Genomic DNA, 72089 nt, shown 5'->3' with positions numbered 1-72089 from the left:
TGTGCTGAGTGCCGGCGGCTGTGCGTGGCTGTGCTGAGTGCCGGCGGCTGTGCTGAGTGCCGGCGGCTGTGCTGAGTGCCGGCGGCTGTGCTGAGTGCCGGCGGCTGTGCTGAGTGTGGGCGGCTGTGCGTGGCTGTGCTGAGTGTGGGTGGCTGTGCGTGGCTGTGCTGAGTGCAGGTGGCTGTGTGTGGTGGTGCTGAATGCGGGCGGCTGTGCGTGGCGGTGCTGAGTGCGGGTGGCTGTGCGTGGCGGTGCTGAGTGCGGGCGGCTGTGCGTGGCGGTGCTGAGTGCGGGCGGCTGTGCTGAGTGCGAGCGGCTGTGCGTGGCGGTGCTGAGTGCGGGCGGCTGTGCGTGGCGGTGCTGAGTGCGGGCGGCTGTGCGTGGCTGTGCTGAGTGCCGGCGGCTGTGCTGAGTGCGGGCGGCTGTGCGTGGCTGTGCTGAGTGCCGGCGGCTGTGCTGAGTGCGGGCGGCTGTGCGTGGCTGTGCTGAGTGCCGGCGGCTGTGCTGAGTGCGGGCGGCTGTGCGTGGCTGTGCTGAGTGCCGGCGGCTGTGCTGAGTGTGGGCGGCTGTGCGTGGCGGTGCTGAGTGCGGGCGGCTGTGCGTGGCGGTGCTGAGTGTGGGCGGCTGTGCGTGGCTGTGCTGAGTGCGGGCGGCTGTGCGTGGCGGTGCTGAGTGCGGGCGGCTGTGCGTGGCGGTGCTGAGTGCGGGCAGCTGTGCTGAGTGCAGGCGGCTGTGTGTGGCGGTGCTGAATGCGGGCGGCTGTGCTTGGCGGTGCTGAGTGCGGGCAGCTGTGCGTGGCGGTGCTGAGTGCGGGCGGCTGTGCTGAGTGCGAGCGGCTGTGCGTGGCGATGCTGAGTGCGGGCGGCTGTGCGTGGCGGTGCTGAGTGCGGGCGGCTGTGCGTGGCTGTGCTGAGTGCCGGCGGCTGTGCTGAGTGCGGGCGGCTGTGAGTGGCGGTGCTGAATGCGGGCAGCTGTGCGTGGCGGTACTGAGTGCGGGCGGCTGTGGCGGTGCTGAGTGCGGGCGGCTGTGCGTGGCGGTGCTGAGTGCGGGCGGCTGTGCGTGGCTGTGCTGAGTGCCGGCGGCTGTGCTGAGTGCGGGCGGCTGTGAGTGGCGGTGCTGAATGCGGGCAGCTGTGCGTGGCGGTACTGAGTGCGGGCGGCTGTGGCGGTGCTGAGTGCGGGCGGCTGTGCGTGGCGGTGCTGAGTGCGGGCGGCTGTGCTGAGTGCGGGCGGCTGTGAGTGGCGGTGCTGAATGCGGGCAGCTGTGCGTGGCGGTGCTGAGTGCGGGCGGCTGTGCGTGGAGGTGCTGAGTGCGGGCGGCTGTGCGTGGCGGTGCTGAGTGAGGGCGGCTGTGCGTGGCTGTGCTGAGTGCAGGCGGCTGTGCGTGGCTGTGGTGAGTGCGGGCGGCTGTGCGTGGCTGTGGTGAGTGCAGGCGGCTGTGCGTGGCTGTGCTGGGCGCTGAGTGCTGGGGGCCTGAGCAGGCGGGGACACCGGCACGCTGTGGGGGTAAGGTGCCGGAGTCGCCGCTAGCTCAGGCCCCCGGCACTTGCTATATTTACCTGTCCTCCGTTCCATCGATGCGCGCTGCTCTGTCCTCCACATCCTCTGGCTGTGACTGTTCAGTCAGAGGGCGGCGCGCATTAAGTGCGTCATCGTGCCCTCTGAACTGAACGTCACAGGCAGAGGATGTGGAGGACAGAGCAGCGCGCATCGATGGAACGGAGGACAGGTGAATATAGCATACTCACCCTCCTGGCTCGATCCTGCTTCTCCGTTGGAGATCGCGGTGTGCGTTCAGTGCTTACGCATACCGCGATCTCCTGGGAGCGTCACTCTGTGGGGTCCAGACTGCGCCGGCGCTTGCTCTTGCACAGTCTATAAAGACTTCGGACAGAGTGACGCTCCCAGCGTTATATTATAGATATATATATATACTATATATATATATACTGTATATCTACCTATATCTTTGTCGCCATAAAAGGAGGGGGGCCCAGACAAATTTCTTGCGCAGGGGTCCCAAGCTGTCAGTGTCCACCCCTGGTGTGTCCCTATATAGTCCTGTACTGTCTGTACTGGTTGGATAGTGTTAGAGCATAGCAGGACAGACCTTCAACTTTTAACACAAAGTTGTCAATTTTTAAATTTCTCAAAGAAAAAATAGATTTTGTTGTGCTGTTTCTAAAAGAAAAAATGCTTTGTTATTTCAAGCTGAATACAAGAATTTACTAAAACAGACTTGGTTGGACTTGTAACAGGTCGTGGGGTATTTCCTTATCATTTACAGTAAGGGAGAACAAAAGTGATAGTACACATTAAATCTTTGTGTTAATCAGATTCCTTAGTAACATTTCCTTACTTACTTCAAAGATTTTTTTTTTAGTGACTTAGTTGTACTGTTAATAACTAACGAAAATCTCATCCTGACCTTCAGAATCCTAATGAAGCAGCTATTATTAAAAATGACTATTTTTATTAGGCCTGTGTCAGTCTGTCTCTTGCTGCGTGAGTCACTTGGCTCCATTTATGGTTAATGCTGTGTGACTGTGAAGAAAAGCAGGAAATGTAACAATGCTAGCTGAGGTTTACAGCTAAAAAGCATAAACGAAAAATAAATACTCTGCAAAGCCTTCTGATATTATCAGAGATAACATAGATAAAACATGAGCTGCCATTACTCATTTTATAGAAACATATATAACAAGCGATTTCTGCGTTTCATTATCGCACATCAGTAAACATCGGCTATTTTATGATCGAAGAACAAAAAAAAAAATCCATAAAATTCATAGAAGAGGGCAGTAAAAAGTCTATTAGCCTTCAAAGCTAATTCCTGCTGGTGAAGCTCAGCTATTGTAGAACCGAAGAAGAAAAAAGGATTTTGCGGCACTTCCATCCATAAAATTCATCTTTTTATTATACTGTAAATTAATTTATAAACAGGAGGATCCACCATGAGGATAAGCCTTACATGTTTCTGGCGTACACTACACCCTTACTCATAGGATTCCTATTCCTATAGTGTAAGCCACAAATGAGTAAGGTTTGCATCAAGAATTTGCTGAATTTTCATTGAACCCATTCTTCCCTCTACCCGTGAAATGTTCCCAGTGCCATTGGCTGCAACACAACCACAAAGCATAATTGATCCACCCCCATGCTTAATGGTTGGCGACGTGTTCTTTTCCTGAAATTCTGTGCCCTTTTTTCTCCACACATACCTTTGATCACTCTGGCCAAAGAGTTCTATTTTAGCCTCATCCGTCCACAGGACTTGTTTCCAAAATGCATCAGACTTGTTTAGCTGCTCTTTTGCATACTTCTGCTGCTGAAAATTATGGTGAGGATGCAGGAGAGGTTTTCTTCTGATTACTTTTCCATGAAGGCCATATTTGTGCAGGTGTCTCTGAACAGTAGAACAATGTACCACAACTTCAGAGTCTGCTAAATCTTTTGAAGTCAAGTGGGGGTTCTGATTTGCCCCTCTAGCAATTCTAACAGCAGCTCTCACTGAAATTTTGCTTGGTCTTCCAGACGTTATCTTGACCTCCACTGTTCCTGTTAACTTCTAATTCTTAATTACATTTCAAACTGAGGAAAGAGCAACTTGAAAATGCTTTGCTATATTTTTATAGCCTTCTCCTGCTTTGTAGGCCTGCACCATTTTTTAAATATAAAATATATATACACTGTGCAGAATTATTAGGCAAGTTGTATTTTGATCACATGATACTTTTTATACATGTTGTCCTACTCCAAGCTGTTCAGGCTTGAGAGCCAACTACCAATTATGTAAATCAGATGATGTGCATCTCTGTAATGAGGAGGGGTGTTGTCTAATGACATCAAAATCCTATATAAGGTGTGCTTAATTATTAGGCAACTTCCTTTCCTTTGGCAAAATGGGTCAGAAGAGAGATTTGACGGGCTCTGAAAAGTCCAAAATTGTGAGATGTCTTGCAGAGGGATGCAGCAGTCTTGAAATTGCCAAACTTTTGAAGCGTGATCACTGAACAATCCAGCGTTTTATGGCAAATAGCCAACAGGGTCGCAAGAAGCATGTTGGGCAAATAAGGCGCAAAATAACTGCCCATGAATTGAGGAAAATCAAGCGTGAAACTGCCAAGATGCCATTTGCCACCAGTTTTGCCATATTTCAGAGCTGCAACGTTACCGGAGTAACAAAAAGCACAAGGTGTGCGATACTCAGGGACATGGTCAAGGTAAGGAAGGCTGAAAAACGACCACCTTTGAACAAGAAACATAAGATAAAACGTCAAGACTGGGCCAAGAAATATCTTAAGACTGACTTTTCAAAGGTTTTATGGACAGATGAAATGATAGTGACTCTTGATGGGCCAGATGGATGGGCCAAAGGCTGGATAAGTAAAGGGCAGAGAGCTCCACTCCGACTCAGGCGCCAGCAAGATGGAGGTGGGGTACTGGTATAGGCTGGTATCATCAAAGATGAACTTGTGGGACCTTTTCGGGTTGAGGATGGAGTGAAGCTCAACTCCCAGACCTACTGCCAGATTCTGGAAGACAACTTCTTCAAGCAGTGGTACAGGAAGAAGTCGGTATCGTTCAAGGAAAACATGATTTTCATGCAGGACAATGCTCCATCACATGCCTCCAACTGCTCCACAGCGTGGCTGGCCAGTAAAGGTCTCAAAGAAGAAAAAATGATATGGCTCCAGGGCTGCCACTAGGAATTTTGGGGCCCCATACTGGCAAAATTTTCGGGGCCCCCTTAAGACTTCGCCCAGGCTCCACCCCTCGAACTGTCCACAGCCCCACCACTGTCTCTTGGAAAAACTCCACTTCTCACCAATCACACATTATCAGTTCCCATCACCAGATCGCACACACTCATAGCCAGCATATTTTGTTTTGGCCAAAAGGCTTTTTTAATCTGCCACGACAACATGGTAGACTCTTTTGACTGGGCCCTACTCTACTCTAACTTATTAAACATTTGTTAAAATATGCATTACAATTTAGGTATATTTTTATTTATTTTTCAATTTTTCAAATGACCAATAATACCACATACATGGGACAAATACCACAACACCATGTCCAGACACCATATTATCACCACATAGTGACCCATAATACTATCTACATTGAACAAATACGCCACACCATGTGCAGACTACATATTACCACCACAGTGACCGGACGATATCACATACAAGGGACAAATACCACCGCAGCATGTACAGACCACATATTACCACCACATGGTGACCAACTACATACAAGGAACAAATACCGACACAACATGACAAGACCACATATTACCACCACACAGTGACCGAATAATAGCACATACAAGGAACAAATACCACCACACCATGACCAGACCACATATTACCACCATACAGTGACCAAATAATAGCACATACAAGGAACAAATACCACCACACCATGACCAGACCACATGTTACCACCACATAGTGACCAAATAATAGCACAAACAAGGAACAAATACCGCCACACCATGGCCGGACAACATATTACCATCACATTGTGACTGAATAGTACAATACTGATCATTAATAAAAAAAAAATACTGTCACCATAAGTGCCATTATACACAGGAGATCTGTACTTAGTATGCAGTGTCTGTGTACAGGTAATACAGTGGTCACCGGTGCCATTATACACAGGAGCTCTATATATAGTGTCAGTGTACAGGTAATACAGGGATCACCAGTGACATTATACACAGGAGCTCTGTATATAGGGTACAGTGTACAGATAATATAGTGATCACCAGTGACATTATACACAGGAGCTCTGTATACAGTATACAGTGTATGGTGTTAGTGTACAGGTAACATACTGACTCACCAGTGACGTCTCTAGCTGAAGTCCTTCATCTTTGAGTTTCTTTTTAACCCAGCGCAGACTGCCATAACTTCTTTCAGCCAGGACTCGTCTGTGCATAAAATAACACAGTTATCTAGAGCACCACTTCCAGAGCACATTCCCCACTTTTTCCCTTTTTTCTACACAACACATCTGAATACAGATGTTCACCCACCATTAATACATAATTGGTTATTATGCAACCCACCATTCCAAATATAAATTATAATCCGACACTGTGCCCCCACTATCTGTATATAGCCACTTTCCCCATTTAATATATAAATTAATTAGCACCTGTACTCTTTCCCCAATTTATTTCTAGTCACTTTATCCTCAATGACCCAACTATGTACCTCTTGCTCTAACACTTACCCCAATTCATTATAGTTACGTGCCCCTTTTGCCTCAATTCATTGTCATGTCTTCTCTCTCTCCCACCCTCAAAATTCATTATTTGCTCTCCCCACCTTCAATACACCATTTGATCTCCCCATCCCCACCTTTTATTCAATTGTTGTCCACTGTCCCTCACACTCACTTGATGTGCAGTCCCCATCACCCCCACTTCATCATTTGCAGTCCACCCTACTTCATCATATAGTCCCCTATCCCCCTTCACTTCATCTTCAGTCCCCCTTACTTCATCATTTGCAGCCCCCTATCATTTCATCATGTGCTGTACCCCCTCAAACACAATTCATCATCTGCAGTCTCCATCACTCCAACATCATCATTTGCAGTCCCGATCACCCCACTTCATCATTTGCAGTCCCTATCATTTGCAATTCCCGTCACCCCCACCTCATCATTTCCAGCCCCCATCACCCCTGCATCATTTGCAGTCCACATCACCCACACATCATTATTTGCTGTCCCCATCACCTCCACTTCATCATTTGCAGTCCCCATCATTTGCAATCCCAATCACCCCCACATCATTATTTGCAGTCCCCATCACCTCTACTTCATCATTTGCAGTCCCCATCATCATTTGTAAACCCCATCACTCCCACATCATCATTTGCAGTCCCCATCACCCCCAATTCATCATTTGCAGTCCCCATCACCCCCACATCATCATTTGCAGTCCCCATCACCCCCACATCATCATTTGCAGTTCCCATCACCCCCACTTCATCATTTGCAGTCCCCTATCCCCCTTCACTTCATCTGTAATCCCCCTTACTTAATCATTTGCAGCCCCCTATAATTTCATCATGTGCAGTACCCCCTCAAACACACTTCATCATCATCAGTCTCACTCCCCCCACCTCACCCATTTAAAAAAAACAAAAATGTTTTTTACGCTTACCTCAGTCGTTCCCGGGGCGTCGTTTTCAGCAGTGAAGCAGCAGCTAGAATGTATGGGCTGCTGAGAGGACCTGACAGGGAGCCCATACATTCTAGCACATTCACTACTGAGACTGCTAGAATGTATGGGCTGTAGTCAGGACCTGCAGGGAGCCCATACATTCTAGCTACAGCCGAGCAGGAGCAGCTCAGCTGACTAGGTAAGACGGCCGTGCACAGCTCCAAAAAGGCTCCCGGGCCCCAGCGCCGACGTGTGCGCCGCAGTGCACAGTATTTTAGCGCAAGATGGGGCCCGATGAGTAGAAGCACAACAGTGGGGCCCCGGATTTATGGGCCCCTCTGTGTACTGCTGCTGACCGGGCCCCAGACAGCAGTAAGGGCAGTAATGCCTTGATGGTGGCCCTGCATGGCCCCCTTGTTCACCTGATCTGAACCCCATAGAGAACCTGTGGTCCCTCATAAAATGTGAGATCTACAGGGAGGGAAAACAGTACACCTCTCGGAACAGTGTCTGGGAGGCTGTGGTGGCTGCTGCACGCAATGTTCGTCGTAAACAGATCAAGCAACTGACAGAATCTATGGATGGAAGGCTGCTGAGTGTCATCATAAAGAAAGGTGGCTATATTGGTCACTAGTTTTTTGAGGTGTTGTTTTTGCATGTCAGAAATGTTTATTTCTAAATTTTGTGCAGTTATATTGGTTTACCTGGTGAAAATAAACAAGTGAGATGGGAATATATTTGGTTTTTATTAAGTTGCCTAATAATTCTGCACAGTAATAGTTACCTGCACAAACAGATATCCTCCTAAGATAGCCAAATCTAAAAAAAAAACCACTCCAACTTCCAAAAATATTAAGCTTTGATATTTATGAATCCTTTGGGTTGATTGAGATCATAGTTGTTGATCAATAATAAAAATAATCCTCTAAAATACAACTTGCCTAATAATCCAGCACAGTGTGTGTGTATATATATATATATATATATATATATATATATATATATATATATATATATATATATACTGTATATATAATTTAGTTTTGCTTAAAATACAAAGGTGATGTGTCATCTTTAATTTTAGGCCTTTTAGAGATCTCAGAAAGTTAAGAGACTACATCAGCAGACAATTGAGTAGAAGGACTGAAAGGGGTAAAAATTATACTGGAGGTGGAGATTTTTTTTTTAAATCTAAATCTAAGACTGACACATAATATGCTGGTCCTTATAAATTTTCCCCAGTAATTGTAAATTTGCTCCATCTTTCATTGTATAAACTATAAAATGATGTTAGAAAAATATAACATTTTCCCTGTATATAACCAGTAAGAAAAAATAAATGGTTATTAATGGTTATTCATTATTATATCTACTAAACAATTTATAATGTAGCATATATTTATTTTATATTATAAAAACGTATTTATTCATTATTATATCATAATATACAAGTTATATAGCCTCTATTAATTATTAATTTATTATATAATAAACTTATTTATATAATATTATAATATCATAATAGACATGTTATAATATAGCCTATACTTAAGAAAAAACTTAAAAAAAACCTTTTTTTCTAATAAAAACAGATCATAAAATTACTTATGATGGTGCTTTAAAAAAAACGTGCATCTAACATGTGCTATGATTTTCATAAAGCAATATACATGTTTGTTAACTAGGTGCGGAATGAACTGTATCTGGGATGCTGCCAAAATAAATTATTGGGATGGATTCTCAACTAGACTTACATGTGAGAAGATGATTCGATTCTCACAATCTATCTATATAATCGTCTAAGGGTCACTTCCGTCTGTTTGTCTGTCACGGAAATCCCGCGTCGCTGATTGGTCGCAGCCGGCCGGGACAATCAGCGACGGGCACAGTCTGGCCGTGAATTCGCCCTTCCCTACTCCCCTCCAGTCAGTGCCCCCATTGCGGTTTAGCAGTCCGTTAAATGGACAGCGTTACACCGCGGCATAATAAGGTGTAACGCAGTCCGTTAACGCTGCTATTAACCCTGTGTGACCAACTTTTTACTATTGATGCTGTCTATGCAGCATCAATAGTAAAAAGATCTAATGTTAAAAATGATGAAAAAAAAAAATCATTATATTCTCACCTTCCGATGCCTTTCCCGCTCCTCACGACGCTCCGGTCCCAAGAATGCATTGCGGCAATGACCGGAGTATATAGCACAGCCACGTAGTTTATTGCCCAGCCATGTAGTATATTGCACAGCCACGTAGTATTTAGCACAGCCCACCGCGAGACAGCTACATCATCACTTGTTGTTGCCGCAATGCATTCTTGGGACCGGAGCGTCGCGAGGAGCATCGCTAAACGCCTGGGCTGGATCCGGGGGCCACTGGAAGGTGAGTATATAACTATTTTTTATTTTAATTATTTTTTTAACAGGCATATGGTGCCCACATTGCTATATACTGTGTGGGCTGTGTTATATACTGCATGGGCTGTGTAATATACTGCATGGGCTGTGTTATATACTGCGTGGGCTGTGTTATATACTGCGTGACCTGTTATCTACTATGTCTCTGTGCTATATACTACATGGGCTGTGCTATATACTACGTGGCTGTGCAATATACTACGTGGGCTGTGTTATATACTATGTGGGCTGTGTTATATACTATGTGGGCTTTGCTATATACTACTATACATATTCTAGAATACCCCATGCGTTAGAATTGGGCCATCATCTAGTGTATAATATTTATCTAAATGTGTCAGTCTTCAAAACTCAAAGAGTGGACATTTCCACTCATGTTATTCCACTATAGAGAAAATTCAAGTGAGAAACCGTGCTTGTCTTGAAAATCTCTTATTATAATAATTAGGACCATTCCAAGAGCAGATTTCTGATTCCTATGGTTGCAATACACAATCAGCAATCTACACTTAAGGCCCCGTCTCACATAGCGAGATCGCTAGCGAGATCGCTGCTGAGTCACAAGTTTTGTGACGCAGCAGCGACCTCAGTAGCGATCTCGCTATGTGTGACACGTACCAGCGACCAGGCCCCTGCTGCGAGATCGCTGGTCGTGTTGGAATGGCCTGGGCCGTTTTTTGATCGTTGAGGTCCCGCTGACATCGCTGAATCGGTGTGTGTGACACCGATCCAGCGATGTCTTCACTGGTAACCAGGGTAAACATCGGGTTACTAAGCGCAGGGCCGCGCTTAGTAACCCGATGTTTACCCTGGTTACCAGCGTAAATGTAAAAAAAAAACAAACAGTACATACTCACCATCTGATGTCCGTCAGGTCCCTTGCCGTCTGCTTCCTGCTCTGACTGAGCGCCGCAAAGTGAAAGTGAAAGTACAGCACAGCGGTGACGTCACCGCTGCGCTCTGCTCTCACTGTACGGCGGCACTCAGTCAGAGCAGGAAGCAGACGGCAAGGGACCTGACGGACATCAGATGGTGAGTATGTACTGTTTGTTTTTTTTGGTAACCAGGGTAAACATCGGGTTACTAAGCACGGCCCTGCGCTTAGTAACCCGATGTTTATGTAGCGCCCCCACTGCCGCAGGGCCGAGGGGTACCCGGTACCAGGCCTCTGAGTCTCTGCTCTGGGGTTGTCACGGTGGCTAGACCCGGTCCGTGACCCTGCCGAGGGGCGTACAGTGATAGATGTGGATAGATGATGGTGGTGGTGAGGCTGTAGTGGTGCGGTGCAGTAAATAACGAGGACACCAAGTTGCAGTCTCTTTACCTCTTTACTGAAGATCTCTGGGTCCTCAGTCCGGAATCCGGATAACCAGGCAGCGCAAGTCCGGCCGGTCCAATGGCACCTCCAGAGTTCTCTTAGCAGGTGGAAATCTGTGCCTTCCTTCCAGGGCCGGACTGGCCATAGGGCACTTCTGGCAAATGCCAGAAGGGCCGGTGCCAGTGGTGGGCCGCTCAATCCGCCGCCCCCGCCGTCGCATTCAACTATACCGGCGTATAGACGCCGGTACAGTTGAATGCAATGATGAAGGAGAGAGCGTCTACAGACGCTCCTCTCCCATCATTCCCCGCTCTGCCTCTGACACTGCGGGTGCGCGATGATGTCATATCATCGCGCACCTGCTGTGTCCCGGGCAGACTGCACGCTGCTGAGACAGGAGCAGGAACCAGGAAGCAACGCTGGGCACGAGGAGAGGTGAGGAGAGTTTTTTTTTTTTCTGGACTGTGGGGCCATTCTCGGAGGAGGTGAGGGGAGGAAGAGAAGAGATGTGGGCTGTATATAGTTCTCTGTGGGCTGTGCTCTGTGCTGTATACTGCTGTGGGCTGTATATAGTTCTCTGTGGGCTGTGCTCTGTGCTGTATACTGCTGTGGGCTGTATATAGTTCTCTGTGGGCTGTGCTCTGTGCTGTATACTACTGTGGGCTGTATATAGTTCTCTGTGGGCTGTGCTCTGTGCTGTATACTGCTGTGGGCTGTATATAGCTCTCTGTGGGCTGTGCTCTGTGCTGTATACTACTGTGGGCTGTATATAGTTCTCTGTGGGCTGTGCTCTGTGCTGTATACTACTGTGGGCTGTATATAGTTCTCTGTGGGCTGTGCTCTGTGCTGTATACTACTGTGGGCTGTATATAGTTCTCTGTGGGCTGTGCTCTGTGCTGTATACTGCTGTGGGCTGTATATAGTTCTCTGTGGGCTGTGCTCTGTGCTGTATACTGCTGTGGGCTGTATATAGCTCTCTGTGGGCTGTGCTCTGTGCTGTATACTGCTGTGGGCTGTATATAGTTCTCTGTGGGCTGTGCTCTGTGCTGTATACTACTGTGGGCTGTATATAGTTCTCTGTGGGCTGTGCTCTGTGCTGTATACTGCTGTGGGCTGTATATAGCTCTCTGTGGGCTGTGCTCTGTGCTGTATACTGCTGTGGGCTGTATATAGTTCTCTGGGCTGTGCTCTGTGCTGTATACTGCTGTGGGCTGTATATAGCTCTCTGTGGGCTGTGCTCTGTGCTGTATACTACTGTGTGCTCTGTGCTATATATAGTTCTCTGTGGGCTGTGCTCTGTGCTGTATACTGCTGTGGGCTGTATATAGTTCTCTGTGGGCTGTGCTCTGTGCTGTATACTACTGTGGGCTGTATATAGTTCTCTGTGGGCTGTGCTCTGTGCTGTATACTGCTGTGGGCTGTATATAGCTCTCTGTGGGCTGTGCTTTGTGCTGTATACTACTGTGTGCTCTGTGCTATATATAGTTCTCTGTGGGCTGTGCTCTGTGCTGTATACTGCTGTGGGCTGTATATAGTTCTCTGTGGGCTGTGCTCTGTGCTGTATACTACTGTGGGCTGTATATAGCTCTCTGTGGGCTGTGGTCTGTGCTGTATACTACTGTGGGCTGTATATAGTTATCTGTGGGCTGTGCTCTGTGCTGTATGCTACTGTGGGCTGTATATAGTTCTCTGTGGGCTGTGCTCTGTGCTGTATATAGTTCTCTGTGGGCTGTGCTCTGTGCTGTATACTACTGTGGGCTGTATATAGTTATCTGTGGGCTGTGCTCTGTGCTGTATGCTACTGTGGGCTGTATATAGTTCTCTGTGGGCTGTGCTCTGTGCTGTATATAGTTCTCTGTGGGCTGTGCTTTGTGCTGTATACTACTGTGGGCTGTATATAGTTCTCTGTGGGTTGTGCTCTGTGCTGTATACTACTGTGTGCTGTATATAGTTCTCTGTGGGTTGTGCTGTATATAGTACTCTGTGGGCTGTGCTGTATATAGTACTCTGTGGGCTGTGCTGTATATAGTACTCTGTGGGCTGTGCTGTATATAGTACTCTGTGGGCTGTGCTGTGTATAGTACTCTGTGGGCTGTGCTGTATATAGTACTCTGTGGGCTGTGCTGTATATAGTACTCTGTGGGCTGTGCTGTATATAGTACTCTGTGGGCTGTGCTGTGTATAGTACTCTGTGGTCTGTGCTGTGTATAGTACTCTGTGGGCTGTGCTGTATATAGTACTCTGTGGGCTGTGCTGTATATAGTACTCTGTGGGCTGTGCTGTATATAGTACTCTCTGGGCTGTGCTGTATATAGTACTCTCTGGGCTGTGCTGTATATAGTACTCTCTGGGCTGTGCTTTATATAGTACTCTGGGCTGTGCTGTATATAGTACTCTGGGCTGTGCTTTATATAGTTCTCTGTGGGCTGTGCTGTATATAGTTCTCTGTGGGCTGTGCTGTATATAGTACTCTCTGGGCTGTGCTGTATATAGTACTCTCTGGGCTGTGCTTTATATAGTACTCTGGGCTGTGCTGTATATAGTACTCTGGGCTGTGCTTTATATAGTTCTCTGTGGGCTGTGCTGTATATAGTTCTCTGTGGGCTGTGCTGTATATAGTTCTCTGTGGGCTGTGCTGTATATATTACTTTGTGGGCTGTGCTGTATATATTACTTTGTGGGCTGTGCTGTATATATTACTCTGTGGGCTGTGCTGTATACTACTGTGTGGACTGTGCTGTATACTTCTACGTGGGCTGTGCTGTATACTACTGCGTGGTCTGTGCTGTATACTACTGTGTGGTCTGTGCTGAATACTGCTGTGTGGGCTGTGTTATCTACTACGCGAGCTGTGCTATAGTATGCAGGCTGTGCTGTATACTATGCGGTTTGTGCTATATAATATGCGGGCTTTGCTATATACTATGGGGAGTATATTATATTCTATGGGGGAGGCCATGTTATGTACTATGTGGCTGTGTTATATACTATTGTGGGGGTATATTATATTCTATGGGGGAGGCTGCGTTATATACTATGGGGGGCTGCATTATATTCTATGGGGGGCTACATTATATATTATGGGGAGGTGGGCTGTATTATATTCTATGGGGGTTACATACTCTGGGGTGGCTGCATTATACTCTGTGGGGTGGCTGCATTATACTCTGGGGTGGCTGCATTATACTCTGGGGTGGCTGCATTATACTCTGGGGTGGCTGCATTATACTATATGTGGGCTGCATTATACTGTATCGAGGACTATGGGGAATACGTTATACTATATGAAGAACTATGGGGTGCATTATACTATGGGAAGTGAATTGTACTACATGGATGACTGTGGCGGTGCATTATACTATATGGAGCACTATGAGGATTGTATTATGCTATATGGAGGACTATGAGGATTGTATTATGCTATATGGAGGACTATGAGGAGTGTATTATACTATGTGGAGGACTGAGCAGTGTATTTTAATATATGGAGGACTATAGGGAGTGTATTATACTATATGAAGGACTATGGAGCACATTATAATATATGGAGGACTATGGGGTGTATTTTACTAAACAAGTAAAATGCTGCATATTCGCATTGTTTTTGCTGGAACAAAAAGCCTTGTTGTCAGCAGCACATTGCCAGTGTAAACTGTAGATGTGCTGCTGAAAACATGATACTGTATGGTGATCTATTAGTGATCGTTCTGTCTCATCATTATTCCTCAGCTGGTGGAAAGAGGCCGGGAAACAAGCGTTGAACAACTTCAGTATTGTCGATCAAACTCGTTTAGCGGCCTGAACTCAGCGCACGTAAATACAACAGAAAGGCTTCTGTGTGATGTGCAATATGTTAGCATTTGGGGACCCATTTTAAACTTTGCCTAGGGCCCCACTTTGCCTAAAACCGGCCCTGCCTACAAGTGTACAAAGATATTATACAGTCACCATGTGACAAGTGGGCCTGTGTAACTTCAAATGCCAGGGCTGAATTTTAGTCCCAGTCCGGCCCTGCTTCCTTCTAGCGCTATGTGTTGCGGTCCTTCCCTGCTGTGCTTTCGGAAAGTCCCCACAACTGTTGTGTCCGTTTCTTAAGTTCCCTCACAACTCAATTAGATGATGTTCTGCTAATTCTCCGTTCCTCCCTGATGTTGCGGTTAGAACGGCACCCGTTTGACGGGTAGGCTCGGAGCTCTTCCGGGACCCTAGAGTCGCCCCTCTCCACAAGTTGCCCCCCAAGACTGCATAGGTGATTTAAGTGAGACAGCCCGCCTTAGACTGACTGTCCTGCCGCTGTTTAGAGTATTGCTTGAAGCTGAATATTGTAATACTCCCTCGGCGTTCCGGCCGCCGGTTGTGCGCCTCAGTAGAATGTTGCCTCGATCTTACAGCACGACCCCTACTGGTATTCTCCTTGTCGCTTTGATCTCGTTTCTCACTCAGCACAATCTATCTCGCTTCCAATCCCTTCTTGGGCACCGCCGCTATACTGAGCAGGCACGGTCCCGTTGCTTTCTCTCTAGTTGCCAAGTCTCCGTCAGGATCCCACCCCTGACAGAGACCCTACCGAATCTTCTCCCGCAACACCTTCTGCCACAAGGTGTTGCCTGGTTCCAACCCAGTCAGCTTTCTGACTAACTTCCTGCCTGACCCCCAGTTTTACCAGTGTGTGGAGAGTGGCCTAATGAATAGAACCCTTAGCTCCCCCTGGAGGCCCGGCGGTGAAATGTATTGGTGTCTGTGATACCTGATCAGATGAACTCCTTCAGTGCCATCAGACGTACCATAGCTCCCCTTAGTGGCGGAGCCACAGTACTGCAACGACCAGGACTCTGGGGCGCTGCATTTACCCTGGTTACCCGGGTGCTGCAGGGGGACTTCGGCATCGTTGAAGACAGTTTCAACGATGCCGAAGTCGTTCCCCTGATCGTTGGTCGCTGGAGAGAGCTGTCTGTGTGACAGCTCCCCAGCGACCACACAGCGACAAAACAGCGACGCTGCAGCGATCAGCATCGTTGTCTGTATCGCTGCAGCGTCGCTGTGTGTGACGGGGCCTTTACACTATCACTGTAAGACAAGGTCAAATCGATGTTGTATAAATCGGGCCAATCCTGACTGCAAATTGCAGAGGTGACTGATATTATTGGCTCATCCACATTGTGGATGGGTACAGGAGCTGCCTTTTGTTATATGATTTGTCAAAATGGGTCCACGTGGAAAATTGCTCATGTGCACTTACACTTAGGTTAATATGGGTCAGCTTGTTGACGTTTTTGCACAAAGAAAATACAACCATCTGAATAAAGCCTTATTTTTCTTGGAAGAGTCAATGGCATACATAACTGGATATTATTAGATGTCAATCAAGCCCCTCTCTCTTTCTGGACTTCATTGTAATGCAATTCAGACTTTTGTAGCAATATCAGACTATGGTAGCAATATGTACAGTATATAGTGTAATTATGCGTTTTATATATTGATACATTATTACGGTATTTTTATCAAATTATGTGTATATATATATATATAGTTATTTATATACATATAAGTGAAATAAGTATTGAACATGTCACCAATTTTCTAATTAAATATAGTTCTAAAAGTGCTGTTGACATGAAATTCGCACCAGATGTCGGTAACAAACAAAGAAATCAAACCATAGATGTTCATAAATTAAGTTATGTGTAATAATGAGAAATTACACAGGGAAAAAGTATTGAACACGCTTAGTGAAGTTTACTTAATACTTTGGTGATGACAGCTTCAAGATGCCTCCTGCATGGAGAAACTAGTCGCAGGCATTGCTTAGCTGTGATTTTTGTGATTATATACGGTAATTACATTTAATGAAAAGCAGCAGACATTGATGAAGATGAAGACTACATATGGCCAGAAAATACATCCGACAATTTTTCTGGCCATCCTCCAACGGTGCTAGGTTCTAAAACACTACATACTGCATATATAAGCATATTCGTGACATATACTGTATCTGGCTGTTCAGTTGGGTATAAGTCTGCATAGAAGAAATCTTACATTTTTCATCTGTTAAAATCTTTGCATCGTGTTATACTTTCTTTTAGTCCCACGGTATACTGATGAGTAGGGTTGAGCGAAACGGATCGTTCATTTTCATAAGTCGCCGACTTTTGGCAAAGTCGGCGTCTCATGAAACCGACCCGATCCCTGTGTGGGGTCTGCCATGCGGTACGCGACTTTCGCGCCAAAGTTGCGTTTCAATGACGCTAAAAGCGCCATTTCTCAGCCAATGAAGGTGGACGCAGAGTGTGGGCAGCGTGATGACATAGATCTCAGTCCCCACCATCTTAGAGAAGGGCATTGCAGTGATTGGCTTGCTTTCTGCCGCGTCACAGGGGCTATAAAGAGGCGTTCCCGCCGACCGCCATCTTACTGCTGCTGCTCTGAGCGTAGGGAGAGGTTGCTGCCGCTTCTTCAGAAGCAGGGATAGTGATAGGCAGGGTACATAAAGCTACAAACCGCTTGTGCTGTAGCGATTTCCACTGTCCAACACCTCCTTTTGTTTGCAGGGACAGTGGAAGCTACATTTTTTTTTCCTCAGCGCTGTAGCTCATTGGGCTGCCCTAGAAGGCTCCCTGATAGCTGCGTTGCTTTGTTTGTATGCCGCTGTGCAAACCAACTGCTTTTTTGAAAGCACAAATCCTGTTGTTCCTTCCTTTCTGCACAGCTATCTTGTGTGTTTGTCCCCACTTTTGTGTGCAGCAGTCCTTTTTATAGCTGCCTGCCATACTTTCCTGAGATTACTGCAGGGAGATAAAGATTGGCAAGTCTGCCTCTGTGCCAGTCCTGTGTGTGGCATCTGTCTCTCATTGTGTGCCACCGAAAACTACTGTGTAATACTGGGCAATTTTTTTTTTTTGGGTAAATTCTCCCTGTAAAAAAAAAAATAATTAGTGGGAGATAAACATTGGCAAGTCTGCCGCTGTGCCAGTCCTGTGTGTGGCATCTGTCTCATTGTGTGCCACCGAAAACTACTGTGTAATACTGGGCCATTTTTTTCGGGGGGGTAAATTCTCCCTGTAAAAAAAAAAAAAATTAGTGGGAGATAAAGATTGGCAAGTCTGCCGCTGTGCCAGTCCTGTGTGTGGCATCTGTCTCTCATTGTGTGCCACCGAAAACCACTGTGTAATACTGGGCTTTTTTTTTTTTCTAAATTCTCCCTTTAAAAAAAAATAATAATTAGTGGGAGATAAACATTGGCAAGTCTGCCGCTGTGCCAGTCCTGTGTGTGGCATCTGTCTCTCATTGTGTGCCACCGAAAACTACTGTGTAATACTGGGCCATTTTTTTTGGGGGGGGTAAATTCTCCCTGTAAAAAAAAAAATAATTAGTGAGAGATAAACATTGGCAAGTCTGCCGCTGTGCCAGTCCTGTGTGTGGCATCTGTCTCTCATTGTGTGCCACCGAAAACCACTGTGTAATACTGGGCTTTTTTCTTTTTTTTTCTAAATTCTCCCTTTAAAAAAAAAAATAATTAGTGGGAGATAAAGATTGGCAAGTCTGCCGCTGTGCCAGTCCTGTTTGTGGCATCTGTCTCTCATTGTGTGCCACCGAAAACCACTGTGTAATACTGGGCTTTTTTTTTTTTTTTCTAAATTCTCCCTTTTAAAAAAAAGCAAATTAGTGGGAGATAAAGATTGGCAAGTCTGCCGCTGTGCCAGTCGTGTGTGTGGCATCTGTCTCTCATTGTGTGCCCCCGAAAAACACTGTGTAATACTGGGCTTTTTTTTTTTTTCCTAAATTCTCCCTTTTAAAAAAAAAATAATTAGTGGGAGATAAAGATTGGCAAGTCTGCCGCTGTGCCAGTCCTGTGTGTGGCATCTGTCTCTCATTGTGTGCCACCGAAAACCACTGTGTAATACTGGGCTTTTTTTTTTCTTTTTCTAAATTCTCCCTTTAAAAAAAAATAATAATTAGTGGGAGATAAAGATTGGCAAGTCTGCCTCTGTGCCATTGCTGTGTGTGGCATCTGTCTCTCATTGTGTGCCACCGAAAACCACTGTGTAATACTTGGCCATTTTTTTTTTGGGGGGGGGTAAATTCTCCCTGAAAAAAAAAAAGAAATTAGTGGGAGATAAAGATTGGCAAGTCTGCCTCTGTGCCATTGCTGTGTGTGGCATCTGTCTCTCATTGTGTGCCACCGAAAACCACTGTGTAATACTGGGCCATTTTTTTTGGGGGGGGTAAATTCTCCCTGTAAAAAAAAAATAATTAGTGGGAGATAAAGATTGGCAAGTCTGCCTCTGTGCCAGTCCTGTGTGTGGCATCTGTCTCTCATTGTGTGCCACCAAAAACCACTGTGTAATACTGGGCCATTTTTTTTGGGGGGGGGTAAATTCTCCCTGTAAAAAAAAAAATAATTAGTGGGAGATAAAGATTGGCAAGTCTGCCGCTGTGCCATTGCTGTGTGTGGCATCTGTCTCTCATTGTGTGCCACCGAAAACCACTGTGTAATACTGGGCCATTTTTTTGGAGGGGGTAAATTCTCCCTGTAAAAAAAATAATAATTAGTGGGAGATAAAGATTGGCAAGTCTGCCTCTGTGCCAGTCCTGTGTGTGGCATCTGTCTCTCATTGTGTGCCACCAAAAACCACTGTGTAATACTGGGTTTTTTTTTTTTTTTTCTAAATTCTCCCTTTAAAAAAAAAAATAATTAGTGGGAGATAAACATTGGCAAGTCTGCCGCTGTGCCAGTCCTGTGTGTGGCATCTGTCTCTCATTGTGTGCCACCGAAAACCACTGTGTAATACTGGGCCATTTTTTTGGGGGGGGTAAATTCTCCCTGTAAAAAAATAATAATAATAGTGGGAGTCTGGGAGATAAAGATTGGCAAGTCTGCCTCTGTGCCAGTCCTGTGTGTGGCATCTGTCTCTCATTGTGTGCCACCGAAAACCTAGTGTGTAATATATATTTTTTTTTTACATTCTCCCATAAAAAGAAAAAATAGTGGGAGATTAAGATTGGCATTTCTGCTTGAGTGCTGGTCCTGTGTGTGCCATCTGTCTCAAATTATTGGGGCACAGAAAACCTAGTGTGTAACATTGGGCCTGATTTTCCTTTCAGTGTCAGGCACCTATAAAGGTATATATAAATCCAACAGAAGTTTGAGTTCACCTTATAAGTTGTTTTACAGTAACAAATACCGTTACTTTGGTTACGTTTTGCAAACAATGAGGAAGTCTAGTGGAAGAGGTCGTGGCCGTGGGCGGTCATTGTCAGCTGGTAATGATGGTAGTGGTGGTGGAGCATCAGGTGGTCGTGGTAAAAGCAGTACAGCACCTAAGTCTCGAGTTGTTGAGCCAGGTTCGTTGTCTGGCTACACAAGGCCTCGAACGCTCTCTTTTCTGGGAGTAGGAAAACCACTTTTGAAGCCGGAGCAGGAGGAACAAGTATTGGCTTTCATTGCTGACTCTGCCTCTAGCTCTTTCGCCTCCTCCTCGGAAAGTGCAAAATGTCAGAGCAGTGCATCGTCAGTGGATGCTCCCGGTCAGGAACAAGTCGCTTCCTTGTGTTCTTCACCCAGAACAACAGTGAAGGATGCGTCAGTCGACAGAACAGGTTACTCCATGGAGCTCTTTACACATACCGTTCCTGGGTTAGACAGTGAAACAGTTAACAGGCCATGCCTATTCGAAGTTGAATCGGACATGGAGTGCACAGATGCACAGCCACAGCCAGATTACTATGCTGTTCCTTTGACTCAGACCAGAACATTGCCCTCGCAGTGTACTGAGGCAGAATCAAACCCAGCGGAGACTATGGTGCCCCGTCACGAACGCAATACCACCGGCTTACACGGTGACACAGACGAAGTTGCACACGACATAAAAGAGGAGGTCATAGATGACCCAGTTGTTGACCCCGATTGGCAGCCATTGGGGGAACAGGGTGCAGGCGGCAGTAGTTCTGAAGCGGAGGAGGAGGAGCCGCAGCAGGCATCAACATCACAACAGGTTCCATCTGCCGGGCCCGTATCTGGCAAAAAACGCGTGGCAAAACCAAAACCAGTTGGAGGACAGCGTGGCCATCCGGTTAAAGAAGCTCAGTCTGCAATGCCTGAAAAGGTATCCGATAGTAGAAAGAGTGCAGTCTGGCATTTTTTTAAACAACATCTAAATGATCAGCGCAAAGTCATCTGTCAAAAATGTTCAACTACCTTAAGCAGAGGTCAGAATCTTAAAAGTCTAAATACAAGTTGCATGCATAGACACTTATCCACCATGCATTTGCAAGCCTGGACTAACTACCAAACGTCCCTAAAGGTTGCAGCACCCTTGGCCAATGAAGCTAGTCAGCAACGCTACATCCCTTCCCTCACTGTCAACCCACCATTTCCCGCACCACCTGCAGTATCTGTGCAGCTTTCGTCGCCAGGCCAAAGCAGTCAGGGAATCACCAGGTTTGCAGTAGGAAACACTGCATGTAGGGCACCGGCAAGAATACCATCTCCAACCCTCTCTCAGACACCCATGTCCACCGGCACCACCGCTAGTTCCACGATCTCCAGCTCTCCAGTCCAGCTCACCCTACATGAGACTCTTGTTAGGAAAAGGAAGTACTCATCCTCGCATCCGCGTACACAGGGATTGAAAGCCCACATTGCTAGACTAATCTCATTAGAGATGATGCCCTACCGGTTAGTTGAAAGCGAAGCTTTTAAAGCGCTGATGGACTACGCTGTACCACGCTACGAGCTACCCAGTCGACACTTCTTTTCTAGAAAAGCCATCACAGCCCTCCAACAGCATGTTAAAGACTGCATCGTCCATGCACTCAGGCAGTCTGTGACTACAAAGGTGCACCTGACAACAGATGCATGGACCAGTAGGCATGGCCAGGGACGTTACGTGTCCATCACGGCACACTGGGTGAATGTGGTGGATGCAGGGTCCACAGGGGACAGCAATATTGGGACAGTTCTGCCTAGCCCACGGTCAAGGAAAGAGTTGGCTGTAGGCGTTCGCCCCCCCCTCCTCCTCTTCCTCCTCCTCCTGCAGAAGCGAGAGCTCGTCCACAGACCGCAATCGCACATCCACTCCATCCGCAGCTGCCACTGTTGCACTTTGAACTTTGGCCCACATGGCAGATTATGCCTTACGTATCCTCAAAAGGGACCCACGCATTATTAAAATGATGAGCGATGACGATTACTGGTTGGCCTGCATCCTTGACCCTCGCTATAAAGGCAAATTGCAAAATATAATGCCACATGAGAACCTAGAACAAATATTAGCAACCAAACAAGCTACTCTTGTAGACCGTTTGATTCAGGCATTCCCAGCACACAGCGCCGGTGATGGTTCTCACATGAGCTGCAGGGGGCTACAGGGCAGAGGTGTTAGAGGTACACAAATCAGAAGTGGCGTTGGACAGAGGGGTTTTCTGACCAGGTTGTGGAGTGATTTCGCAATGACCGCAGACAGGACAGGTACTGCAGCATCTATTCAAAGTGACAGGAGACAACATTTGTCCAGTATGGTTACTAACTATTTTTCATCCCTTATCGATGTTCTTCCTCAACCGTCATTCCCATTTGATTACTGGGCATCCAAATTAGACACCTGGCCTGAATTGGCAGAATATGCATTGCAGGAGCTTGCTTGCCCAGCAGCTAGTGTGCTATCAGAAAGAGTATTCAGTGCTGCTGGTTCAATATTAACCGAAAAAAGGACTCGTCTGGCTACCCAAAATGTGGATGATCTCACCTTCATTAAAATGAACCACTCCTGGATTTCAAATTATTTTGCCCCACCTTTCCCGGCTGACACCTAGCTTTCCTATAAAAAGGTCTTGCTTGTGGACTGGTCTTACTGAGTGTTCCAATCTCTTAATTTGCAGCAGCTGTTTGTCCAGCATACGACATGTTTACACCTCCCTCAATGGGAAAATTCCCCCCACGGGGCCGTGGTCTCGCCACTTGGCGCAAGCACCCGTTACAGTGCTGTTTGTCTGAAGAGGTGGGTGTGCCCGCTTTTGGTCGACAGCACTGCCACTGGGTCCCTCATAGTACAATGAAGTGTCTCTGGCGGTGGTGGTGCGCACCCAACGACAGACACACCGTTGTAACATGAGGGGCCCTGGGACGGTACCACCGGCCACAAGAGAGTTCCCCCCCCCAGCTCAAACTGTGCTCTACCACGTGCAAAATTATCTCGCACAGCTCCACCAATGTTTAGTCTATGCGCTGACATCATTCAATGCCTGGCACTGACAATACCAATTTGTTGACATCTATGATGCTAGTTAAAGTATTCTGGGTCAGTGTCCTATATTGACACCAGTAAATACTTACTGCCAAATTACTTTGTCAGAAACACAGCAGATGAGCCCACCCCTGTACCTAAGTATGCCACACTTTTTTTTTGTTGTTTTGCGAGACATTAACATCTATTTATTTTTTGTAAGTGAGTACTAACTGTGTCAGACACTCCTTGCAATCCTCCTCCGCTGACCATAATGCTGCCTGTGTATCCATGTAACCGATTTAAAACTGCCATGAGCCTATCTTTTGTTATTTTAGGCCTTCATTAGCCTGTCTGCGGGCCTTCGTTAGCCTGTCTGCGGTCCCTCCTTGCAATACTCCTCCACTGACCACAATGCTGCCTGTGTATCCATGTAACCGATTTAAAACTGCCATGAGCCTATCTTTTGTTATTTTAGGCCTTCGTTAGCCTGTCTGCGGGCCTTCATTAGCCTGTCTGCGGTCCCTCCTTGCAATACTCCTCCACTGACCACAATGCTGCCTGTGTATCCATGTAACCGATTTAAAACTGCCTTGAGCCTAATTTTTGTTATTTTAGGCCTTCGTTAGCCTGTCTGCTGTCCCTCCTTGCAATACTCCTCCTCCGCTGACCACAATGCTGCCTGTGTATCCATGTAACCGATTTAAAACTGCCATAAGCCTAATTTTTGTTATTTTAGGCCTTCGTTAGCCTGTCTGCGGTCCCTCCTTGCAATACTCCTCCTCCGCTTACCACAATGCTGCCTGTGTATCCATGTAACCGATTTAAAACTGCCATGAGCCTAATTTTTGTTATTTTAGGCCTTCATTAGCCTGTCTGCTGTCCCTCCTTGCAATACTCCTCCTCCGCTGACCACAATGCTGCCTGTGTATCCATGTAACCGATTTAAAACTGCCATGAGCCTAATTTTTGTTATTTTAGGCCTTCGTTAGCCTGTCTGCTGTCCCTCCTTGCAATACTCCTCCACTGACCACAATGCTGCCTGTGTATCCATGTAACCGATTTAAAACTGCCATGAGCCTAATTTTTGTTATTTTAGGCCTTCGTTAGCCTGTCTGCGGTCCCTCCTTGCAATACTCCTCCTCCGCTGACCACAATGCTGCCTGTGTATCCATGTAACCGATTTAAAACTGCCATGAGCCAAATTTTTGTTATTTTAGGCCTTCGTTAGCCTGTCTGCTGTCCCTCCTTGCAATACTCCTCCACTGACCACAATGCTGCCTGTGTATCCATGTAACCGATTTAAAACTGCCATAAGCCTAATTTTTGTTATTTTAGGCCTTCGTTAGCCTGTCTGCTGTCCCTCCTTGCAATACTCCTCCACTGACCACAATGCTGCCTGTGTATCCATGTAACCGATTTAAAACTGCCATGAGCCTATCTTTTGTTATTTTAGGCCTTCGTTAGCCTGTCTGCGGTCCCTCCTTGCAATACTCCTCCACTGACCACAATGCTGCCTGTGTATCCATGTAACCGATTTAAAACTGCCATGAGCCTATCTTTTGTTATTTTAGGCCTTTGTTAGCCTGTCTGCGGTCCCTCCTTGCAATACTTCTCCACTGACCACAATGCTGCCTGTGTATCCATGTAACCGATTTAAAACTGCCATGAGCCAAATTTTTGTTATTTTAGGCCTTCCTTAGCCTGTCTGCGGTCCCTCCTTGCAATACTCCTCCTCCGCTGACCACAATGCTGCCTGTGTACCCCTGGAACCTATTTAAAAGTTCATAGAGCCTATTTATATATTTTATTTAATATTAATAAAGCCATGATGGACTACGCTGTACCACGCTACAAGCTAACCAGTCGACACTTCTTTTGCGAGAAAAACCATCCCAACCCTCCACCAGCATGTAAAAGACCACATTGTCCATGCACTCTGGCAATCTGTGAGTACAAAGGTGCACCTGACAACAGACGCATGGACCTGTAGGCATGGCCACGGAAGGTTACGTGTCCATTACGGCGCAATGGGTAAATGTGGTGGATGCATGGTCCACAGGGGGCAGTCTACTAAGTCTGTCTGCAGTCCCTAATTCAAATTGTCCTCCACTGTCTAAATCTGAGCTTCAACCTTCTGGCTCTCATTAAGTGCTTTTTTAAAAAAAAAATGGTGTTTGGGGCCTAATACCTCTGTTTGCCGCTCACTGGTGTTCTCCTCAACTGAATAAATCTGAGCTTCAACCTTCTGGCTCTCATTTTTTTTTTTTTAAATTGGTGTTTGGGGCCTAATACCTCTGTCTGCCGCTCCCTGGTGTTTGTCCTCAACTGTATAAAGCTGAGCTTCAACCTTCTGGCTTTCGGCCTATAGTATCAGATATTAAACAGCATTTGGCCTTCAACTTTGGTTGCGGCCTACTAACGGTGTCTGCCGCTCCCTGGTGTTTGTCCTCAACTGTATAAAGCTGAGCTTCAACCTTCTGGCTTTCGGCCTATAGTATCAGATATTAAACAGCATTTGGCCTTCAACTTTGGTTGCGGCCTACTAACGGTGTCTGCCGCTCCCTGGTGTTTGTCCTCAACTGTATAAAGCTGAGCTTCAACCTTCTGGCTTTCGGCCTATAGTATCAGATATTAAACAGCATTTGGCCTTCAACTTTGGTTGCGGCCTACTAACGGTGTCTGCCGCTCCCTGGTGTTTGTCCTCAACTGTATAAAGCTGAGCTTCAACCTTCTGGCTTTCGGCCTATAGTATCAGATATTAAACAGCATTTGGACTTCAACTTTGGTTGCGGCCCACTAACGGTGTCTGCCGCTCCCTGGTGTTTGTCCTCAACTGTATAAAGCTGAGCTTCAACCTTCTGGCTCTCATTAAGTGCTGTTTTTTAAAAAGCTTGGTGGTTACGGCCTACTAACGGTGTCTACCGCTCCCTGGTGTTCTCCTCAACTGAATAAATCTGAGCTTCAACCTTCTGGCTCTCATTAAGTGCTTTTTTAAAAAATAATTGGTGTTTGGGGCCTAATACCTCTGTTTGCCTGCCGCTCACTGGTGTTCTCCTCAACTGAATAAAGCTGAGCTTCAACCTTCTGGCTTTCGGCCTATAGTATCAGATATTAAACAGCATTTGGCCTTCAACTTTGGTTGCGGCCTACTAACGGTGTCTGCCGCTCCCTGGTGTTTGTCCTCAACTGTATAAAGCTGAGCTTCAACCTTCTGGCTCTCATTAAGTGCTGTTTTTTAAAAAGCTTGGTGGTTACGGCCTACTAACGGTGTCTACCGCTCCCTGGTGTTCTCCTCAACTGAATAAATCTGAGCTTCAACCTTCTGGCTCTCATTAAGTGCTTTTTTTAAATAAAATTGGTGTTTGGGGCCTAATACCTCTGTTTGCCACTCACTGGTGTTCTCCTCAACTGAATAAATCTGAGCTTCAACCTTCTGGCTCTCATTTTTTTTTTTTTTTTAAATTGGTGTTTGGGGCCTAATACCTCTGTCTGCCGCTCCCTGGTGTTGTCCTCCACTGTATAAAGCTGAGCTTCAGTCTTTAGGCTTTTGGCCTATAGTAGCAGATATTAAACTGCATTTGGCCTACTAGTGTGGTTGGGCCCTTAAAACAGTGTCTGCTGCTCCTGGTTTTGCTACTCCACTGAACAAAGCAATGCCGCCTGTTTAGTCCTGTTACCAATTTTGAACTGCATTTAGCCTACTTTATTCTTTGGCCCTATATCTGTTTCCTCCTCATCCTGCCCATTGCCCAGCCACTGCTAGATGAGTCTGCTGGTACATTGACCTAGACCACTACATTCCCCTTGCACTCTACACAGCCAGAATCTGACCCTGCTGAAAGTAAGGTTCCCCTTCCCACATGTTATACCACCTTACACAGGGACAAAGAGGAAGGTGCAGATGAAAGTGCAGGTTCCTTCATCAGGTGGGGGGGCATACTCGTTGGCGACGTCACTGGCACAGGGCCCCTCAGAGTACGCAAAAGTGTCGCTGCTGGTGGGAGGCACCCCCGCCATGCAAACACACCGCTGTACTTTGAGGGGCCCTGTGCCAGTGCCAATGCCAACGAGTGGGCCCCCCCTGCTTGCTTAGGATCACAGCACTTGCAAACTTGACATACTTACCTCTCACTGCTCCACCGCCGTGACGTAGTCCACGTTTCCTGGGCCCACTAAAACCTTGAACCAGCCCTACCCCCCACAACTTTTGCCAAATGACCCCCAATTTCCAATGCCCAACTATTATTATAAAGTTAATTAAGATTGACAAGCTTCAGAAACAAGAATGGATGTTTTTGGCATTAAAATGGGCACTGTAGGTGTTTTCCTGGCCTCCACTCACTGCCGACTATGCTTCCCCATTGACTTGCATTGGGTTTCGTGTTTCGGTCGACCCCCGACTTTTAGCGATAATCGGCCGACTGCACTCGACTCAACTCTGGACAAAGTCGGGTTTCGCAAAACCCGACTCGATCTTAAAAAAATGAAAGTCGCTCAACCCTACTGATGAGCAAAGGAAGGACCTGATGTGAACCTCTATATTCAGTTTTTAAGTGATATGGTGGATCCTTCTGCCAAGTTCCAGTATTTTCATAATAAATATATTTTGAGTTGAACAATCTGATAATGTGTCTGAACTTGAAAGACCTTAACATGCCTCTATTGTACCAACATAATATTTAGGGGGCACTGAGGTTTTAACAACATGGAATTCTAAACAAATCAAACTGTTTCAGATTTTCCTTTTGCTACACGCATTAAAAATCAAATTAAAAAACCCAGAACAATACAATAACATGCTGATTTATGTTACTCCACCATTGTTTTACTTTGTTTATCCTGTTTGCCTTCACATCTACAAGTCAAATACTCTTACTTGCACCGTATTTGGCAAGACAATTTCATACATAACACCCTACCTTGCAAAGTGACTGCACCCTAAAATGAAATGTTTGTGTAAGTTATCTGAGTCCACTACATTATTGTGTTTACAGGAACAAGTGATGGTTAATGTTTTACTAAGCTAAATCAGGATATGCTTCTGAGGAAAACATAATAAATGTCAGTATTAAGAACAAAAACATATTAGCTACACAATTTTTTTTTTTAAAGAGAACCTGTCATGTCACCTGAATGTTCCCTAACGAAAACAGGTGTGAACAGCTGCAAGCTAAGCGAGCCACTCTATACGTGACTAACAAATTAAAGCTGCACTCTGTAACGCTATAGTATACAAAGATAAAATAGATGAAATTGGAATTGCATTACTGCTGTAGAAAATAGGTTAAATAAAGATAAGATAATTAAAGCATAAATTGTCCAATTCATGTGTGCCCTGCAGCCAACGGCAAGGTAATCCTCTTTGCTGGGAACCTACCTTAATATGATACCTCTCCTGGGCTGCTAGCCCACAACTGTATGTGTAGGTAGGATCCTACTTATATGGGTAGGTAGGATCCTACCTACCCAATTATATAGATAGGATCCTACCTACCCAATTATATGGGTAGGTAGGATCCTACATATATGCCCCCTGAGGAAGCAGGATGAAGCGCACTGGGACTCAGGAACCTCCAGGCAGGCTCTTGAGACACATCTGGTACTATTAATTCATGTATTACTTTACTGCTTACAGCGGTTGATTGATTTCCTTACTATTTACATGGTCTTGTGACTCATTTCCCTTATATTTTAGGATGGTTTGGTCACCAAGTGGGGTAATGACCATTTAGATACATGTCTCTATACCTTACCATTCTATATTCTCTTATTTTTCCCTAGGCCTTATTAATTTCCTATTGATTTATTTTTGTACAAATTTGCAAATTTAATCTATAGTTTGTATGTATTTTGTGAATACTGTTGATATCTATACATTGTCTTTGCTTGCTGTACATGGGAATTATATACAGTTTTGACATTTCAGTCTGTCTTGTTTAGCATTTGGCATCAGCTTGCACCTTTTTTTTTTTATAGTGGATATCAATTGTGCGAAGGGTTAAACTAAGAAAAATTAAAGCAGGCTTCATTTTGTGCTTTTCAACTCCATCTTGCTGTTTTGAGATAAATCTTGTTACTAGGTTAAAGTTCATAGCTGTTATGAGACCTTGATTGTTTCAGCCTGAACAAGATATGACTCTGAGGGTGTATTGTGCTACGGGACCTTGACGTACAGGCTGTTCCTGCATTCTTATAGGTTAAGAACTGTGAGCGTGTTCTTATGTTGATTGGTTGAAGTGTAAGATTATGAAATATGCGACACAATAAACGGGGTCAGAGATCTGCTCGATCCCCCCCCCAAACAGAGACACACATCTCCGTCTGGTCATTTTCAGTTGCCAGCAATGCTCTGTGGATCAATTTGGAAATCACTAGGTAAACCACGAAGGGTCACTTCAGATCCTCCCTCAACAATTGCACCTCGGTCTTTATTCCTTGGTTCTTCTGGAAATAAGAGTTGTCATGTAGCTTACTGGTGCATTCCCGTAACTTATTGCTAGATCTGTATGGTGTGGTATGGCCCCTTAGGCTGCAGAACTTGGGTGGATTAGTAGATGATGATTCAGAAATAATAATTTAGAGGGGTATTCCCATCTCCAGGATCCTATCTCGATATGTAATAGGTGTAATAATAATAATATTAGCAAACACCTCCAATTAGAAATATAGTATAGATTTTCTGATTCGCTATGTCTTTCCTCATGTGCAGGCATTGCAGTAAGGAAGTAAGAGACTTCATATTTTCAGTTTTGCTAATTGACCTTCAGAAAGGTCAGTTTTTTTTCTATAAACACTAAGGTTTTCCTATACCCTTTAGATGACAACTGCAGAACATTGTAATATACTGTTAATAGAGTATACTTTGGACTTTTCTGCAATAGCATTGCATACTGTACGTCATACAGAAATGTTCAACAATGACGGGAGATTTTGCTAATGAAATTCACACTGCACAATCGATAACAATCCCTAAACGAAGGAAGAATTGGAAGCATTTAAAGAGACCAGAATGGATGAACATAGAGCTTAATCACTTGTTAAAAAGGAAAAAAGAAATGTATATTAAATGGAAAGAGGGGGCATATCTAAGGAAGAATATAATGCTGTCTTCAGGGAATGCAGGGCAAGCATTAGAAGATCTAAAGCCAGTAATGAAATGAGGCTTGCAAGGGAGACCAAAAGCAGGGAAAAAGGATTTTGGAGTTTGTGAAAAGCAAAAGTCATAGATGCTATATGATTTTTACAGGATGAAAAGGGTGAAGTGGTCAAAAATGATGTTGAGAAGGCTGAATTTTTAAATTCCATTTTGCATCTGTGTTCCCTAAGAAAACAATTGTTACATCAACTGATCTTCCTGGTGTCATCGAAGAAAGTAAAGAATACACACTATCCATAAACAGATGGTGAATGAACACTTAGCTAATTTACAGGAATTTAAATCTCCTGGTCCAGATGAATTACATCCTAGGGTACTAAAAGAGGTAGCAGAGGAAATTGCAGGACCACTAGCCAGAATCTTTGAAAAATCCTGGAAAACAAGTGAAGTCCCATAAGATTGGAGAACGCCAAATGTTGTCCCTATATTCAAAAAAGGAAAGAAGTTGGAGCCAGGAAATTACGGGCCAGTGAGCCTTACTTCTGTACCAGGAAAGATCTTTGAACAAATTATTAAACAGCATATATGTAAGTACTTGGATAAGAATGCAATAATTAACCAGAGCCAACATGGGTTTGCAGCAAACAAATCATGCCAGACTAATCTAATTTCCTTCTATGATGAAATCACTGGGTGGATCAGGGAAATACAGTAGATATACTATATCTCAACTTCAGCAAAGCATTTGATAAAGTATCTCATGCTATCCTTATTGAAAAAATAACCAAGTATGAGATTGACAAGGCAACGGTTAGGTGGATTCATGAGGTTCAGGGATCGTACTCAAAGAGTGGTAATAAATGGTTGCACATCCAATTGGAAGCGTGTTTCAAGTGGGGCACCACAAGGCTCTGTCATGGCCCCATTGTTGTTCAACATTTTTACAAATTATCTAGATAAGATAAACTAATTAAATTTTCAGATGATGCAAAGCTGGGAGAGATAGCTAACACTAGAGAAGACAAAGGATCTAGAGAAGCTCGATCAAGGCAGTAACTAATGAAATAGTATTTAACAGGGAGAAATGCAAAATTCTATATCTGTGCAAAAAAACCTAAATTACATCTACAGAATGGGAGGATTAGAACTAAGCAACAGCACGTGTGAAAAACACTTGGATATATTAATAGATCACAGACTGCACATGAATCAACAGTGTAATGCAGCAGCAAACACAGTTCTAGGATGTATAAAGAGAAGCATAGAGTCTAGGTCATGTGAAGTAATAATCCCCTTCTACTCCTCCTTGGTCAGACCTCATTGGGAATACTGTGTCCAGTTCTGGGCACATTTTTAAAAAGACATTGAAAAACTGGAGCAAGTTCAGAAAAGAGCTACCAGCATGGTGAGCGGAATACAAAGTGTGTCCTGCGAGTAATGTTTAAAGGATCTGGAAATATTTAGCTTACAAGAAAGAAGGCCAAGAGGAGACTTAGTAACGGTCTACAAATATCTGAAGAGATGTCATAATGCAGAGGGATCATCATTATTCTTATTTGCACATGGAAACACAAGAAGCAATGGAATGAAACTGAAAGAAAGAAGATACAGATTACAAATTAGAAAAACTTTTTGACAGTGAGGGTGATCAATAAGTGGAACAGGCTGCCACGAGAGGTGGTGAGTTGTCCTTCAATGGAAGTCTTCAAACAGAGTTTGGACATACTGTATATCTGTCTGAGATGGTTTAGTGAATCCTACTGCATTAAGCAGGTTGTTGGACACGATGACCCTTGTGGTCCCTTCCAACTCTAACATTCTATGATTCTATAAAGTCCAATTCTTTGATGCATCTTTAAGGCACTTTTCCATTTCAGATTAAGTTGCCACAATGAGTTTTTGGTGAGTTTTTGATGCTGTGTATTATAGCTGGGGAAAAAAAACCACAGCATCTTCCAGTTCCAGCAAAAATGGATGATATTTGTAGAAATCTTAGGCTCGCTGTACTGGTTTTTAACGCTGCATAAAGTGATTGGTTGTGTTTTTGAAATCGGCAACAGGTCAATTTTTATTGTGGCTACGCTGAATTTTGTATGTGGATTTTCCCCATAGAATTGGATTGTACTGTATTAGATTAAAATCTGCTGGTAAAAATCGCATATGCATTTTTAGGTCATCTTTGCTACAATATCAAATTACAAGTAATCCGCACTTGACTGTTTCAAAAAAGTTTTGTCAAAGCCAAATACTAGAGACAAAAACAGCAGCATCAAAACCACAATATACACTCACTGGCCACTTTATTAGGTACACCTGTCCAACTTCTTGTTAACACTTAATTTCTAATCAGCCAATCACATGGCGGCAACTCAGTGCATTTAGGCATGTAGACATGGTCAAGACAATCTCCTGCAGTTCAAACCGAGCATCAGTATGGGGAAGAAAGGTGATTTGAGTGCCTTTGAACGTGGCATGGTTGTTGGTGCCAGAAGGGCTGGTCTGAGTATTTCAGAAACTGCTGATCTACTGGGATTTTCACGCACAACCATCTCTAGGGTTTACAGAGAATGGTCCGAAAAAGAAAAAAAATCCAGTGAGCGGCAGTTCTGTGGGCGGAAATGCCTTGTTGATGCCAGAGGTCAGAGGAGAATGGGCAGACTGGTTCGAGCTGATAGAAAGGCAACAGTGACTCAAATCGCCACCCGTTACAACCAAGGTAGGCCTAAGAGCATCTCTGAATGCACAGTGCGTCGAACTTTGAGGCAGATGGGCTACAGCAGCAGAAGACCACACCGGGTACCACTCCTTTCAGCTAAGAACAGGAAACTGAGGCTACAATTTGTACAAGCTCATCGAAATTGGACAGTAGAAGATTGGAAAAACGTTGCTTGGTCTGATGAGTCTCGATTTCTGCTGCGACATTCGGATGGTAGGGTCAGAATTTGGCGTAAACAACATGAAAGCATGGATCCATCCTGCCTTGTATGGAGCATCTTTGGGATGTGCAGCCGACAAATCTGCGGCAACTGTGTGATGCCATCATGTCAATATGGACCAAAATCTCTGAGGAATGCTTCCAGCACCTTGTTGAATCTATGCCACGAAGAATTGAGGCAGTTCTGAAGGCAAAAGGGGGTCCAACCCGTTACTAGCATGGTGTACCTAATAAAGTGGCCGGTGAGTGTAAATGCAATGCAAAACCGAAGTAACCTAATTTTACTGAGTAGGGGCAAAAATACTGTAGAAAATCTGCAATATCAAAACCTCTCCAATCTGGGAATATAGTCTTACTCTGCATGTAAGCAATACTATGGCTGCTTTGATTTCTGTACGCTTGTATACAAGTGTGATTGTTGCGTAGCAGTTGTATGGATTAACACAATTTTGATCCAATGCGTTTTCAGTTTAATCCACAGGGGACCTTGGTAAAAAGGATAACATGATGCGATGTCCATTGGCATAGTTGCTGGGTTCTTCAGAAAGCCGCTCCTTGCAGTTGCTCTCTTACAGTGAATAGGTGAGGGGGCTGAACAAGCAGCTACCGCCCCAACAACTCAAAACTTATTAAATGGGTTGTTCAGCTGACCTACCGTTCCACCGCTACTCCTAAGTACTCCTGCACTGGTGCTTGCCTCCTCTTACTCTTGGCCGCTGCAGCCAATCAGTGGTCAGTGTTTGGAAAGTATTTTTTTCTACCTGTAGATCATGCTGGAAATGATTGTTTTTATAATAATCAAAAAAAGCGCTGGCCAACTCATTTAAGCCAACCATTATGGCCAACTCAATTCAGGGTATGTGCACAAGTTGCGTTTTTCCCACACGATTTTGCCACACAAAAAAATGCAACATATTACTGTCAAGGAAAAAGTGAATAAGATTTCTGAAATCTCATGCACATGTTGGTTATCTTTTCCTTGCAGATTTGGACAAGATTGCCAACTCAACTTTTTATTTTTTCTGGACAGCTTATCATAAAATCACTGACAGACAATATTTTTTATGGACCCTTTGAAAAACCATAATAAATCATGATGTTTATAATGGATTCATGTCTACAGCCCATAATTCTCCTCTGAGACATCAGCTGCATTCACTGTAAACTGAAATATGATAATTACAGTCAAAATAATCTGTATAAGTTTATTTAGCTTAAAAAAAAATCATGGACCCCTTAAAGAAAATTTACAGACACGGCAAAAGGGTGCCCTATTTTGATGGACTGTCCTGGAATTCCTGGACGGTTGGCATCCCTGGATTTGAAGCTGTTTCAATTCAATAGCATGTCAATTCTTTCAACATCTTTGCAATCTAATGAATAGAAAAAAATGTAAAAAGCACATAAAAAAAAGCATGGAAAAACAGTTTTTTATGCATCGATTTACCTGCCAAGACACATGTTTGTGATGCAGAAATGACAGCAACAAACACTTAAGGCTTCTTTCACATTAGCGTCGGGCTCGGCCCGTCGCAGTGCGTCGGGCCGAGGTTACCAACGCTAGCGTTGTATACGCCGCACAACGGGGGCAGCAGATGCATTTTTCCAGCGCATCTGCTGCCCCATTGTGAGGTGCGGGGAAGTGCGGGGAGGTGGGGGAGGAGTTCCGGCCGCGCATGCGTGGTCGGAAAAAGCGGACCGTCGGCGACAAAAAACATTACATGTAGCGTTTTTTTGTGCCGACGGTCCGCCACAACACGGCGCAACTGTCACACGACGGTTGCGACGTGTGTCAATCCGTCGCAATACGTCGCTTAATGTTAGTCTATGGGGAAAAAACGCATCCTGCAAGCACTTTTGCAGGATGCGTTTTTTCGGCCAAACGACGCATTGCGACGGATTGCAAAAAACGCTAGTGTGAAAGTAGCCTTACATGTGCATCTAAAGATACACCTTTTATCCTTGGTCACACGTACTTTGTACACTATTGCTCCATAATTTCCTAATTCTTTTACTGCAGGAGGATTGATACACAAACCCTTTTTTGAATCCACTGTTGGTCATTGTTTTATTACTTTACAACACTGTTAATTGCCTAAAATGTAAACTTTATCAGGATAGACCAAGTAGACAAACAATGACTTCATCCTGTCTACAGCAGATTTACTACATGTAGCAGGAACATTAGCGGAAAGGATCCGTCCATTACGCCTTTAATATAATAGTAGCTGGATAATGCATTTCTAATTTTATTTCTATACAATGAAGTTCCTGAGACATGACATTAGATCAGTCATGATAGGTTAAGTCTCTGGGCTCGCTATAGGACTTTTTGGCACGTAATGTTAATGAGTGGGAAAGTGCCAAGAGAAGATCAGATCTGTAATCAGGCAGCAGATGAACTAAACATCCTTCCTACTTCCACTTAAGTTGTTTGATTGAATGCCAATGAGAGGTTTGATCAAAGCAGCAGAGAAAAGTGACTTGTAAATGATCAGTTTTCTTTATTTCTGTTTCCTGTACTTGAATATCTGTGTACTTGGTTCTTTTGTTCTAAAGAGCCCGGATGGAATGAGACAGTGGGGCTCATTTATAAAAATTCTGAAGTCCGTGTTTAAAGGGAACCTGTTAGGCTACTTTCACACTAGCGTCGTGCACTGCATGTCGCTATGCGTCATTTTGGAGAAAAAACGCATCCTGCAAAAGTGCTTGCAGGATGCGTTTTTTCTCCATAGACTTTTATTAGCGATGCAGTGCGACGCATTGCCACACGTCGCAACCGTTTTGCGACGGTTGCGTCGTGTTGTGTCGGACTGTCACCACCAAAAACGTTACACGTAACGGTTTTTGGTGCGTCATCTGCAGCATTTCCGACCGCGCATGCGTGGCCGGAACTCCGCCCCCGCCTCCCCGCACGTCACAATGGGGCAGCGGATGCGTTGAAAAACAGCATCCGCTGCCCCCGTTGTGCGGCGCTTCCACATTATGTGTCGGTGCGCCGCAACGTCGCATTGCGACGTGCAGTGCACGACGCTAATGTGAAAGTAGCCTTAGCAGGATTCATCCCATTGGTACTGTGACCTGGTGTTGATTAGTAAGGCTAGGTTCACATTGCGTTAGGGCAATCCGTTTAGCGCTAGCGCTAGCGGATTGCGCTAACGCAATGTTTATTTAGGGGCCGCGTTCAGGGGTCGCGTTAACGTCCCCGCTCTCGCAGATCCCCGATCTGCGAGAGCGGGGAACGGACCTCGGGTGCGCCGCGGACGCTGCTTGCAGCGTCCGAGGCGCGTCACAGAAGAACGGCACATCACTAGCGCGAGCCGAAAAAGGCACGCGCTAGTGATGCGCTGCAGGCAAAATTTACATTGCTGTCAATGGGTGCGCTAACGGACCCGTTGCACGTCGTTAATTGCGACATTTTCGCCGTGCAACGCTGTCCGTTAGCGATCACCCACTAACGCAATGTGAACCTAGCCTAAGGCTGCCTTTTTTGGAATGTTTTTTGAATATTATGTCTTTTTTGGTCAGTTGCTTTTCATTTTAGCATAGGGACTTGCAAGTCAATGAGGACCCTTGACATGGATTGCGAGCTTGCATATTTTGGCCAAAATATCGACTGATACCGTATGCAGGATGCAGCCAGGCCCTTTAGTGTTGGCTAGGTAAATTAGGGGTGTCTGTCCTTGTGGGGTGCACTTATATAGTGCTGGGCAGTCATCATGATCTAATAGTATGACTGATTGGCAATAAGCCAGACATTGTGCATCGACCTTATCTGTGTGACCAGTGCTCTATGCAAACCTCATCTATATGTACAGTATTTTTAGGCTATGTGCACACGATGCGTTTTCGCAGAGTTTTTTTACAGGCGTAAATGTTCCCAAAACGTAATGGAATACTTATGCAAGGTAATACAATGACAATCCTGAAGTGTTGTGCACATGGTCAGTAAATTTCCATCCATATTTGCAGCGTTTTTGTTTTCTGCAGCATGTCTGTTCTTTTTGCGTTTCTGCAGCGTTTTTGACTCATTGACTTCAACTGAGTCAGTCAAATCTGCAGCAAAAACGCAGGTGTAAAAATGGTTGCGCATTTGCTGCATATTTGCTGCCAAAAACGCTGCGAATTGTCAAAGGAAATGATTTCAGAAGGAGGAAGAGTGTGTGAGCGGAGAATATGTGCGTGGGTCTGTGTCTGTCTGTGTGTGTCTGTGTACCCATGCGACAAACAGCCCATAGTGACTGTACTTAGGCGTCATCTGACGGGACTACTACTCCCATCCGACTACGACTTTTACAGAGATAGCATGATCCGAAGATGGGAGAATAGTCTCATCATCCGGAGCCTGTGTTCAACTAAAAAAAAAAATCTAAACATTTACATAAATACATACATATTCACATACAAAATACGTACTCACCGAACGTCTAATCCCGGATGCCCATGTAGCCTGCAAACAATCAAAAATAAAAAAACAACATATACTCACCTTTCCGCCATAGTCCATTTAATACTGAGTGTCCCACGGCGATCTCACCCGGATACACTGACAGGATGTGATCGCAGTGTATCACTGAGCCGCCGTGAGAGTTCACTGGAGTTCATCAGCTGATCAGCTTCGGTGCTTTTACTTATGGCACTGCTGCGTTGGAAGGTTCTCACATGGGGTCGAAGTGAGAGCACAGGAGCTGATGAACTCCGGTGAACTCTCACGGCAGCGCAGTGATAAACTGCGGGAGCGATTAACTCCTGTCAGTGTATCCCTGGCAGGCGGGTAGAGCGGTCACATCTCCCGATGTGACTGTTCTACACTTGAGGTTGCCGTGGGACACTCGGTATTAAGTGGACTACGTTGGACAGGATAGTATTATATGTTGGTTTATTATTTTTTGATTGTTTGCAGGAGACGACGGCATTGGGGATTAGGCGTTCAGTAAGTATGGTAAACTTAAAATCAGTATGTGTGATTATTTCAAATAAAGGACTTTATTCTGGCTATGTCTTTACCATGTAACTGTAGGATTAGTAAGGGATAGGTGTCTTATCCTTATACATTTCTACATTTCTGGTTTTTTTTAGTCCAGATGGGGTGCAGAGTGTACATTAATGAGAAAAATAATGAACTTTTTTGAATGTACCAAATGGCTGCAATAAAACAGAGTGAAAAATAATGGGTCTGAATACTTTTCGTAACCACTGTGTATGTATATATATATATATATATATATATATATATATATATATATATACACACAGACACTTCTCAAAAAAATAAAGGGAACACTTAAACAACAGAATATAACTCCAAGTAAATCAAACTTCTATTAAATCAAACTATCCACTTAGGAAGCAACACTGATTGACAATCAATTTCACATTCTGTTGTGCAAATGGAATAGACAACAGTTGGACATTATTGGCAATTATCAAGACACCCTCAATAAAGGAGTGGTTCTGCAGGTGGGGACCACAGACCACATCTCAGTACCAATGCTTTCTGGCTGATGTTTTGGTCACTTTTGAATGTTGGTTGTTCTATCACACTCGTGGTAGCATGAGATGGACACTGCAACCCACACTAGTGGCTCAGGTAGTGCAGCTCATCCAGGATGGCACATCAATGGGAGCTGTGGCAGTAAGGTTTGCTGTATCTGTCAGCGTAGTGTCCAGAGGCTGGAGACGCTACCAGGAGACAGGCCAGTACACCAGGAGACATGGAGGGGGCCATAGGAGGGCAACAACCCAGCAGCAGGCCTGCTACTTCAGCCTTTGTGTAAGGAGTAACAGGAGGTGCATTTCCAGAGCCCTGCAAAATTACCTCCAGCAGGCCACAAATGTGCATGTGTCTGCACAAACGGTTAGAAACCGACTCCATGAGGATGGTCTGAGTGCCCGATGTCCACAGATGGGGGTTGTGCTCACAGCCCAACACCGTACAGGATGCTTGGTATTTGCCACAGAACACCAGGATTGTCAAATTCGCCACTGGTGCCCTGTACTCTTCACAGATGAAAGCAGGTTCACACTGAGCACATGTGACAGACGTGACAAAGTCTGGAGATGCCATGGAGAGCGATCTGCTGCCTGCAACATCCTTCAGCATGACCAGTTTGGTAGTGAGACAGTAATGGTGTGGGGTGGCATTTCTTTGGAGGGCCGCACAGCTATCCATGTGCTCACCAGAGGTAGCCTGACTGCCATTAGGTACCGAGATGAGATCCTCAGACCCCTTGTGAAACCATACGCTGGTGCGGTTGGCCCTGGGTTCCTCCTAATGCAGGACAATGCCAGACCTCATGTGGCTGGAGTGTGGCTCGTTCCCCAGACCTGAATCTGATTGAACACATCTGGGACATCATGTCTCGCACCATCCACCTACGTCACGTTGCACCACAGACTGTCCAGGAGTTGGCAGATGCTTTAAGGTACCTTCACACGAAATGACGCTGCAGCGATAGCGACAACGATGCCGATCGCTGCAGCGTCGCTGTTTGATCGCTGGAGAGCTGTCACACAGACCGCTCTCCAGCGACCAACGATGCCGAGGTCCCCGGGTAACCAGGGTAAACATCGGGTTGCTAAGCGCAGGGCCGCGCTTAGTAACCCGATGTTTACCCTGGTTACCAGCGTAAAATGTAAAAAAAACAACCAGTACATACTTACATTCGCGTTCCCCGGCGTCCGCTTCCTGCACTGAGCGCCGGCAGTAGCAGGGCACAGCGGTGACGTCACCGCTGTGCTGTGCTTTCACTTTCACTTTGCGGCGCTCAGTCAGTGTGGGAAGCGGACGCCGGGGGACGCATGTAAGTATGTACTGTTTGGTTTTTTTACATTTTACACTGGTAACCAGGGTAAACATCGGGTTACTAAGCGCGGCCCTGCGCTTAGTAATCCGATGTTTACCCTGGTTACCAGTGTAAAACATCGCTGGTATCGTTGCTTTTGCTGTCAAACACAACGATACACGGCGATCGGACGACCAAATAAAGTTCTGAACTTTATTCAGCGACCAGCGACATCACAGCAGGATCCTGATCGCTGCTGCGTGTCAAACTAAACGATATCGCTAGCCAGGACGCTGCAACGTCACGGATCGCTAGCGATATCGTTACAAAGTCGTTTCGTGTGAAGGTACCTTTAGTCCAAGTCTGGGAGTAAATCCTTCAGGAGACCATCCACCGCCTCATCAGGAGCATGCCTAGATGTTGTAGGGAGGTTATACAGGCACGTGGAGGCCACACACACTGCTGAGCATCATTTCCTTGTCTTGAGGCATTTCCACTGAAGTTGGATCAGCATGTCACTTCATTTTCCACTTTGATTTTAAGCATCATTCCAACTCGAGATCTCCGTGGGATATTAGCTGTGATTTATGTTGATAATTTTTAGGTTTCACTATCCATTATGTAATGAATAAAGATTTACAACTGGAGTATTTCATCCAGTGATATCTAGGATGTGGGATTTTAGTGTTCCCTTTATTTTTTTAAGCAGTGTGTATATATGTATATACACTCACCGGCCACTTTATTAGGTACACCATGCTAGTAACGGGTTGGACCCCCTTTTGCCTTCAGAACTGCCTCAATTCTTCGTGGCATAGATTCAACAAGGTGCTGGAAGCATTCCTCAGAGATTTTGGTCCATATTGACATGATGGCATCACACAGTTGCCGCAGATTTGTCGGCTGCACATCCCAAAGATGCTCCATACAAGGCAGGATGGATCCATGCTTTCATGTTGTTTACGCCAAATTCTGACCCTACCATCCGAATGTCGCAGCAGAAATCGAGACTCATCAGACCAAGCAACGTTTTTCCAATCTTCTACTGTCCAATTTCGATGAGCTTGTACAAATTGTAGCCTCAGTTTCCTGTTCTTAGCTGAAAGGAGTGGTACCCGGTGTGGTCTTCTGCTGCTGTAGCCCATCTGCCTCAAAGTTCGATGCACTGTGCGTTCAGAGATGCTCTTAGGCCTACCTTGGTTGTAACGGGTGGCGATTTGAGTCACTGTTGCCTTTTTATCAGCTCGAACCAGTCTGCCCATTCTCCTCTGACCTCTGGCATCAACAAGGCATTTCCGCCCACAGAACTGCCGCTCACTGGATTTTTTTTCTTTTTCGGACCATTCTCTGTAAACCCTAGAGATGGTTGTGCGTGAAAATCCCAGTAGATCAGCAGTTTCTGAAATACTCAGACCAGCCCTTCTGGCACCAACAACCATGCCACGTTCAAAGGCACTCAAATCACCTTTCTTCCCCATACTGATGCTCGGTTTGAACTGCAGGAGATTGTCTTGACCATGTCTACATGCCTAAATGCACTGAGTTGCCGCCATGTGATTGGCTGATTAGAAATTAAGTGTTAACAAGAAGTTGGACAGGTGTACCTAATAAAGTGGCCGGTGAGTGTATATATATATATATATATATATATATATATATATATATATATATTCACTTATATTTGTTTTGGGTGCGTAAATATTATAAATTTGAATATGGTATGTAATGACATTGTGGTCTTCAATGGAGGATGAAATGAAAAAGAGGAGGTTGAACAATGAAAGGATATCGCAATTCTTTTTTTCTTTTTTTTTAATATATCTTTATTTAGCTCTATGGATTTACAAAAACGCATTACAAAAAGCATGCAAAAACGCTTTAAAAAATGCATAAAAAGCGCACGTATTTTCCACAGCGTTTTTCTGCCAAGACATGCAGAAATTTCTGCAAGCAAATATGCAACGTGCGCACATAGGCTTAATACTAGTCAACCTTCCCCTCCATGAATGGTTGGTGTGCGCATCTTTTCATCAGTATTTTACATCTGTGCTTTCTGCGCCTTTATTATGGGATCTTCTGCATCTCACAGTGCATTGGTATTGTGACTTGGTGTTGGCCTTTGTGATTTTTTTTTTGTTTTGTCCTTTTTGGTTGTATGCATGCATTTGCCAAATGGACACTGCAAAATGCAATATGAAACTACCCGAAAACTTGACAAACTGAACATTTCAAGACGTCAGTATTCCTCTGCTTAAAGAATAAAGATTTGGACATCTAGGTCACATTCACCTATTTCTTCATCCTATTTCTTTCCTTTCTGCTTTCCAAATGACAAATGTAAGAAATAATAGGTTTTCAAGATTTTCACTTCGCTTCTCCAGACTTCTGATAGCTAATTATGAAGTTCTGAAGGGAAAGATCTGACAATTCCTGTAAATGCTCTAAGTCTAAGTGAACACATCTCACCCTTTTCTTCCTCCTGAAGGTAGGGTGCAGTAGAGCAGCCAACACTACGTTTTTTATATTCTAGATCTATTTCACATGAAACAACCAAATCTTTTGATACAAATTCTTCTACCTGTATGAGAACTGAATGTACAGCAAATCATATCACTAAATAGTTTGCAAAACAACGAGCCCTGCTGAAACCCATCATCAGCTACATGCACCGTATGAGCTAGTGGAAACTGTAAAGACATACAAGTCCAGCTAAATATTGATTTCTTATAAAGTATTTGAAAATCTTTTTTTTTCACCCAATTTTTTATATATTCTGCAAGAGTTACCAAGTAGTTAACTCCAAGTACTAAGAAGACAGCTCTGTGAAGTCTTATGGGATCATTTCCAACACTTGAGACACTCAACAGACAACCAATGTTTCTAAAATACCTAAACGTGTAAATGATATTCAACAATTTTAACACATTATAACTGTGTTAATGCAAAAACAACCAGAAAAAATCAAATACCGAATGGCAGAATTGAATTCCCTACATAGAATTCTGGAAAATTAAGCTCTGAAATAACTAAGAAGCATTTTTACCTAGTGTCTTTGTTTTCAGAAATGTTTTTTTTTTCTTAAAAACTATGTTCCACTGATTTAATAGATAGATATACTGGTAATATGGTCTTGCCAGAGAGGATGATCAGTATGCATTATATGGTGGAACTGAAAATTAGTACAGGCAAACTGGTTGACTAAGAAGATGGTTTTCTTAAAGGAATGTTTTGTTCTTTTAGAGGCTTCTCTGTAAATAGATAGAGAAAAAGAGATTTTGGAACAGCACCATTTAAATTACTTACAGGTGGGTGCCAAGCCTCCAGACAAATATCCCATTTGTTTCATAGCAAAAGACCAATAGAAGGCAGCACTCCAAGCAAGACAAAAAATGGCTTGAGGAAGGTTCTAGGAACTGAAAATAGGTATTATTTTAGACAAGCCTGCCATGCGTTTCACCAAGGCTTCTTCAAGTGGGCGATATAAAACAGTGAGAAACAGGGATATAATGATGAACACCTGTTGAGTGAAAGGTAGGAAGTGAAAATGGTGAGGGATGGGAAAAGAAGCATAAGATAAAGATCTGTTTGAACAAAAGGAAAAATAGGGGCCATGCCACTAATAATACATTGATGGATGTAGCACAAAGTGTGTGGAGTAAATGGCGACTTGATTGGATGTTTGGAAACTTGTGGAACACAAATGCGTTCCACCAGACTCGAAGTAGGTGCAGCAGCTAAATGCACGGTAGCCATATAGAAACTGGTGAAACAAAAGTGCGCTTCACCAGGCTGGAAGTAGATGTGGCGGCCTAATGAATGGCAGCTGCGTCACCTACGGATGGTAAGAAAATAAAAAAGCCCAATGCAGAGGGCAGTTATCAAAACGGTCTTCCCAGCTGCTCCTTATCTACAATTAGGGGGTGCCCCACAATTTGACAGTCACCCTCTTACACCCTTTTTCCACTTTTTAGCTTCTAATTGTTTTTCTTCAGAGGGCAAAAAAATGAACTAACCTTTCCTTTAAAAGGAGACACACCAAATAGTTCAGATTTTGTGAAGATGAAGACGTCACGTCGTCCATGGTGGATTGTGAACCTGTTGTAGCATGTCCTTTATTTAAGCTAGATTAAAGACATGAAAAATAAACAGCCATTAAACTGGAGCACCAGTGTAGGTAAACAACATTGTGTCATGTCCATAGAAAATCTGTAGGATGTTTCCAAGGATCCTTCTGACAATTCAACATCAAGAGCAAAACTGCACCAGCTCCTTGATCCCTTGATTTGAGCCCTACAACAAGCTGAAAAATCCAAATACCTTTGAGACTTAAGGCAAACAGAAAAGACTTTGAACTTCAAGAAGCCAGATGAAAGACTTAGTCCAGAGCCTCCAGGATGCCTGTAATTATGTTTGCTAGCAAAGGCCTTTATAGGAGGAACGGTATTCTAAGAGCAGGCACAGCTAAACTGTACAAAGTGTCTTTTACAGCTATGGAGGATAGGAAAAACCATCAAGAGGCAAAATACTAAATAATTACCGTTTCTGGATATACCACTATGTAATTACAGAGCGCCAAAGAGAACATTTCAGCGTCAGAAGCTAAGCTTTTTAATACTTTGCTTCCACATTAATGAACAGGTTTTTTTTTTCTTTCCTAGGAGAGGAGTGCCGACTTGCAATCTAACAGCGGTAGAGCTTTGTGACACATAGTGTTGTAATACTACAGGCTCTGGATATGACAAGATGCAAATATATGGTTAATAAAACAGCACAGGTGCTACAATACTGTAAGCCACCCTTCCAAATGATATTCACATTGCTAAAATTAGTTATCTCGAAGCTTGCAGTTTCACACCTGCTACACTGAAACTATGCATGCTCATCTATAAGTGTGACATTTGAAAAATATTTCATAATCATTGCAGCTGAAATATGCACCTGAAAAATACTCGTATAAGCTATTTCAGTAGTTAATTTAGAGAATCATAGAACATAACTATGAAGAGCCTAAAAGATATAATTGATCATATCTATTGCCAATTTCTTACCCACCCTGGAAAATCTGATTCAGGGCTTACAAGATACTTCTATTCTCGCCATTGACAATGAATGTGCATTTCTTCTAAGTAAATAGTATTTTTCAACCAATAACTAATTTATACATATGCTATCATTCTGGGCTTAGGAATATGCTAGTATCGTTACATGCAAAATCTGGACATTGAGTCTTCATTACCAGGACGGGACCTCATCCAAAATCTCCACTTTTTCGGGTTTGCCAAATAGCCAACCCCTTTGTGCTCCAGTTCCTGGGACTGTTGGCAACTATGTGTTTTCTCGTCTGTATATATTGTCAAATAGTGTCAGTGACGTGTTCAGAAATTGCTTTATTTCCACAGGATTTCCTCTTATATGCATGCTAGGCTCCAAGAAGTATAAAGGATCTGGATATAAGGAATCTAGGAGAGCTGGTTTTCCAAGGCAAAGAACAGTTTGCTAAGGTATTTGGTAGTTCTTGTTTCTGGGTATTGATAGGCAGGTTTCGCAGTGGGGCTGTCCTTCCCTTCTTACCCTGGTTTTGGGTTGGGTTCATTCATTACTGGATGTAAAAGGTGTGCTGTGTGTTCACCTTAGGGTGACTGCAGACGATCGTGTGAAAAATTGTCCAATTTTCATCCAGAAAACGTAGACGATTTGTTTCTAATTTTCATCAGATTTTCATCCATCTGTCCAATTTTCACATCCATGTGCCATCTAAGTGTCCATTTTTTACATCCGTGTGAGGCACTTGAGCGATCTGATTTCATACAACTACATTAAAGTGTACAAGATCACATACAGTTTCCTGTTGTGAATTTGGATTCTGGGCTCCCCCGGTGGCTACTGGTGGAATTGAACTTGTGTCATCATCTTCCCTGTTCACCTGTTCTCATCAGATCTGGGTGTCGCTATATAACCTGGCTTCTCTGTTAGTTGCTTGCCGGTCAACAATGTTATCAGAAGCCTCTCTGTGCTTGTTCCTGCTCCCAGACATCTACTAGATAAGTTGGACTTTCGTCCTTGTTTGTTTTTGTTTTTTGGTTCCAGTTCACAGCTGCAGTTTCGTTACTGTGTCTGGAAAGCTCTTGTTGATCAGGAATTGCCACTCTGGTATTATGAGTTAATGCCAGAGTCCTAAAGTAATTTCTGGATGGTGTTTTGTTAGGGTTTTCTACTGACCATGAAAGTGTGCTTTCTGTCTTCTGCTATCTAGAAAGCGGACCTCAAATTTGCTAAAACTATTTTCCTGCTGCGTTTGTTATTTCATCTAAAATCACCGCCAATATATGTGGGGGGCCTCTGTCTCCTTTTTGGGCATTTCTCTAGAGGTGAGTCAGGTCTTATATTTCCCTCTGCTAGCATTATTTAGTTCTCCGGCCGGCGCTGGGCATATAGGGATAAAAAGTAGGACATGCTACCTGGCTACTTCTAGTTGTGCGGTAGGTTTAGTTCATGGTCAGTACAGTTACCATCTTCCAAGAGCTTGTTCCTATATAGGCTTATGCTAGTTCTCTGGCCTTGGAGATCATGACAGTTTGACCGGCCCACTAAAGGGTTAAAATCCTTGGCTGAGAAAGGAGAGAAATAAGAAGTCTGCTGAGAGTTTTTTTTTTTTTTTTTGTGCTCTTAATTGGATCACTTGCCAGTCTGTCTATGCTGCAGTCTTTCTTTTTTTTCTCTCTCCTTCTAATCTTTGAATGGCTCTGTGTGCACCTGTCTATAATGGATCTTCAGAGTGTAACTGCAGGTTTGAATAATCTCGCCACGAAAGTACAAAGTTTGCAAGATTTTGTTGTTCATGCTCCGGTATCAGAGCCGAGAATTCCTTTGCCGGAATTCTTCTCAGGGAATAGATCTGGCTTTCAGAATTTTAGAAATAATTGCAAGTTATTTTTGTCCCTGAAATCTCGTTCTGCTGGAGACCCTGCACAGCAGGTTGGGATTGTGATTTCCTTGCTCCGCGGCGACCCTCAAGACTGGGCTTTTTCATTGGCACCAGGGGATCCTGCGTTGCGCAATGTGGATGCGTTTTTTCTGGCTTTGGGGTTGCTCTATGAGGAACCTCATTTGGAACTTCAGGCAGAAAAAACTTTGATGTCCCTATCGCAGGGGCAAGATGAAGCTGAAATTTACTGCCAAAGATTCCGTAAATGGTCTGTGCTTACTCAGTGGAATGAGTGTGCCTTGGCGGCTACTTTCAGAGAGGGTCTCTCTGATGCCATTAAGGATGTTATGGTGGGGTTCCCTGTGCCTGCGGGTCTGAATGAGTCCATGACAATGGCCATTCAGATCGATAGGCGTCTGCGGGAGCGCAAACCAGTGCACCATCTGGCGGTGTCCACTGAGAAGACGCCAGAAAGCATGCAGTGTGATAGAATTCTGTCCAGAAGCGAGCGGCAGAATTTTAGACGGAAAAATGGGTTGTGTTTCTATTGTGGGGATTCTACTCATGTTATATCAGCATGCTCTAAGCGTACTAAAAAGCTTGATAAATCCGTTTCCATTGGCACTTTACAGTCTAAATTTATTTTGTCTGTGACCCTGATTTGCTCTTTGTCATCTATTACCACGGACGCCTATATCGACTCTGGCGCCGCTTTGAGTCTTATGGATTGGTCCTTTGCCAATCGTTGTGGGTATGATTTAGAGCCTTTGGAGACTCTTATTCCTCTGAAGGGGATTGACTCCACCCCATTGGCTAATAATAAACCACAATACTGGACACAAGTAACTATGCGTATTAATCCGGATCACCAGGAGACTATTCGTTTTCTGGTGCTGTATAATCTACATGATGATTTGGTGCTAGGATTGCCATGGCTGCAGTCTCACAACCCAGTCCTTGACTGGAGAGCTATGTCTGTGTTGAGCTGGGGATGTAGGGGGACTCATGGGGACGTACCTTTGGTTTCCATTTCATCATCTATTCCCTCTGAAATCCCTGAGTTCCTGTCTGATTATCGTGACGTCTTTGAAGAACCCAAGCTGGGTTCACTACCTCCGCACCGTGAGTGCGATTGTGCTATAGATTTAATTCCGGGTAGTAAATACCCAAAGGGTCGTTTATTTAATCTGTCTGTGCCTGAACATGCTGCTATGCGAGAATATATAAAGGAGTCCTTGGAAAAGGGACATATTCGTCCATCGTCATCTCCCTTAGGAGCCGGTTTTTTCTTTGTGTCAAAAAAAGACGGCTCTTTGAGACCATGTATTGATTATCGGCTTTTGAATAAAATCACGGTTAAATATCAATACCCATTGCCGTTGCTGACTGATTTGTTTGCTCGCATAAAGGGGGCCAAGTGGTTCTCTAAGATTGATCTCCGTGGGGCGTATAATTTGGTGCGGATCAGGCAGGGGGATGAGTGGAAAACCGCATTTAATACGCCTGAGGGCCACTTTGAGTATTTGGTGATGCCTTTTGGTCTTTCTAATGCCCCTTCAGTCTTCCAGTCCTTTATGCATGATATTTTCCGCGATTTTTTGGATAAATTTATGATAGTGTATCTGGATGATATTCTGATTTTTTCGGATGACTGGGACTCTCATGTCCAGCAAGTTAAGAGGGTTTTTCAGGTTTTGCGGTCTAATTCTCTGTGTGTCAAGGGTTCTAAGTGCGTATTTGGGGTTCAGAGAATTTCCTTTTTGGGATATATTTTTTCTCCCTCTTCCATTGAGATGGATCCTGTCAAGGTTCAAGCTATTTGTGATTGGACGCAGCCCTCTTCTCTTAAAAGTCTTCAGAAATTTTTGGGCTTTGCCAACTTTTATCGTCGATTTATTTCTGGTTTTTCGGATGTCGTTAAGCCATTGACCGATTTGACTAGACAGGGTGCTGATGTTGCTAATTGGTCCCCTGATGCTGTGGAGGCCTTTCAGGAGCTTAAGCGCCGTTTTTCTTCTGCCCCTGTGTTGCGTCAGCCTGATGTGGCTCTTCCTTTTCAGGTTGAGGTCGACGCTTCTGAGATCGGAGCTGGGGCAGTGTTGTCGCAGAAAAGTTCTGACTGCTCCGTGATGAGGCCTTGTGCCTTCTTTTCCCGTAAATTTTCGCCCGCTGAGCGGAATTATGATGTTGGGAATCGGGAGCTTTTGGCCATGAAGTGGGCGTTTGAGGAGTGGCGCCATTGGCTTGAGGGGGCCAGACATCAGGTGGTGGTATTGACTGACCACAAAAATTTGATTTATCTTGAGACCGCCAGGCGCCTGAATCCTAGACAGGTGCGCTGGTCATTATTTTTTTCTCGGTTTCATTTTGTGGTGTCATACCTACCGGGTTCTAAGAATGTTAAGGCGGATGCCCTTTCTAGGAGTTTTGAGCCTGATTCACCCGGCAACTCTGAGCCCACAGGTATCCTTAAGGATGGAGTTATTTTGTCAGCCGTTTCTCCAGACCTGCGGCGGGCCTTGCAGGAGTTTCAGGCGGATAGACCGGATCGTTGTCTGCCTGATAGGCTGTTTGTTCCTGATGATTGGACCAGTAGAGTCATCTCTGAGGTGCATTCTTCTGCATTGGCAGGTCATCCTGGAATTTTTGGTACCAGGGATTTGGTGGCAAGATCCTTCTGGTGGCCTTCCCTGTCACGAGATGTGCGAGGCTTTGTGCAGTCTTGTGACGTTTGTGCTCGGGCCAAGCCTTGTTGTTCTCGGGCTAGTGGATTATTGTTGCCCTTGCCTATTCCTAAGAGGCCTTGGACGCACATCTCGATGGATTTTATTTCAGATCTGCCTGTTTCCCAGAAGATGTCTGTCATCTGGGTGGTGTGTGACCGTTTTTCTAAGATGGTCCATTTGGTTCCCCTGCCCAAATTGCCTTCTTCTTCCGAGTTGGTTCCCCTGTTTTTTCAAAATGTTGTTCGTTTGCATGGTATTCCTGAGAATATCGTTTCTGACAGAGGAACCCAATTTGTGTCTAGATTTTGGCGGGCATTCTGTGCTAGGATGGGCATAGATTTGTCTTTTTCGTCTGCTTTTCACCCTCAGACTAATGGCCAGACCGAGCGGACTAATCAGACCCTGGAGACATATCTGAGGTGTTTTGTGTCTGCTGACCAGGATGATTGGGTTGCTTTTTTGCCATTGGCGGAGTTCGCCCTCAATAATCGGGCCAGCTCTGCCACCTTGGTGTCCCCGTTTTTCTGTAATTCGGGGTTCCATCCTCGATTTTCCTCCGGTCAGGTGGAATCCTCGGATTGTCCTGGAGTGGATGCGGTGGTGGAGAGATTGCATCATATCTGGGGGCAGGTGATGGACAATTTGAAGTTGTCCCAGGAGAAGACTCAGCTTTTTGCCAACCGTCACCGTCGTGTTGGTCCTCGGCTTTGTGTTGGAGATTTGGTGTGGTTGTCTTCTCGTTTTGTCCCTATGAGGGTCTCATCTCCTAAGTTTAAGCCTCGGTTCATCGGTCCGTATAAAATATTGGAGATTCTTAACCCTGTTTCCTTCCGTTTAGACCTCCCTGCATCCTTTTCTATTCATAACGTTTTTCATCGGTCGTTATTGCGCAGGTATGAGGCACCGGTTGTGCCTTCCGTTGAGCCTCCTGCTCCGGTGTTGGTTGAGGGTGAGTTGGAGTACGTTGTGGAGAAAATCCTAGACTCCCGTGTTTCCAGACGGAGACTCCAGTATCTGGTCAAGTGGAAGGGATACGGCCAGGAGGATAATTCTTGGGTCACTGCATCTGATGTTCATGCCTCCGATCTGGTTCGTGCCTTTCATAGGGCCCATCCTGATCGCCCTGGTGGTTCTGGTGAGGGTTCGGTGCCCCCTCCTTGAGGGGGGGGTACTGTTGTGAATTTGGATTCTGGGCTCCCCCGGTGGCTACTGGTGGAATTGAACTTGTGTCATCATCTTCCCTGTTCACCTGTTCTCATCAGATCTGGGTGTCGCTATATAACCTGGCTTCTCTGTTAGTTGCTTGCCGGTCAACAATGTTATCAGAAGCCTCTCTGTGCTTGTTCCTGCTCCCAGACATCTACTAGATAAGTTGGACTTTCGTCCTTGTTTGTTTTTGTTTTTTGGTTCCAGTTCACAGCTGCAGTTTCGTTACTGTGTCTGGAAAGCTCTTGTTGATCAGGAATTGCCACTCTGGTATTATGAGTTAATGCCAGAGTCCTAAAGTAATTTCTGGATGGTGTTTTGTTAGGGTTTTCTACTGACCATGAAAGTGTGCTTTCTGTCTTCTGCTATCTAGAAAGCGGACCTCAAATTTGCTAAAACTATTTTCCTGCTGCGTTTGTTATTTCATCTAAAATCACCGCCAATATATGTGGGGGGCCTCTGTCTCCTTTTTGGGCATTTCTCTAGAGGTGAGTCAGGTCTTATATTTCCCTCTGCTAGCATTATTTAGTTCTCCGGCCGGCGCTGGGCATATAGGGATAAAAAGTAGGACATGCTACCTGGCTACTTCTAGTTGTGCGGTAGGTTTAGTTCATGGTCAGTACAGTTACCATCTTCCAAGAGCTTGTTCCTATATAGGCTTATGCTAGTTCTCTGGCCTTGGAGATCATGACAGTTTCCTAGGCTTAGAATAGAAATCTGTCAGTGAAAAAATGTTCTTGTACCCATAGACTTGAATGTGTGAGTCTCATTCGAGACTCGAATGACAGTAGTGCATTCCGCAATTTTTTTCTCATGGTCACTTTGACTGAGAAAAGAATCATTAATCTGAACAGACCTATTGAATAACATGGGTCAGTGTGCTATACGACCAAAATTAGGATAGCACACGTCCAATGTATACACTCGTCTGCATGAGTCCTAAGTTGGAGGAAAACTGTCTGAAGACATGGGAAGTGTCTAAGAGTTTCTCCTGTTGGTGTAAGGTAACTCACTGCCTTTTTCTTTTTTCAGGTGGGTGGTAGCAGACCACCTGTGTCATCAGGAAAGCTGATGTCTAGTTAGTGGTCAGCTGAGCAGGAGTAACTTTCTGTTTTGTGCCTGGATATAAAGGATTTTCAATTACTTTGTTCAACAACAACAAAGAATAAGAGAAGCCATGTATTATGAGAATTTCTGCATGTAATGCTGGTGGGTGTGGACCAACGGTCCGGGCTTACCCTGGAGGGGCATGACTAAATGTCTAGCAGATCTTTCCTAGAGCCTCTGATGGTGAGGATAGGCTGAGCTGCCGGTAGACACCAGGTACTACTCCAGGGCAGTCCCCCAGAGGGTCAGAGACTCGGGTCAGTACAGGTTCAATATACATAGCTGAGATCAGAAGCGGAGAGATCAGGATAGACAGTAAATGAGCCAGGTCAATAAAAGGAAATACAGAATAAATATGCACAAACAGGAACTAGAGAGAATCTACTAGGAACCTAAGTTCAGGTGAGGAATGGAGGGTGGAGTTGCCTGATATATCACCTGCTGGCAGGTGATAGGCTGGGGAAGTAAATCGCTGCAGGAGAAGGAGGATACAAAGTCTGGCAGAGTTTGGCCGTGCCCCCTATATGACTCACAACCAGCGGAGCTGGATGATAGCATGAGGCAGATCAAAGCAACGGTCATGTACTGGGTGGAGTCGAGCAAAACATGCAGTGAGTGGGGTGGCGCTTAAAAGGCTTGTGAGTGGCTTACATAACACTGTCACTGTTTCTGATTGCACTTGATATCATTTTGCCTGTGGCTATGAAGCTAGTTTTCCACAATATATTATTATATTTAGAGAAGAGTGGATGAATTTGTGGTTCTTTGGTCCAGCATCCAGGTCAGTGGTACCTTTTGGCTAGACAGGAGGCTCGCAAATCTCTTACCTTTGGGCATCCCTGCTATGGCTTTTGATTAGCCAGGGCTTGAACAACATTATCTGTGTGATGGGATGCATAGATGACGTCTGTATAGTCAAAGGCCATGCCAGGGACATCGTAATGTAAGAGATTTGTGGGCCTCTCATCTAAATGGACCTAAGTATTGCAAATCGATCCACTCATCTCTAAATGATATTATTTCAAAGTAATGCAATCTTTATGAGGGGTGTATAGAGCAGAATTAGGAATTAAGCTGTGCTATACAACCTGCTTTGACCTCTAATTGCAATGACTGGAATTAACTCCAATTGCTGGTTTTTAACCACTTAAATACTGCTGTTAGTTTCTGATAGCAATTAACCGGAGCCATCGTGTGGTGCCACCATTTCAGAGCTTTGTAGTATCAAGCAATGCAATCACAAAATACCAATAGTTTGCCCTGGTATATGGTGGCACCATTGCTGCCGACTTTGTACTCCAAAGAAGTCCAGCTAAAGAGCTTTATGAGAGTTTGCAATTTCTACTGTATACTCATTGCTCATGTATCGTAGTGTTACACACCTGTCCCGGGTCTAGGCCCTGCTCCTTGCCGGGTGCGCGCTTAGTCTGTATCTCACTACCTGCTCCATACAGGTTTCCCTGTGTCCTGTTTGCAGCGGTCTCTAGTGCTCGATACTTGCTCCCTACGTGCCTTTCTGCTGCTGCATCAATGCCCAGATTCATATGCCCTTCCGGACCTAGGCTTAGAGGATCCACTTCACAAGGTGAACCCATAACACTCAGTGTATAGTACAATTCAGCAAACAATTTCTGGCTCAAGTCTCTTAGGAGACTAAAAAAAGGAGAAAATTAGCTAAAATATTTTTTGAAATATTTAAAAAAAATGATAAAACTTTGAATCACTGATGTTTTCCCAATTCAAAAATACGGAAGTTAAAAAAGCAGATTTGGTATCACTGTGCATATAAAAGTCCCATCTATCAAAATATAAATCGAAAATTTTAAAAATGTGATAGAATCAGAACAAAACACATCTTTTTTTAACCATTTTTTGGTTACTGCTCCACCACCCAAAAAATTGAATGAAAGGCTATCAATACATTGTTTTAACACTAAAATAGTATTAGAAACCTGCGGCACAATGTGATTGTTTCTCTTTTTTACAAAGTTATAAATTGTTATAAACTTTAAAATGAATGGCGTAATAATGCCACCCTAAAGAAAACAATTATACCAAAAATTAATTTTTTTTCTCTTTATAACACATGGTTAGAAAGAATGGAGTCATTCAAAACTACAAGTCGTTTTACAATAAACAAGCCCTTATACTGTCATGTTGATACAAAAATCAAAAATAAGATATGACTCTTGGAAATATGAGTGTAAAAAAAAGGAAAGTACAAAACTTAAAAATAGCCAAGTCATTAGGGGTAAAGTAACTGTAAAATGCAGTAAAAAAAAATGGACATACTTCAACCTGAACACATGCAGGGATTGCCTGTTTGTTAGGGAATCCCCACATGTATTCAGGCTGTCTAGCAGCTGCAAATCATGCAGCTGCGGGAACACAAACATAATCTACGAGCACGCCCAAGATACTTGGAGAACACCCGAGCATGCTCGGAAAACTCGAGTAACGAGCACACTCGTTCATCACTAATAAAGACACAAAACTAATAAAATAGGTATTAAAAAATGTTGTCACGCTAATATATAGAATCATTTTTAGAATTCGTCTTTTTGATTTAAACCCAGGACATTTCCCATGGAGGCATAAATACACTTGATTTCCCATTAGGATATGGTACATGAGTCATTAGAACTTGATTTTCCCTGTTAGACTCGCAGTATGATCATTAAGATGGGAATGTTTAAAAGTTGTTAAAAGTTTTATTAGCAGCAAAACTGCTGACAGATTCACTTGAAATAAATCTGACAATATAATATTGCAGCCAGTTCCTTTATTTTTAGTAAAATTATAAGCACTGCTGGGCCTTATCGATATGTTTGTAGAATAGGACATGTTATATATACGCACATTATGTGTCAGCTTTATTCTAAATGTATTAAGGGCGTAGCAGTCAATCCTACACGGTTCACCACATTCTGTGTTCACAAACAGCCTTGTCTGGCAAAGGGAGCAATGACCCAATTCACGTTCTGACCCATATCTCTGCTGACAAATTCTTGGCTCCATCCATATTTTCCTGACATGAGTTAAAAAGAAAAACTTTGGAAATCATCTTCTGTTATGTTTTCCATGTAATCTGATTACCCTGTCAGTACAGGTATGTGAAGATGTATGCACTTCTGAAACTTCAAGAGGAGAGACTCTTTAGTTTAAAAAAAAGCTCGGGCTCAAAGATTGTACTTAGGAAAGGATTTACTTTTGGGTGGCTTTAAAGTGTGGATAGAAATGAGAAATCTATGATTAAAAGTAATAATGTTAGGCTGGTGGTTTTCAGATTCACATTTTCAGGTGAAGCCCAAGTATTGCATACCTTCTGCGTCAGGCTTTTTTCTCTCGTAAGTTGATGTAGGTGTTCACCTCCTTGTCTCTTCACAATAACCTTTGCTCAGATGACAGCATGCTTATATAATGCTTCTATACAAACAAGGTCTGAGTCAGTCTATTGCTGCTAATGCCATCTGCAACCTGCCTCCTCCATACATCTGTGACCTCGTCTCCCGGTACTTACCTGTATGTAACCTCCGATCATCACAAGATCTCCTTCTCTACTCCCCTCTTATCTCTTCTTCCCACAATCATATACAAGTGACTATTCTCCCATCCATCCCTCTACTCTGGAACTGTGTACCCCAACATATCAGACTCTCACCTACTGTGGAACCCTTCAAAAGGAACCTGAACACCTACCTCTTCCAACAAGCCTACAACCTACAGTAACCATTGTTCCACCATAACCAGCTCTCCCCTCACCTACTGTATCCTCACCCATCCCTTGTATACTGTAAGCCCTCGTGGGCAGGGTCCTCTCTCCTCCTGAACCAATCATGACTTATATTGTTTATGATTATTGTACTTTTTTTATTATGCACACCCTTTTCACATTTAAAGCGCCATGGAATAAATGGAGCTATAATAATAATAACAATGTGAAGAAGAGGAAGTAGGAGACTAACATTAGGCCAAGTGGCCAATGTGACAATTGCAATATTTTCAATTTTTATAGATAGGGATACTGAAAATAAAACATATTTTTTTTAAATAAACAAATAAACATAAAAACCTCATTCAAACAATATGTAATTATTCCCTTAAAAGTTACATACTTCCGTAGAGTTACAAGCATTTCCTCCTCTGATGTCTGGTAAAAGAAGCCTAGTCCTGAATACCTCTGCAATATCTCTGACATTATTTTTTTCTCGACCATAACTCTAAATACAACAGTGGCAATGAACAATATAGATACCAAGAGCCAGTATAGATAGCCTGTGTGTGGTCACGTCCAGCGTACCCCCTTGACACACGTTTCGATATTGAATCTTCCTCAGAAGGAATGCACCACGTCTGAGGAAGATTCAACATTGAATCGCACGTCAAGGGGTATGCTGGACGTGACAACACACAGGGTATCTATACTGACTCTTGGTATCTACAGCATATTGTTCATTGCCACTGTTGTATTTAGCTACCTTGGGCTATGGTGTGCACATTACTGTCTCCGTTTTCCCCTGGAAGCTGTATACTTTATATGATTTTATTATATTATTCTTATTGATACTTTGTGATCCCGGGTGAAATCTGACCCAGCTAATATAGCATTATAAACTATTCCATCCGGTTTGCGTTTAGTTCGACCATCATTTATTTTTCAACAGGACAATGACCCCAAACACACCTCCAGGCTGCGTAAGGGCTATTTGACCAAGAAGGAGAGTGATGGGGTGCTACGCCAGATGACCTGGCCTCCACAGTCACCAGACCTGAACCCAATCGAGATGGCTTGGGGTGAGCTGGACCACAGAGTGAAGGCAAAAGGGCCAACAAGTGCTAAGCATCTTTGGGAACTCCTTCAAGATTGTTGGAAGACCATTTCCGGTGACTACCTCTTGAAGCTCAGGAAGAGAATGCCAAGAGCGTGCAAAGCAGTCATCAAAGCAAAAGGTGGCTACTTTGAAGTACCTAGAATATACTGTAAGATATAATTTCAGTTGTTTCATACTTTTTTGTTAAGTATATAATTCCACATGTGTTAATTCATAGTTTTGATGCCTTCTGTGTGAATGTACAATTTTCATAGTCATGAACATACAGAAAAATCTTTAAATGAGAAGGTATGTCCAAAATTTTGGTCTGTACTGTAAATAGATAGTTATACCGCTAATTGCGCATGACCATCTTCTATATACCTTGCATCCTTATACACCAGTGTTTCCCAAACTCCAGTCCTCACGGACCCCATGGGTCATGTTTTCGGGATTTCTATAGTGTTGCACAGGTGAGACAATTCCTGATGCCTTGATGATACTTTCACTACTTGCGCAATACTAAGGAAATCCTGAAAACATGACCCGTGAGGACTGGAGTTTGGGAAACACTGTTATACACCATTCAACCATTGTGCATTGTGCACTTTATTTTGCATGTAACATTATATAAATAGGTAGATACACCCCTAATTGTGCATAACCATTTTTTATATACCTTGCATCTTTGTACACCATTCAACTATTTTGCATTATGCACTTTAATTTGCATGCATTGATCTTGTTTACCTATATTTCCAGATTGGTTGAAAAATGTCTCTCATGGTGCGATATACTCTGTTAGGGCACTAATCTTGCATTCTTCGTGTCCAGTGTTTGCTTTTTTCCATCACCTGTACGGTTAGCTTGCATTTCCAATTTTTTAATTGTTCTTAAAATTATGTAAATCAATAAAATTATTTATTCTTTTTGAGAATCTGTGTTGGAGGACTTTGTCTGTTCTATACATTTTTTGTCAGTTGCACACGGTCCTCCGTATATATTTCAGGGCTATTCATTTGTAGTTTACTGTTCATATGAGTCTGAACGTTGACTCTTGAATTGTTGAATGGCTGCTGTTTACCTATTATATCAGCTCCTATAGTTTATTGTGTTGCTATCTTTGAAGGACAGGGATGCAGGGTCATTGTTTGCTAATATGTTGATTACCCATTGTATACGTTGATGTACCTTGTAGACCTGCAAAACAGTGAAGGACAAACTATACAGATTTATTAAATACTCAAACAATGAGAGTTAACCTCATATGACCTCCCCCCTGACTTGTGGATGATGGCTTGGAGGACAGTTGTGGGTATAAAAAGTATCTCTATCATTCTGCAATGAGAATCTACAGAATGCCAACTTAAGGGACGACGGCCTTGGCTGGAGGAATACGGATATGCTCCATTGATTACCACTGAACCCTCAAAGATGTTGGGACAATCAGGTCACCTGGCCACATACCTCACTGATCTCGATGACCTTCATAAGCTTGTCATTTCCTCCTCTCTGTGGGTGCCCACCAAAAGCAGTGTGCCACTGATGGGGGTAGTCGGCCCTGGAAGCTTTGAAGTCGCAGATGTTCTAATCCCACCGATCCAGCGTAAGGTGAGACTGTAATCTGCCCCATCTTGGGCATTTTCTGGGACTGTTCTATATGTTATTGTCTGTTGGTGGCTCAATAAATTTTTGCCACACTGTTTTACCCTCACCCTGTGTTATCTGAGTGGTATTCTGCTCACAGGAAAGGAGTGCGGACGTTCAGTTGGATGAGCCCTGGTCCATGCGGTCTAGCTTAAGACAGCCGGGCCAGCAGATGAGAGCACCCACTGACCCTCGTGTCTACACACAGGGGTTGTCCAGTCTGACTTCTGAGTCATTCTATGTTACTGCTGAATCCTGAATCCTGATGTTGTGCGGTGGGTATGCTGTCAGGATTCACCAGTATTGACAGTGAGAGCAGGCATTCAGATGACTGCAAGTATACGATTTACATACTTCCCGTCATATTCCAACTAGACATGATTGCTTTCTTACAATACAAGTGAATTTAGAGAAGAAAAGCACGTCTAGTCGGCACAAGACTGCATGTATGCATATTGCTGTGACTGGCAATACCAGTGAATCCTACATGCTGCCAAGACTCTGAATTCTGAAGTCACATAGAGTGACTGCAGATTACCTGACGACTAGTGTTGAGCGATACCGTCCGATACTTGAAAGTATCGGTATCGGAAAGTATCGGCCGATACCGGCAAAGTATCGGATCTAATCCGATACCGATACCCGATACCAATACAAGTCAATGGGACTCATGTATCGGACGGTATTCCTGATGGTTCCCAGGGTCTGAAGGAGAGGAAACTCTCCTTCAGGCCCTGGGAACCATATTAATGTGTAAAATAAAGAATTAAAATAAAAAAATATTGCTATACTCACCTCTCCGACGCAGCCTGGACCTCACCGAGGGAACCGGCAGCGTTCTGTGCTTAAAATGCGCGCGTTTCCTTCCTTCCGTGACGTCACGGCTTCTGATTGGTCGCGTGCCGCCCATGTGGCCGCGACGCGACCAATCACAGCAAGCCGTGACGTAATTTTGAGGTCCTGGAAGCCTAATTCTAAGCATTCAGGATTTTAAAATTACGTTCCGGCTTGTGATTGGTCGCGTCGCGGTCACATGGGCGACGCGACCAATCACAAGCCGTGACGTCACGGGAGGCAGGACACGCGCGCATTTTAAAATTATGTCACGGCTTGTGATTGGTTGCGTGCCGCCCATGTGGCCGCGACGCGACCAATCACAGCAAGCCGTGACGTAATTTCAGGTCCTGAATGCCTATTTCTGCATTCAGGACCTGAAATTACGTCACGGCTTGCTGTGATTGGTCGCGTTGCGGCCACATGGGCGGCACGCGACCAATCAGAAGCCGTGACGTCGCGGGAGGCAGGAAACGCGCGCATTTTAAGCAAACAACGCTGCCGGTTCCCTCGGTGAGGTCCAGGCTGCGTCGGAGAGGTGAGTATAGCAATATTTTTTATTTTAATTCTTTATTTTACACATTAATGTTGTATTTTACCCATTAATGTTGTTTCGATACCGATACCCGATACCACAAAAGTATCGGATCTCGGTATCGGAATTCCAATACCCGCAAGTATCGGCCGATACCCGATACTTGCGGTATCGGAATGCTCAACACTACTGACGACCAACAACCCCTTTAAGTTTTTTATATACAAATAGGATGTAACATGGTATGCGACAAACTATAGTAGATGGGAAAGTAAAGATGAAGCCACGGGTAACCTTACAACATGTACATGGGGTAGAAAAAAGGTGAAAAAAACTGTCCTTTTTGTTCGATTATCCTCAAAATTGTATTTATATATTTCATAGATCAGAAAATAGCTCTAAATCCAACTGAAAACAGAGATGATGTTAGTGAATACTACAGATCAATGAGCTTTTCTAGTGGACAAGTTGGGAGCAACTGCTTCATCCTAAATTCCTTTCCCTCTATGAAGCATCTACTATATAATTGTCTAAGGGTACTTCCGTCTGTCCTTCTGTCTGTCACCGTTATTCGTTCGCTGATTGGTCTCGGCAGCTGCCTGTCATGGCTGCCGCGACCAATCAGCGATGCGCACAGTCCAGAAAAAAATGGCCGCTTACTCCCCGCACTCACTGCCGGCGCCCGCATACACTGCTCACTCAGGGTTAATGCCGGTGGTAACGGACCGCGTTATGCCGCGGGTAACGCACTCCGTTACCGCTGCTATTAACCCTGTGTGTCCCCAACTTTGTACTATTGACGCTGCCTATGCGGCATCAATAGTACAAAATGTAATGTTAAAAATAATAAATAAAAAAAAAAACCTGCTATACTCACCCTCCGCCGCCTTTCTCGCTCCTCGCCACGCTCCCCGGACCGCTCCATTACAAGCGTCAGCTTGCGGTGCGGTCCCGTCCCAGGGCTGGTGTGCGGCAAGGACCTGCCGTGACGTCACGGTCATGTGACGGCGACGTCTTCATAGGTCCTGCTCCCACCAGCCCTGGCACTTGCAATGGAACTCGGCTTCAGGAAAATGGCCGCCGCGATCTCGATCTGCGCACCCGCAGCATCCAGCGGCCATTTTCCTGAAGCCGACCACTACCATCTGCACAGGATCCCAGGAAGAGAAGAGGCAGGACGCAGAGGAGCAGCGACAAGAATGGTGAGTATGATACACTACAAGGGGCCCTCGGATCGTTAGGTGAGTATGTTTATTTTTTATTTTTTGGCCCTATACGTGTCTCGGTAATATACTACGTCACTGGGCAATATCCTACGTGGCTCTGTGCTGTATACTACAAGGCTGGGCAATATACTACGTGGCTGGGCAATATACTACGTGGCTGGGCAATATACTACAAAGCTGTGCAATATACTATGTGGCTCTGTGCAATATACTACGTAGCTGCGCAATATCCTACGTCGCTGTGCTGTATACTATGTAGCTGGGCAATATACTACGTCGCTGGGCAATATACTACGTGACTGGGCAATATACTACGTAAATGGGCAATATACTACGTGGACATGCATACTCTAGAATACCCGATGCGTTAGAATCGGGCCACCATCTAGTGAAACATAATCTGCATGGAAATAAAGCAAACAAAAAGGCTTAGCCTGAAAACCGATATATCAGCCACTTCACAAACCTAATCCTTTAGTATGAGATGTTTTAATAAATAATTTTTATGTTAATCATTGTTAATGAAAAAGAACATAAAATCAGATTGTTTTACAGATATATTAGATAATTTCTGGACATCCTATCTCTACAGAAAACTGCCATATGGATACTGTGAGACAGTGACAGGGAAAGACACTGGAGAAAGGCATATTTACCACTAGAATCCAGTTATATTTTGTTATAGGCTCCAGGAACTGCTGTTCTGTTGTTTAGATGTACCAAAGTTTTCAACATTTTTCAAAAAACCTGGGGAAGTGGCATGAAGTTAGGAGGAAGGATATGGTGGGTTACCAAAGCCATAGGTCAACCAAGCTATGACTGCATTGTGTATATAACATTGGTGCACTTTGTGTGTCTGGGGCATATTTCTGCACCCATATCTTCAAGGCCAGTGAGTAAAAGAAGGCAAAATCGACCCTGCTAGGATACAAGTGCTACTTAGAGTAGCTCTGGTGTAGTTAACAAATAAAGGTGCACTCTGTAGAGCTATAGCATGAAAACATGAAATATATGAAATTTGAATTGCATCACTGCTCTAGAAAATAGGAAGAAAAGAGAATACTTAGGGCATAAATTGGCCAATTCATGTATACCCAGCAGCCACGATAAGGTGATTCTCTTTGCTGGGATCCTACCTAATATCCTGGGCTGAAGCCTACATTTATGTGGGTAGATAGGATCCTGCTGTGATTAAAACTGACAGAGACTGATGGATGGGGTGCTCGGTCAGATTTCATGTTTTCATGCTATAACACTACAGAGTGCAACTTTGTTGGTTATATATGGAGATGGCTACTCTTAGTTCGCACTTGTACACACTTGTTTTCTGTTTGGAAGTTACTGTCAGTCTTTCTTTATCTGGTATAGTAAAGTCTGTTGGGTTTAGTTAGTATTAAGACAGGACTTAGGGTACTGTCACACTCTGCAATTTTCCAACGATCACGACCAGCGATACGACCTGGCCGTGATCGTTGGAAAGTCGTTGTGTGGTCGCTGGAGAGCTGTCACACAGACCGCTCTCCAGCGACCAACGATGCCGAAGGCCCCGGGTAACCTGGGTAAACATCGGGTTACTAAGCGCAGGGCCGCGCTTAGTAACCCGATGTTTACCCTGGTTACCATCGTAAAAGTAAAAAAAAAAAAAACGTACATACTCACATTCCGGTGTCCATCAGGTCCCTTGCAGTCTGCCTCCCGCTCTGACTGAGTGCCGCCGTAAAGTGAAAGCAGATCACAGCGGTGACGTCACCGCTGTGCTCTGCTCTTACATTCCGGCCGGCAGTCAGTCAGAGCGGGAAGCAGACTGCAAGGGACCTGATGGACACCGGAATGTGAGTATGTACGTTTTTTGGGTTTTTTTACATTTAGGACGGTAACCAGGGTAAACATCGGGTTACTAAGCGCGGCCCTGCAAGCGAACACATCGCTGGATCGGTGTCACACACACCGATCCAGCGATGACAGCGGGAGATCCAGCGACGAAATAAAGTTCCAAACGATCTGCTACGACGTACAATTCTCAGCAGGGTCCCTGATCGCTGCTGCGTGTCAGACACAGCGATATCGTATGGATATCGCTGGAACGTCACGGATCGTACCGTCGTAGCGACAAAAGTGCCACTGTGTGACAGTACCCTAAGTATCTGTTTTTGCCTAAACCTATATTCATTCAAACTAATGAAGATGTTCAATTCCTTGACACTAGGACTCAATTTAACACCTGGATTTATGAGTCACTACATGGATACAATTCACACCTCCACCAGACGGACTCCAGATAACTAAGAACATTATTCCCACTGCCTCTCCATTTGTAAGAAAATACCTAATTTGATTACCTTGGCTTATCTTTAGGAGGCATCACACTTTCCCACCCCCCTGAACAAATGTCCTGCTGTAGTATTCTCTAAGGGTACCGTCACACATTGAAATTTCCATCGCTACGACGTTACGATTCGTGACGTTCTAGCGATATCGTTACGATATCGCTGTGTCTGACACGCTACTGCGATCAGACACCCTGCTGAGAATCGTACGTCGTAGCAGATCGTTTGGAACTTTCTTTCGTCGCTTGATCACCCGCTGACATCGCTGGATCGTTGTGTGTGACAGCGATCCAGCGATGTCTTCGCTTGTAACCAGGGTAAACATCGGGTAACTAAGCGCAGGGCCGCGCTTAGTAACCCGATGTTTACCCTGGTTACAAGCGTAAACGTAAAAAAACAAACAGTACATACTCACCCGTCGGTGTCCTTCAGGTCCCTTGCCGTCTGCTTCCTGCTCTGAGTGCCGGCCGGAAAGTGAGAGCAGAGCGCAGCGGTGCTGCACTCAGAGCAGGAAGCAGACGGCAAGGGACCTGAAGGACACCGACGGGTGAGTATGTACGGTTTGTTTTTTTACGTTTACGCTGGTAACCAGGGTAAACATCGGGTTACTAAGCGCGGCCCTGCGCTTAGTTACCCGATGTTTACCCTGGTTACCCGGGGACTTCGGCATCGCTCCAGCGCCGTGATTGCACCGTGTGACCGCAGTCTACGACGCTGGAGCGATAATCATACGATCGCTGCGACGTCACGAATCGTGCCGTCGCAGCGATGAAAATTTCAATGTGTGACGGTACCCTAAATGTTGTGCTTGTTTCTTATTAATCTATTTGTAATTTTGCCTGAAGAAGGAGCCACTGTGCTCTGAAAGCTGCAAACATATTATTTTCTGGTTAGCCAATAAAGGTATCAGAATACTTCTGTCATCATTGGGCAGAAAAGTATTCACATAGATTTTTCTGGATAACACGATACCACAGTACAATTTGTTATTGTACATCATGCCTAAACCTATAATAGTTAATTCTTTTCTGGAATGCAAAACATAAACACAGAGAAGTCCTGTCTTGGACTTTATCTGTTGTCTTTATCCAAGACAAGCCTGGACAGACAGTATATGCTAATTGATCTCATTTCCGGAGTCATTAATGTGCTTCACTCCAGCTGTTGTAAAACTACAACCCTCCCAGCATTCACTGACAGGACTGACATCCCATGGCTGAACATGAAGCTCATGAGCCTGATGTGTGGTTTCACGACAGTTGGGTGCTGCATGTCGCTGACTCTTCACATATTTGGTAGCAGTTGGCAGATGCAGCAATAAATTGCACAATTGTCACAATTTTTGCTCTCATTTTTTTCTCACCATAACTGCTTTCTGAACAACGAATGGTTAGGTTCACGCTTACAGCGGCATGTAAATGTTTGGGCACCCCTGGTCAAGATTAATGTTATTGTGAACAGTTACGCAAGTTGAAGATGAAATGATCTCTAAAAGCCCTAAAGTTAAAGATGACAAATTTCCTTTGCATTTTAGGCAAAAAAATATATATTGATTTTCATCTTTTACATTTTAAAAATGACACTGTTTTCATTAAAAAAAAAGTGTAAAAGCCGTCTATTGTCTTTGCGCTACACTGAGCAATACGTCGATTTTTCCTTTGTAATCCAGAAAAACTGTATGCTGATGTGACCCCAACAAAACCTCGATAAAACCATTCACTTGAATGGAGCCGACAGAGTCACTTGAATTGTTAAATGTACTTGATTTTCACCATAAAAAAGCAACTAGGAAAACACAGCATTCATGCTATGTGGGAACACGGCTTAAGGATGTGTTCACAAAAAAGTTACCGGTAGTATACCTTTAGGCTACATTGGGGGGCATCATCGATTTACCAGACTGAACAGCTGTTATAAGGTGCATCTTTCACTCTGGAGGACCAGACAGATCATTGATTTTAGTGGTGAGGTGATTGATTATTACTATACTGAAAACGGTTGTCTAGGCTAAAGTCAGTCGTGCTCACTCACTTGTACTGTATGAAAATAAACTGTGCCACACTCACCGGATGGCTGCACTCACAGTACCGCTGCTGCCTGTGATTGGCTGCAGTGATCAGGTGACTTGAATAGTGCCAATGAAGCCAACCCTAGGTCACTGGTTTTATTACAGATGAGTATCATCATGTCCAGTACCGGCACTTTGTGTACTTTATCCACAAAGGTGACACTAGGTGAGTATTGCATTTTTTTATTCTCACAGAATCCAATTGGACAAACATTTTAATATCCTTGCAGTTGTGGAGCTGGGGAATTTCGCCCACTGACTACAGCTGATCACTGAGGGCCCATTATTTTAGCAAAAAGTGATTGTGAAAACAATAACAACCCTCGTCATGTTCCAATCCTGCCGTCAGCCACGAGCAGAACACGAAGCGCCAAACATTTCATAACTTCTCTCTTTATAAATGTAGATTTACTTACTTCTCTAAATAAAGTAAATAGTGGTCACTATCATGACCATCAGTCATCAGGATTGTACTTACAGTGTACAGTATATTTTGTATGTAAAAAAAACCTTACAGGGTTATTAGGGAATAAATGTTCTATTTGCAGATTGTGTGGAGTAGTCTGCCTCTGGTAATTACTTTTATGCACTGTCCTAATATATTTATCGTACAGTACGCATATATTTAGAACCAAGAGAAAGGGAATATGTCTATTTATCACTGAAGTAACAGCTAAAAACAGACACGTCATTGTGACTTTACTATACATGACATGATGGTCTATCACATTTCACAGTTGCGAGCCAGTGACATTGGCTTGGAAACATGTCGCACCCAGACACTTGCACTAACTGGAGGGCTAGGTTACATGTAAATCATATTGCTGTCAAATATTGCCGAATTCCCAGTTGAACTACAAAGCCTTGGAACTCTCTCTGACATTCACATTCAACACGTTTTTATTTAACTCTTACATTCATATTACAACAGACTAATTCTAATTAGAGCATAATCTCCGAGGAGTTGGGTATAACCTCTGCAGCCACTGTAATGACAGTGCCAGGACCCACACAATTTATAAGACAAGTTCAGTATATACATAAAGTCAAAAGTCATTATCTCAGTAAATTAGAATACTTTATAACTAGTGTTGAGTGATACCTTCCGATATTTGAAAGTATTGGTATCGGATTGGATCAGCCGATATCCAAAAAATATCGGATATCGCCGATACCGATACCCGATACCAATACAAGTCAATGGGACACAAATATCGGAAGTGATCCTGGATGGTTCCCAGGGTCTGAAGGAGAGGAAACTCTCCTTCAGGCCCTGGGATCCATATTCATGTAAAAAATAAAGAATAAAAATAAAAAATATGGATATACTCACCCTCGGACGGCCCCTGGCTGTCACCACTGCAAGCGTCTGCCTCCGTTCCTAAGAATGCAGAGTGACGGACCTTCGATGACGTCGCGGCTTGTGATTGGTCGCGTGACCGCTCATGTGACCGCTCACGCGACCAATCACAAGCCGCGACGTCATCGCAGGTCGTACACTCACTGCATTCTTAGGAACGGAGGCTGCCGGTTGCACGGCTGAGGTCCGGGTCCGTCGGAGGGGTGAGTATATCCATATTTTTTATTTTTATTCTTTATTTTTTACATGAATATGGATCCCAGGGCCTGAAGGAGAGTCTCCTCTCCCCCAGACCCTGGGAACCATACGCACCGCACATGCCTGGGAACTTATAGGAACTTCCGATTCCGATTTCCGATATCACAAAAATATCGGAACTCGGTATCGGAATTCCGATACAGCGAATATCGGCCGATACCCAATATTTGCAGTATCGGAATGCTCAACACTATTTATAACACCAGCTTGAAAGATGATTTTAGAGTCTGAAATGTTGGCCCTTGAAATGTATATTCAATCAATGCACTAAATATTTGGGGCTACTTTTGCATCAATTACTGCATCAATGCGGCGTGGCATGGAGGCAATCAGCCTGTGGCACTGCTGAGGTGTTATGGAAGACCAGGTTGCTTTGATAGCAGCATTCAGCTCGTCTGCATTGTTGGGTCTGGTGTCTCTCATCTTCCTCTTGACAGTACCCCATAGATTCTCTATGGGGTTAGGGTCAGGCGAGTTTGCTGCCAATCAAGCACAGTGATACTGTTGTTTGTAAACCAGGTATCGGTACTTTTGGCAGTGTGGACAGGTGCCAAGTTCTGCTGGAGAATGAAATTTCCTTCCCCAAAAAGCTTGACGGCAGAGGGAAACATGAAGTGCTCTAAAATTTCCTGGTAGATGGCTGCGCTGACTTTGGTCTTGATAAAACACAGTGGACCTACAACAGCAGATGACATGGCTCCCCAAACCATCACTGATTGTGGAAACTTCACACTAGACCTCAAGCAGCTTGGATTGTGGCCTCCCCACTCTTCCTCCAGACTCTGGGACCTTGATTTCCAAATGAAATGCAAAATTTATTTTCATCTGAAATCAATATTTTGGACCACTGAGCAACAGTCCAGTTTTTTTTCTCCTGGGCCCAGGTAAGACGCTTCTGGTGTTGTCTATTGGTCATGAGTAGCTTGGCACAAGGAATACAATGCTTGCAGCCCATGTCCTGGATACGTCTGTGTGTGGTGGCTGTTGTGAATTCTGCTCTTGGGCTCCCTCCGGTGGTTGTAAGTGGTAGCGCTGCTGTCTCTGAATCGCAGCATTTATCAGGTGTGTTCACTTTCTGCAAATCTGACTGGGCTATTTAGTCTTGCTTCACCCTTTAGTCAGTGCCAGTTGTCCATTGTTCCTGGAGGATTCACATCTCTGCCTGGTCTCTCCTGCTTTGCAGTTCTTTTCAACAAAGATAAGTTCTGGCCTTGATTTTTTGCTGTCCACATTCTGTGGCCTTATTGTTCAGTTCTTTTCCACGTTTTTTGTCTTCCAGCTTGGTCTGTATAAGGATTTGTTTAGCCAAGCTGGTATCTCTGGAGATGCAGATATACACTCCATATCTTTAGTTAGCTGTGGAGTTTTTGTATTTTCTGTGGTGGATATTTTCTAGTGTTTTAATACTGACCGCATAGTACTCTGTCCTATCCTTTCTATTTAGCTAGAAGTGGCCTCCTTTGCTAAATTCTGTTTTCAGGCTGTGTATGTTTTTTCCCTCTCCTCTCACAGTCAATATTTGTGGGGGGCTGCCTATCCTTTGGGAATTTTCTCTGAGGCAAGATAGTTTTCCCTTTTCTATCTTTAGGGGTAATTAGTCCTCCGGCTGTGTCGAGATGTCCAGGGAGTGCTAGGTACATTCCACTGCTACTTCTAGTTGCGGTGTTAAGTTCAGGGTCTGCGGTCAGTACAGGTACCACCTTCTCCAGAGTACGTCTCATGCTGCTCTTAGGCCACCAGATCATAACAGTACAACTGGCCAACAATGAGTTAACCGCATCTCAGAAGAAGGGAAGGAAAGTGCTGAGCCATTTTTTTTTTCTGTAGTCTGTTGTGGTTTTTTTTTCTTCCCTCTTTACCTCTGGGTGGCTCAGGAGTTCGGCGCTGGTATGGATGTTCAGGGATTGGCTTCTCGTGTGGATCAACTTGCTGCTAGAGTACAGGGTATTTCCGATTATATCGTTCAGACTCCGGTTTTAGAGCCTAGAATTCCAACTCCTGATTTGTTTTTTGGGGATAGGTACAAATTTCTGAGCTTTAAAAATAACTGTAAACTGTTTTTTGCTCTGAAACCCCATTCCTCTGGTGATCCCATCCAGCAGGTTAAAATTGTTATATCTCTGCTGCGTGGTGACCCCCAGGATTGGGCATTTGCCCTGGAACCTGGGAATCCGGCGTTGCTTAATGTAGACACCTTTTTTCAGGCACTTGGGTTATTGTATGACGAACCTAATTCAGTGGATCATGCTGAGAAGACCTTGTTGGCCCTGTCTCAGGGTTAAGAAGCGGCAGAATCATATTGCCAGCAGCTTAGAAAATGGTCTGTACAGACTAAATGGAATGAGGATGCCTTGGCGGCAATCATCCGTTAAAGATGTTATGGTGGGGTTCCCCATGCCTGCTGGTCTGAGTGATTCTATGTCTCTGGCCATTCAGATTGATCGGCGCTTGCGCGAGGGCAGAGTTGTGCACACTATGGCATTGTCTTCCGAGCGGAGTCCTGAGCCTATGCAGTGTGATAGGATTGTGTCTAGAGCTGAACGACAAGGATTCAGAAGTCAGAATAGGTTGTGTTTTTACTGCGGCGATTCTGCTCATGTTATTTCTGATTGCCCTAAGCGTACCAAGAGAATCGCTAGTTCTGTTACCATCAGTACTGTACAACCTAAATTTCTGTTATCTGTGACCCTGATCTGCTCATTATCGTCATTTTCTGTCATGGCATTTGTGGATTCAGGCGCCCCTCTAAACTTAATGGACTTAGAATTTGCCAGACGTTGTGGTTTCTCCTTGCAGCCTTTGCAGAGTCCTATTCCTTTGAGGGGCATTGATGCTACACCGTTGGCTAAAAATAAACCTCAGTTTTGGACACAGCTGACTATGTGTATGGCGCCAGCCCATCAGGAAGATTGTCGTTTTCTGGTGTTGCATAATTTGCATGATGCTATTGTGCTGGGTTTCCCATGGTTACAGGTGCATAATCCGGTATTAGATTGGAAATCTATGTCTGTGACTAGTTGGGGTTGTCAGGGGGTTCATGGTGACGTTCCTTTGATGTCAATTGCCTCTTCCCCCTCTTCTGAAATTCCTGAGTTTTTGTCAGATTTCCAGAAAGTGTTCAATGAGCCCAAGTCCAGTTCCCTTCCACCGCATAGGGACTGTGATTGTGCTATTGATTTGATTCCAGGCTGCAAGTTCCCTAAGGGCCGACTTTTCAACCTGTCTGTGCCAGAACATACCGCCATGCGGAGCTATGTTAAGGAGTCCTTGGAGAAGGGGCATATTCGGCCATCTTCTTCACCATTGGGAGCAGGTTTTTTTTTTGTAGCCAAAAAAGATGGCTCCTTGAGACCCTGTATTGATTATCGCCTCTTGAATAAGATCACGGTCAAATTCCAATACCCTTTGCCTTTGCTTTCTGATCTGTTTGCTAGGATTAAGGGGGCTAGTTGGTTTACCAAGATTGACCTTCGAGGGGCATATAATCTTGTTCGTATTAAGCAGGGTGACGAATGGAAAACTGCATTTAATACGCCCGAAGGCCATTTTGAATACCTTGTGATGCCATTCGGACTCTCTAATGCTCCATCTGTGTTTCAGTCCTTCATGCATGATATATTTCGGAATTATCTTGATAAATTCATGATTGTATATTTGGATGATATTTAGATTTTTTCAGATGATTGGGAGTCTCATGTGAAACAAGTCAGGATGGTATTTCAGATCCTTCGTGATAATGCTTTGTGTTGTGGATTCTGTTTGTGGGCTCCCTCTGGTGGTTACTGCTGGTACTGGGTGACTTTGGTGGGTTGCGGCCTTTGGTTTCCACCTGTCCATCAGAGGCTGGGTGGTTCCTATTTTACCTGGCCTTTATGTCATTCCCTTGCCGGCTATCAATGTATTCAGATGTGCTCTGTTTGGTTCCTGCCTACCTGCTCCCAGATCTTTCAGGATAAGCTAAGTGCTGATTTTCAGTTGTTGGTTTTTTTGTCCAGCTTGCTTATTATGTCTCTATGCTAGCTGGTAGCTCTAGTGGACTGAGGTTCTCCCCATGTGCCATGAGTTGGCACATGGGTTCTTGTAATCTCAGGATGGTTTTTTTGATTAGGGTTTTTTGCTGACCGCTCAGACCCCTTTTGTATCGTTCTGCTTTCTAGTTTACAGCGGGCCTCAATTTGCTGAACCTATATATATCATCTCTATGTGTGTGCCTTCCTCTCATTTCACCGTCAATACATGTGGGGGGCAACTATACCTTTTGGGGTTCATTCCTCTGGAGGCAAGTGAGGTCTTTATTTTCTCTGCAGTACTAGTTAGCTCTTAGGCTGGTGCGTGGCGTCTAGAACCAACGTAGGCACGCTCCCTGGCTATCTCTAGTTGCGTTTGTCAGGCGTAGGGCAGCGGTCAGCCCAGGTTCCATCACCCTAGAGCTCGTCTGATATTTTGTATTACTTTGCTTGTCCCTTGCTATCCCTAGCCATTGGGATTCATGACAGTATAGCCGGCCCACAAAGTGTTAATTGTTTGGGCTGAAGCAGGAGAAAAAGAAGTGTTTAAGGGAAATTTTTTTTTTTTTTTTTTCCTTCAGAGTTTTGCTGCCTAGCCCTTAATTGCTGTCTAGCTGCTTCTTACCTCCTCTTAACCCTTGAATGGCTCTGATATTAGCTGTTTAACATGGATGTCCAGAGTTTGGCTTCCAGCCTGAGTAATCTCGCGGCAAAAGTTCAAAACATACAGGATTTTGTTGTTCACACTCCCATGTCTGAACCTAGAATTCCTATTCCAGAGTTCTTTTCTGGAGATAGATCTACCTTCCTGAATTTCAGGAACAATTGTAAATTGTTTCTTTCTTTAAAATCTCGCTCCTCTGGAGACCCTGCTCAACAGGTCAAGATTGTAATATCTTTCCTGTGGGGCGACCCTCAGAATTGGGCATTTGCATTGGCACCAGGGGATCCTGCATTGCTCAATGTGGATGCGTTTTTTCTGGCATTGGGATTGCTCTATGAGGAACCCAACCTGGAGATTCAGGCTGAAAAGGCTTTATTAGCCCTCTCTCAGGGGCATGATGAAGCGGAAATATATTGTCAAAAATTTCG

The sequence above is a fragment of the Ranitomeya variabilis genome, chromosome 4, assembly GCF_051348905.1.
Source record: "Ranitomeya variabilis isolate aRanVar5 chromosome 4, aRanVar5.hap1, whole genome shotgun sequence".
Lineage (NCBI taxonomy): Eukaryota > Metazoa > Chordata > Amphibia > Anura > Dendrobatidae > Ranitomeya > Ranitomeya variabilis.
Note: the sequence above shows the minus strand (reverse complement) of the source record.